At 36.6% G+C, this 72089-nt stretch overlaps 1 pseudogene; it reads left to right on the top strand.

Annotated features, from left to right (window-relative positions):
- The first annotated feature begins 22296 nt into the window (after positions 1-22296).
- On the top strand, positions 22297-39676 carry LOC149256982 (silicon efflux transporter LSI2 pseudogene; annotated as a pseudogene).
- Positions 39677-72089: the final 32413 nt, after the last annotated feature.

A 72089-nucleotide genomic window follows, 5' to 3' on the forward strand; every position in this document is an offset into this window, starting at 1 on the left:
TTATTGGGGTTTGGCAATGGCTGAGAAGGAAGTTGATTTGACTTCTGTTGGAATGGAAGCAAGAGTTGAGAATTTTGATTCTGTTGAGAAGGTTGTTGTTGTGGAAATGGCAATGATAGTTGTGGATTTTGATTTGGAAGTTGTGGAGCTTGTTGGTTTTGAAAAGATGGAGGATATTGGTAGAATTGAGCAAATCTCCCATAAGGATTTTGCATACCTTGTACCCATGATTGAAAAGGATTTTGAGGTTGGGACCAAGGTTGTTGCCAAGGATTCCAATTCGGTGGGGGTTGAAAATTCATAGAGTTGTTAAACCCTTGATTTTGTTGCCCTTGCCAAGGTCTCCTTGCAACAAAACAGAGAGATTCGAGTGTATTTGGATCTTCTTGAAAGACAGCTTTGAGCCCAGGGATTGAAGGACAATCCTTGGTCTCATGATTCTCTGAACAAATTACACATGTCTCTACAACTTTTGCATCCAAGGGACATTCCCTTAAAGCATGTTTCTTTCTACACTTTGGGCAAAAGATGGCCAAAGCCTCAGCTTCTGCTTTCTGCTTATTGTGAATCTTAAGGGTGTCTAATTGTTCACTAAGACTTCCTAAGATATCAGTTTTAAATTCATCAAGCATATTTCCAATCTCAGCCCTACTTACTGATCCAGTTGCAGATTTGTTTGCTCTGATGAGAGAAGGATCTCTAGGCCCTTTCTGAGTTTTAGACTTCCCCCTTGAGAGATGGACACATAGTTCTGCTATATCATTGAGTGAAAGTTGAGATATATCTCCCTTTCCCATCATGTTCAAAATATCTATCCATTCATCTCTAATGGCTTTTAATAGAAGGGCTTTCAAGGTCTCCTCATCTAAGTTACTCATTTTTGCTCTTTTCAGGTTGTATTGAAATCTTTCAAGCAAATCCTCCAAATTTTCATCTTCTTTTTGCATCATTTTGAATACCTCATCCTTGTGATTGGTGGGCATACAATAGTCCAGGTACCTATCCAAAAATGTTTGTTTCATATCATTCCAAGACCTTATGGATTGAGTGAGTAATCCCATGAACCATTTCAAAGCTTGTCCTTTCAATGTTGAAGGAAACAATTTGAGTTTTTGAGAGTCATCCAGATAATCATAAGTTCGACATACGACTTCAAACTCAAATAGAAATGTTTCAGGGTCCTCATTCCTTAACCCATGGAAATTTGGGAGGACAGATGGTGAGATGTTTTTCATGGTGGCTCGGGAGTCCTCATCGACTATAGGAAACCCAAATGAGTTATCTCCATCCCTATTTCCTCCAATGTTACCTCTACCTCCTCCATTGTTTCCTCCTCCTCCTCCTCTACCTCTACCTCTACCAGCTCCTTCCTCTGTCATAGTAGTTTCCCTAGAGACTTCAGAGTCTTCTGGTTCTTCTACAAAGGGTGAATGAGAAGGAATTTCTCCCTCTTCTTCAGATGATTCTACTTCTTCAATTACAATTTGTCTTTCTGTAGAAGGAAGGAAAGGATCTCTTTCTAATTCAAATTCGATAGAAGGTGTGGGAGAGTCGACTTCTGCCTCTTGAATTCCAGGAATCCTAGGGCTAGGAGTGTAAGTTGGAGATGAGGGAGGTGTCTCTTGTCTATTCCTTGAAGTAGATGGACTTGTAAAAATCGAACTCTTAGCTCTAGCTAAAAACCTTCCCCTAGAATCTCTTGCTCTATGCATGTCATTTTTTATTTTCCTTCAAGTCGGGGTAATAATTCTCTTTCTGATCTTCCAGATCACTCTAGGTGCAAGAAGAGAGCATACTCAAGAAACTATTAAACCAATAACTTTCTCTTTTCTGATCCTCCAGATCACTCTAGGTGCAAGAGGAGAGCATACTTTGAGAGGTTATTAATTTTCCTTCCTTGAAATTTTCTTGTTTGTTTTTTTTTTTTTAAGAATTGGCTACCTAATTTCACTTCCCCGGCAATGGCGCCAAAATGTTTGGTCAATTTAGTGATGTCTAAATTTCAACTTTTAAATGTCAACCCGGGGCTCGTAAGCTGATGAAGTGATGTGTACTGTATGTACTTAGGCAACTGTTTCTTAAGCTTTTGTCATTTTTAACTTTTTAAGTTTGTTTTCAAATATATTTCTCCTACTGTGATGTGATGGAAATGAAATAAAGCGAGTGAAGTGTGTGTGATTGTGATGAGTTCTAAATGATTTCTTAAAACTTAAAAGTATTCTACAAGAAAGCTTTGAACAACAACTGAAATGAAATCAACTCTTAGAGGAAAATGAAGGCATCAAATAAAAGACTAATGACATTGGCCCAGTATCTCTGCTGCTGCAAGAAAATGAAGATGAAATCTATGTCAAATCTAGCTAACAATAAAAACTAAGCAATGTGAAACTGAAGTAAATCTACATAAAAGAAAGACTAGTCACAAATACTTTAACTTCTTCTTAACCTCTTGTCTTTTAACTGAATATATCATGTGAGAAACAGTTAAAAATAAGCCAAGCAATTGTGAGTTCTTGAGCAACTAAACCAAGCTGTGCTAAGTGATATTTTGGTCCTCAATAAAGATATTAAATTATGGAGAAGAAACCATCAATAGGTAAACAACTTGATGTCTAAAAGCAGAAAGCAACTATGCACATTAAAGAAATGATAGTAAGGAAATAAAGGCTGCAAAACAAAGAAGGTCAGCAACATAGACAAGATGATCACAAGTGTCACTAGTTGTGAAAAAGAAAAGAAAGAAACTGTCCCGGGCATGCCTAAGAAACCTGCATAACACACTGATCAGTCATGGAAAAGTGCAGAAATATAAATAAGCAGAATTCAACGTTTATATACAGCTATTGTACATGATCAAAACGCAGCAATCAAAGGCATTCTGTACAACTATTATACATAAAATGAGAAAAAGAAATGCAGGAAATTAAAAAGCACTATACAGGCCTTAAGTAAACAGGGGCCCTCTGCCTACTCCAGCCGGCTCAATGATCAGTTACACGCTCAAATGGAAAACAGTCTTCTCATATATTATGCATCAAAATAGAAGTACAGTGGGGAGTTCAAAATTACATATCAGCGGCTAACTATCCAGCATTCAAAGACGCTTTATTTATAACAGAGGAAAGCAAGCTAACTTAACGAAAACTAAGCTATTCAAGCAGCTGTGTAAAAACACGTAATCTTGCTGTGTCCTCGGATTTAGGCAACGGTCGTTGTGGGCATTCAATCTGCTGTTGGATTCATGTTTCCCACCGTCTTCGTGGCTGAGGAATATGCCACCTGTTCTTCACGTGCTTTAAAACAGAACACGCAAAGCTGTGCCACCGCCAATGACTTCTGTTGACCGCAATTGCCTCCTCGTTGACCATGGGTTTTTATGACCGGTTTGGGTGAGCTGGAAGGACACACACCATGTCCTTGGTTCCACGAACTTGCCCATGTGGCTCTTCTTCCCAGAGGACACCTGGAACATATCGTTTAATAAAACAGCTGCGGAATCCGGGGTTGGCTGCGGAAATCGGGATCAGCTGCGGAAACCCTGTGTGAGCTGCGGAAACGCAACACTTTGAACCAAAATTCTAAACCAACAACACAGTCATTAGCATAATTAACAAACCATGTAAAAAGTCCTAAAATACAACGATTTGAGCAATTTGATGGAGGGAATGAGTGGCAAAAGAAGGAAATGAATAGGAAAAGGAGGCTGAGAGGATGTGTAAAGGAGTGCAGGTTTGAGGCTCAACATCTCCCGAAGCACTTGTGCTTCAAGTGCCACTTGAAGCCACACCATATTTTTGGCATCATTGCTGAGGAATGGATTAGAATACATTTCCTTGGGTACGACAAAATTTTACATTTCCTCTGTTAGGTGAGCAAGGGAAGTGTGGGTAGAAAGACATCTCACCTTGGCAACTCCACTATTTCAAATCTATGGTAAACATCCTAGCGACTCCACTGTCCATATCTCTATTTGATCATCCTAACTTTCCAGCAGCCCCATGCTCACTCTGATGCTACAACAGCCAAAAACTTTCCTACTTTTGAAACTAAAATCACTCATATAGGGAGGTTTTTGAGATGGCCATTCCTACATTCTTGGCCAACCAATTTGCCCCACTAGATTTCTCTTATATTGTTGGTTATCCCATTCATGTCCCTATGTTTCATGAGTGGGATACCTATTTTCCTAGATTCAGTGGGAACACAGAGAGAAGACCTGAGCAGCACCTCAAAGGCTTTCATGAATGCATGGAACAACAAGATATTCTTCTTGACGATATACAAATGAATTTGTTCAAAAAAATTTTAGAGGAGGATGCTAGAGTCTGGTACAAAAAAATACCTCGTGGTAGCATATCTTCCCTAAGAATTTTTCATACAATGTTGAATCACTATTACAAAGGATTATATCCATTGAATGCTCTATTTGAATATTGTTGCACATATTTTAATAATGAAGAAGTTACCGAGGTTGATGACTCTGTTGAATATGTTTGTGGAGCTCCACTCCAGTAAAACATCTACTCGTACCAAGAAGCATCACCCACTGAGCGAGAAAGTGAAGAAGGAAACATCATTGAGCTACCAACAAACCCTCCGGGGTCTGATTCGACCGAATGTGATGCTTCCCCTTCCTATGATGAATATGACTCTGGTGAAGAGTCAAGTGATGTAGAGTCACCACGCTCCCATTCATGGGAAGTTGTGCAAGAAGAGAAAGCCCACCAGGAAGTCACTAAAGAGGCACCAGTGCACGATACACATCTTTCACCTAGAGAACGTGATCAAGAACCTCCTCCTATTTTTTATTCTTATTATTTAGAGGTGGACAAGGTGCTCGTGGAGGTTTAGAAGGAGTCGTTTACCAGCAATTGGGGAGCCTGCTTCCAGCAGCAAATTTTCAAGAAGAGCCTGAGGTTGAAGGACCAAGCAGTGTTTGTGATTATTTATCACAGAAAGGTTCCTACTGGGAATTCTCGAGGTAACCTCCAGTTTATGACTCCTACAGTTTAGAAACTGAAGATTTCATTGCAGATTTCCAAGAGGGTTGACCTTTTGAAGAATGGGAAGTAAACGTCCAACAACAAGATTTTCTTGAAAGACCAAAGGTTGAGGAAATGGAAAGTAATTGTGGTTGCCTTGACCAAGAGGATATTTGTCAGTAGATTGCTCATGAAAAAGAGGTAGCTGCAAGCTTTCCTTGTAAATTCCATGACCCTGTGGCTGAGTACATGAGCCTATTCTTAAGCTAGCAATAGAGGTTGTATCAGCGGCATGTATCAGGTTCTTTATTTGAATACTTTTTATGGTGCATGCTTGCTTTAATTTTTATTTTTCAGCAATATGAAGGCATAAGGCCCAGTACTCTAATGTTGGTCTGGCTCCATTGGAGGGTTGAACTCACTTAGGTGAATTGAGCCCTATGCATAAGTAGGAATTCATATAAATAAGCTCACTAGCTGAGCATTTACTTTCTAGTTGGTAGGATTTATTTTTCTACATTGTAGATGGATGAGGAAAGCCCCATGGAGATTTTCTCGTTGGTAAGTTCCATTATATTTTTGACTCCATGCCCAATGGTGAAGGATACTGGTCTGCAAGTTCTCACACCTTTCCAGAAAGGCATTATCCCTAGTTGGAGCCAATGTTATCACTCACTCCTTTATAATGTTATTAGTTGCCCAAAATGCAGAACCATAGTGAAGGTTGAAGCCATTTCACAAGCAACATGAGCTATCAAAGCTTAATCAGACCCTCTCCATTGCATATTTCTTAGAAAGATCTTTCCAACTGTATATGGAAGTCCGAAAATGGACCTCTGGATCATAATATATGGCATGTTGAAGTTACCCATGGAAATTCAGAAGACAAGGAGGAAAGGGCCAAATACAAAGGCAAATCGCATATCGTAGGACCATAAGACAATCACAATCGCAAATCGACTATCAGCGAGTCCAGATGGATTTTTTTATTGTGTATCAGAGGTCAGGAGTAGTACCGCATCTCGCAATCTCGAATCCCGCAACATCACATTCCCATACACTCCAAAACCTTGCGTTATCACCGATTTCCGATATAATGTTAGATCTCTGGGGATCACCAAAAAGGCTTAACAAAGGATATGCATGCAAAACTAGGGACAGGCGAGCCCTTTCTCTCTCCTCTGTGTGGCGGTATGGTTTATCGAAGTTCGGGGGCCTAGGCATAGTGAATCACGCAATCCCATGATATGGGAAATTGACAGAGTAAAGGGTCTACCATTTTAAAAAAACCTTGCGATCTCGCCCATTTGCGATACAGAGTTAAATTGCTGGGGAGGGGCTGATTCTATTTGACAAAGTAATTCATGAAAAAACCAAGGCTGGGTGGGTCATTTTCTCTCTCCTCCAAAGGACCACATGGTGCAATCCCATTGGCTCGTATGTATGACATGGTAGCTGACATAATCAATGATGTGGCAATACAGAAATTACATGGAAATAAGGAGGACACGTGACATTCCAATTCAACATTTTCAGGGGTCCTATGGGGGCATTTCCAGGTGACACATGTCACCACTCACAGGGTGACACATGGCAGTGATGATGTCACCCCCGCAGATTGACAATTGGCGATCACACACAACAAAGTCTCTCTTCTACCCATGTTCCTTTCAGGCTTGTGTTGTGATAAGCAGGGATTCTCCTGGACAAGCTATATTATGTGATCTGGCCTATAAAGTCCCCATGTCCAGACAGCCAGCCAACACTGAGAAAGAAAGTAAAAGGGACTTCCCCTCCTGCAGTGTGATTGTGATACACTTGGTGGGCCCGACCTCGCGGATCGATGATCATGGGGTTCATGGGGAAATAACAATGGCAAAGGAAAGAAGCCCTCGGATAGGATCCTAAAGGCCTTAGCACCCGAGGACTCAGGACTTGGTCGCAGCCCCTAGTCATATGAAGGAAATAACAGAAAGGGGATATAACAAAAGGGGTCTAAGAGGAAATCAAAACACGTCTGTTTCGTAATATTTTAGTGATAAAGGCCAGCACCTGAAGGACTTCTTATTACATCGTAAACACATCCCCAGTCAGACCAGGAGCATGATACAAAGCTTTTAAAGACGGATGGGTTGGCAGCTCCAGCATTGAATAAGAGTATGGTGCAGTGGTGTACTAGTATGGGGGGCTTGGGAGCGCTTAATGATTCAGCATGGGGCTGCACTCGACTTCAGAGAAAGAACTAATCAGGCAGTTAAGGTAGAATGGACGGAAACCAGGTGAGCAGTAGAGGGACGCACACGACAAAGACATTGCTTAACCAAATGCCATTCACAGGAACAACAAAAGGGACACTTCCTCCATCATCCTCCAGTTTTCTTTTTAGTTTTGCAATTTCCATTTATTTCCAAGAAGGGATCGAATCCCAATTGTAATCGTTTTGGGAAACAACAGCTTACATAGGCCGAGACATCTAGTCTAGCAGGACAGTTGGATCTCTAGCTAAGACATTTTTTCAACTGTAACCCAAGCTCCCCCTCTGGTTATAAATAGGGGGAAGAAACACTTATTCAAGGGTTCCAAAATTTCACACGCGAAGGGTCTAAAATTTGAGATACCACTTTTGGTTTTATTTGCTTATTCATGGGGGACTTGACTGATGTTGTGTCGAATGTTATGGACTGGTTAATTGGACCCTCTAAGTATTAATGAAACTTCCCTAGTGATTCCAAGCATTATCAGTGTGCAGCATGTTTCCTCTTGGTAAATTTCATTTCATTTGTGTTTTCCCATTTCTGAAATAGTGTAATGAAGTTGTTGGTTTCTGATTTATCTAGGCTGCTAAATAGAGAACAAATTGTTTTGCTAAATAAAATATTCTTATATATAAATGGTTGTTATAAATAATAATGAGGAAGTTATCATGGAGGAACTTATTAGAATTGGAATAATGTCAAATCCCTAGGAAATTGGTGGCTGGGAAGCCACGTGGCAAGAATTTAATTTTTTTAATTTATCAAAAGTAATGGACCATTTTGCTAAATAAAATATTCTTATATATAAATAAATGTTATAAATAATAATAGGGAATTCATAATGGAGGAACTTATTACAATTAGAATAATCTCAAATCCCTAGGAATTGGTGGGGGGAAACACCTCACATAAATCTAAATTTTTAAATTTATTAAAAACTAAAAAAAATTAACAGATCCTCATCCACCTTAAATTGAAATAAGAAGCCTTAGGAAACTAGTACAACCACATTAAAAATATTAATGTTGTTAAGATAGCCGAAGGCTTCATAAATATAACAAAAAAAATTATTACAACATGAAATAAATTTTTTAATTGGAATTTACCAAAATGAGTGAATACAATTTCAATCATTTTTGTTTTTTAAAATACATTTTTGAATGAATAAATGGATTTAGCATCCTTGAAAACCACTGGAGCAGTGAAATTATTCAAATTAAACAATTTAAACTCAATTTTTTAAAAATCTGTCATATTTTGATTAAAACTAAGTTGAAAAATGGTCCTGAAAAAATGTAATTTCTTCTATAAGTTAGACTACACCTTTACCTCATTAACCGTGTATAAAAAAGTTATGGGTCAAATTTAACTTGAGGAAAAAAATGGAATTACACATATTATTGTAAAATAGACCATTTTGCTAAATAAATTTTTCTTATATATAAATGAATGTTATAAATAATAATGAGGAAATTATCATGGAGGAACTTATTAGAATTGGAATAATCTCAAATCCCTAGGAAATTGGTGGGAGGGGAGCCACATGGAAAGAATCTATATTTTTAAATTTATTAAAAGTAATGGACCATTTTGCTAAATAAAATTTATTTATATATAAATGAATATTATAAATAATAATGAGGAACTTATTAGAATTGGAATATCTCAAATCCCTAGGAAATTGGTGGGCAGGGAGCCACATGGCACGAATATAAATTTTTAAATTTATTAAAAGTCAATGCAACCTAACAAACTTTATAACAAACTACAACCTTTAATAAGAATTTACATGAAGCATACACTCAACATATTCCTTTGAGAATCAATCTAGGTCGTTAATTAAAAAAATAAAAATAAAAATGTCCACCTTAAGTTGAAATAAGAAGACTTCTACAACTAGTTCAACCACATTAAACATATTAATGTGGTTGATATAGCTAAAAAATTCATAAGTATAACAAAAATAACTATTGCAACACCAAGAATGTCTTACCAATGCACACATTTACCTGATTAACCATGTATAAAAAGGTTATGGGTCAACTTTAACTTGAGAAAAAAAAGGTAATTACACATCTTATTGTAAAAGGACCATATCGTTGAATAATTTTTTTATATATAAATAAATGTTATAATTAATAATGAAGAATTTATCATGGAGGAACTTATTAGAATTGGAATAACTCAAATCCCTAGGAAATTGGTGGGCGGGGACCCACATGGAAAAAAATAGAATTTTTAAAATTTATTAAAAGTAATGGACCATTTGGGTAAATCAATTTTTCTTATATATAAATGCATGATATAAATAATAATGAGGAACTTATCATGGAGTAACTTATCAGAATTGGAATAATCTCAAATCCCTAGGAAATTGGTGGGCAGGAGTCGCAAAATCTAATTTTAAAATTTATTAAAAGTTAATGCAACCTAATAAACTCTCTAACACACTACAACCATTAATAAGCATTGAGATGAAACATATGTTGAGCATATTCCCTTGAGAATCAATCTAGGTTGTCTATTAAAAAATAAAGAAGCCTTTTGCAACTAGTACAACCACATTAAAAATATTAATGTGGTTGATATAGTCGAAAGCTTCATAAATATAACTATTGCAACACAAAGAATATCTTATCATGCACATATTTATATGATTACACATCTTATTGTAAAACAGACCATTTTGCTAAATAAATTTTTCTTATATATAAATGAATGTTATAAATAGTAATGAGGAAGTTATCATGGAGGAACTTCTTAGAATTGGAATAATGTCAAATCCTTAGGAAATTGGTGGGTGGGAAGCCAAGTGGGAAGAATCTAATTTTTTAAATTGATCAAAAGTAATGGACTATTTTGCTAAATAAAATTTGCTTATATATAAATAAATGTTATAAATAATAATGAAGAACTTATCATGGAGGAACTTATTAGAATTAGAATAATCTCAAATCCCTAAGAATTGGTGGGCAGGGAGCCACCTCGCAGATATCTAAATTTTTAAATTTATTAAAAGTCAATGCAACCTAACAAACTCTGTAACATAGAGAAATTATTAATAAGCATTCAGACTAAGCATATGTTGAGCATATTCCCTTGATAATCAATCTAGGCCCCTAATTTAAAAAAATAAAATAGAAAACCAATAGATCCTCATCCACTTTAAGTTGAAATAAGAAGCCTTAGGAAACTAGTACAACCACATCAAAAATATTGCAACACGAAGAAAATCTTACCAATGTACACATATAGTTGATGGTGTAGTCTAACTTATACACGAAATAACATTTTTTACTGGAATTTACAAAAATGCAGCTATACAATTCAATATTTTTTGTTTTTTAAAATACATTTTTGAATGCGTAAAAGATTCATCACCCTTGAAAACCCTTGGAGCACTCAAATTATTCAAATTAAACAATTTAAACTTGAGCTTTTAAAAATCTGTCATATTTTTATTAAAACTAACCTGAAAAATGGTCGCGAAAAAGGCCATTTCTTCTATAAGTTAGACTACACCTTTACCTCATTAAGTGTATAAAGAAGTTATGAGTCAACCTCATTAAGTGTATAAAGAAGTTATGAGTCAACTTTAACTTGAGAAAAAAAAAGACTTACACATATTATTTTAAAATGGACCATTCTGCTAAATACAATTTGCTTATATATAAATAAATGTTATAAATAATAATGAGGAAGTTATCATGGAGGAACTTATTAGAATTGGAATAATCTAAAATCCCTAGGAAATTGGTGGGCGGAGCCACGTGGCAAGAATCTAATTTTTTTAATTTATTAAAAGTAATGGATCATTTTGCTAAATAAAAATTTCTTATATATAAATGAATGTTATAAATAATAGTGAGGAAGTTATCATGGAGGAACCTATTAGAATTGGAATCATCTCAAATCCCTAGGAAATTTGTGGGAAGGGAGTCACATGGCACAAATCTAAATTTTTAAATTTATTAAAGGTCAATGTAATAACAAACTCTGTAACACACTACAACTGTTAATAAGGCTAAAAAATAATAGGAAGACAAATCGAATTGAGAATGAAACTTGCCACTCTCAGGTGAGGAGCACCTTAGGCTACCATAATGTTGCATTCTTTAATTAGAGAAATCAAACATACACAAATATAATGGTTACATTTTGTTTGGGAGATCACATCAATCTCTTAGAAAATAGGATCTGAATCTAAACTTAGAAAACAATCAAAACAACCTTTCTCCATTATTTTTAAGTGAAGAAGAATACAAAGCCATATAACCATATGCACAACAAATCAACACACAAAAATTAAACTAGCGGAAAAGGTAGAGAACCATCATGTGGTCTCTCTTGCTCATGTAATTCACATCATTCAAAAAATTTAATAATACATTTAAATACATGAGTAAGTGGTCTTAATATAGTGTGTCTATCTTATACTCACTTGGTTGAGACAATTTCTCAACTTACACACTAATTTAGGAGAGCTAGTTGGAGAGAATCTCTCATCCAAACTAGACTCCTTAGTTTGAGGAATTCTCATGATTTTATTTAATTAATTTAATAATTGGATTTATTATTTATTTTTTAGAGAGTGAGGCTAACATTCCCCCCCTCAATGATAAATCCAAAATGAACAAGGAACCATCTTCCAAGTTCTCAAGTTGATCCTCAAAAAAACATTTGCCCTAAAAAATGCCAAAGCTGGATGTTGAAGAAACTACAATATGAAGAGACCATGAGTTAGTTGCATGACTAATTCATCTCTGAATGTCGCTTGACAACTCCATCATGTGCCAAGCCAAAAAAGGATCCAACTGTCCTTTTCTTGAAAACAAAATCTGGTGTCCACTGACACAATTTGATGAATGCCCACTGGCATATTTGCTGATGATGATCGCCCACTGGCTGATGGAGATGCCCACTGGCTGCTTCGCTGATGTTGTCAAGACTTTCAGTCTGACAACCACTTGTCAATTTCATTGACATTTTCCCCCTTTTGTCAGCTGAAAGGAGAGGCAATCTTCTCCAAAATATATCTGAACTCCCCCCTGTAGGTGGAGGAGTATTTCACTGGTGTACTCCCCCGTTCAACTACACGAGAGTACCATCTTCGTTTTACTATTGGCTAAAATATGTGTGGGTGAATCCGATTGTAAAACTTGGACAATCGTCTGGCTGTGGATGACCATTCCCAGGGATCAATCCATGAATAATTTATCTTCAATCTGGCTGATTGTCATGGGTTGTAGCATTTCTATGATGTATGATTTGACTTGCCACAATGTCTACAAGGATGGAGATCAAAACATTGATTTTCCAGATGACCGGTTCTTTGACAATGAGAACATTTCCATTTATCTGCAACTTGAGTTTGTGTGCATTTCTGTTTGTCTGCAACTTCAATTTGTGCACATGTCTGTTTGTCTGCAACTTTCTCATGGCTTGTTGATGTTATTTGATCAAGAAACCCTGCACTGATGAACTTGATAGGCTTAGAATAATCGGGGATATGCAAGTTGTTGTCATCTTTGTCATATCCTAATCCTCATCGATTTTTGTTACTTTGAAGTTCTTCCCATGGCTTCATGATTGGTTTGGAAGAAAATTGAACTGGATCAGTGACCACTTCGACACTTGAAGTTGGTGACTTGGAATCAACATCTTTACCTTCATTTATGTGGTTGAAAGACTTGGAAGCATCACTCTTCTCTACCAACTCACCTCTTTGAAGTTGTGACTCCAGTTGAAGGAACTCAATTGTTTCATGTGCTTGTTGTAGATTCATTGAAATATCAACAAGAGTTGCTTTGCTGATTTATAGCATGTCTTTAGCAATTGAGAGAATCAAGTTGTTAAGAATATTTAACAAATGAATGCTTTTTGCCATGTGAACTTGTTGGAACTCACACTTGCTTGCTTTTATTACTTGCTGGATTTGTAGAACTCGCTCGCTTGATGTTTGATTGATTGTTGCACGCTCACTTGAACTTGTTTTAACAATTGATTGTTTGAACTCACTCTTGCTTGCTTTCACGCTCGCTTGATGTTGTGAGATTTGCACTTGCTTGAACTCACATTTTTTATTGATCAAAAGAAGGGTGTTGAATACTATCGAAAATGCACCCAAGAGAAATGCTTACAATGATTTGAATGACTCAGTTAAAAAAACAATGGATTCACTTGGTTTGATTGATTCCCTATCAATTCAAAGCTTCGGTGTCAGTTTCAACCGAGAGTGCACCCTTACAATTCAACTTAATTTGACTTTGATTACAATCCAACTTACAAATTATGATTTGCAAGTTACAGTTTTATATTGAGCTTATTAAAGAAATGGTGCAAGTGCAATTTCCAAAAAATTGTTGTTGAATTGCTGCAAAAATTGTTGATGTAGATGACAACTTGATTGGATGTTGATGTAGAAATGTTGTGGACAAGTTGATTGTTTCTTCTTGATTTCTTGTAGTTTTCTTGATTAAATAAGCTTGAATGGAATGTGCATGCAAGTCATTCATGTGTTGTATGCTACATTTCTACCATATTAGAAACATTATCAAGAATCATGAGCCATCACAAACATACACATTGTGTACCTAAGATCCCCTTATTCAATTTTGGGCAGATCTAAGACACAATCACCACCAAAAAGATATGTTTTTATTTAAATATGGGAGTACATCAACCTTCACCTTCTCAACATCATGAATGAAATTTCTTCATACAATGAGAATGCCAAACTCGTAACCCTTTGAAGCAACTTGTCTTCAAAAACTGACTCAACCTTCTAGAAATAAAAAATATTCGCTTATCTCTCCAAATACAAAATATACTCCTTATTTCTCCATTACAAATAAATGATTTTATCCACTCCTTATCTCTCCTAAAAATCACTCATTTAAAAAATATACCTTACTATTTCACTCACTTATCACTCAAAATAAAAACACCTTATCACTCCAAAACTTTAATAAATTTTTATAATTTCTTTTAAATTCCCATTTAATATAATTTTATGAAATTATTTTTTAGAAATGAGTTAAAAAGTGAATGGAGTCACTTTAAAAGTGAGCGTATCTCCTTTAAAAAAGTCAAAGCACAAAAATGTATTTTGAGAAGTTCCTCCATGCTGGTTCATTGATACATTCATGTTGCAGAAGTCCAGGCAACAGCAAAAAAAATCCGGTATGGTATTATCTTTCAGGTCGTTCTTGTCCATGCATTGTTAGCACTTTCACGTTGGATCATTCACACTAGTCTCTAAATGTTCTTGGCTCCCTTAGGAGTTGAACTTGTTCCACAATGTATTGAACTTATCCCTTAGTGAAGTAATACTCGGTCCAGCGAAGGGAAAGAGGCACCACGGCCTTCACACCAGCTCTTGACTAACTCGGCTCCTCCAAAATAAGCTTCTATAGGCATATGTATGGCTTCATAAAATATGTCACTCCAATCATATAAACACAACATTAGTGAGATAAATGTTGCTATAGGAATATGATCACAGCCTCTAGAGAAGTTGCTACAGGCATGTATAGATTCGGCCTCAAAAGAGAAGTTCTGATCTAAAGTATGGGCTTGACAGCGATCTGATATCACAATAAGTTGCTAGAAAATAGGACAAGAAAACCTCCACCATAAGACTGATTTGATCCTCCTTGTATGGATGTTTTGGCACTATGGATTTCACCGTTAAGTTAATAAGTCTGCTACAGCAAACGAAGTTTCCCAATGGATGTTATTCTGGAGTGGATTACTAGTCACAAAGGATATTTGACCCTTTCCTTATAATGCACAAATAAATCAAATGCAACGTCTGATTTCAAAAGAAATTATCTTCCAAATTCGTCCCTTGGCTGGAATGCAATCTCTTCGCATGCAGTCTCCCATCTTAGCCATAAAATTCTCACACAGTCTGCAACGCATAACTCAAAACAAATACATATTTTCCCTCAGCTTGGAAGGGGCCAAGTCTCAGGCCCATATGGCTCTAGTTAAGATATCGCCATCACTCATAATATTCCATGGAAAATTACCACAAAATCATTCAGGCCCTAAGAACTATAATGCTCTGATACCACATGAAGAAGAATCACAAAGCCATATAACCATATGCACAACAAATTAACACACAAAAATTAAACTGGCGGAAAAGGCAGAGAGCCATCATGTGGTCTCTCATGCTCATGTAATTCACATTATTCAAAAAATTTAATAATACATTTAAATACATGAGTAAGTGGTCTTAAGATAGTGTGTCTATCTTAGACTCACTTGGTTGAGACAATTTCTCAACTTACACACTAATTTAGGAGAGCTAGTTGGAGAGAATCTCTCATCCAAACTAGACTCCTTAGTTTGAGGAATTCTCATGACTTTATTTATTTAATTTAATAATTGGATTTATTATTTATTTTTAAGAGGGTGAGGCTAACATTAAGTTTCCTCCTTAATGGAGAAAGGATTAACCTCCACACCTAAGATCTCCCTAAACAATTCAAATTTCATCTTCCCAAGGGGCTTTATGAAAATATCAACAACATTTTCACTAGTTTTACAATATTCATTAAAAAATTCCTTAGATTGTATCTTCTCTCTAATAAAATAAAACTAAGCATCAACATGCTTTATCCTTACATGAAAAATTGGATTATTTTCCAACTTGATCGAGATCTAGCTGTCACATTTGATAACTGTAGCCTTCTTTTGTTCTTCTCCAACATCTTGAACAATTATCCTCAACCAAACAACTTCACAAGTTGTTGCACACAAAGCTTTATATTCTGCCTCAATAGATGACAAAGATACATTAGGTTGCTTCTTGTTGCTCCATGAAACAATCCCGGATCCAATATTGAATGCATGACCTACAGTTGATCTTATATCATCCAGATTACCAACCCAATCTAAATCTGAGTAACTTTTTAGGTCAACATCAAATGAATCGGTATACTTAAGACCAAAATCAATTGTTCCTTTAAGATACCTGAGTACTTCTTTTGCTGCTCTCCAATGGCTTTCGAGAGGTCTTGCCATAAATTGACTTAACACACTAACAGAGTATGCTAAATCAGGTCTGGTTGTAGTAAGATAATTCAAACTTCCCACCAGTTGTCTATACAATGTACCATCTACCTCCTTTGAGCCATCATCAAAATGAAGTTTCACATTCTGCTGCATTGGAACAAAAGAATATTTGCATTGATCCATATTTAACCCTTTAAGTACTTATCTCACATACTTATCTTGAGTAACAAAAGTATGTCCTACATCTCTCCACACTTCAAGACCTAGACAATAGTGTAACTCACTAAGATCTTTTATTTCAAATACTTGTGACATCTGCACCTTAATTTCACCAATCATTTTGACTCAATTTCCTATAATAATTAGGTCATCAACATACAAAGAAATCAGTACTACATGCCTATTTTCACCAAACTTGGTATACAGATTTGGATCGCTTTGACTCCTCATAAATCCCTCCTAAAGAAAGAAGGAATCAATCTTCTCATACCAGGACCTAGGTGCCTACTTTAGCCCATACAAGGCTTTCTTTAATATGTAAACTAAATGTTTATGCCCCCTTTTCACAAACCCTTCAGGTTGTGTCAAATACACCTCCTCCTTTAAATCACCATTCAAAAAAGAAGATTTTACATCTAATTGGTGTAAATTCCAATAGTACTTTGTAGCTAATGCAATTAACAATCTAATGGTATTTAATTTAGCTACAGCTGCAAATGTTTTTGCATAATCAATGCCCTCCTTTTATGAGTACCCTTTTGCCACCAATCTAACTTTATATTTATCTATACTACCATTTGCTTTAAACTTGGGTTTGTATAACCATTTTCATCCTATGGGCTCTTTTCCTTTAGGTAGTTCTCTCAATTCCCAGGTTTTATTTTTAATTATAAATTCATATTCTTCCTCCATTTCTTTTCTCCACTCTTTATGTTCATTAGCTTCTTTAAAACTCATGGGTTCTACGACATTCAAAACACTACTCATAAAAGCATAGTCCTTATACCTTTCAGGTTGTTGAATATTCTGAGTAGATCTCCTTCTCAGTTCAATATTTTCACCTCTGTTCTCTGAAATTACTTCTCCACTTATGATAGGGCTCTAACTGTTGGTGATGTCCATATCATTGGATTATTCCTCAATATTTTGCTACTCATTGTTTTATGCTCCTACTTCTACATTATTTCCTTAAACTTCAGAAAGTATATGCCACTTTTCATAGTTGTTGTCCTTGTTGCCTTCATCTTCTGGTTCATGGAAAATTACATCTCTACTCGCAAATATTTTGTGAGTAGATGGATCAAACATTTTATATGCTTTAAATTTTGAACAATATCCTACAAAATATATTTGATACATTTAGCATCAATTTTCTTTCTGTTCTCCTTCGGAATATGTGCAAAGTCCTTACACCCAAATACACTCAAATGATGAATTGTTGGTTTAAAACCATACAAGGCTTTGAATGGGGTCTTAAGATCGAGATACCTTGTGAAACTTCTGTTATTTAAATAAACAACATTATTAATGGCTTCTTCCCAAAAAGAATTTGAGAGATTCTTACCTTTGATCATACTTCGTACACACTCCACCAATGTTATGTTTTTCCTTTTTGCAACATTGTTTTGTTGTGGAGTGTAGGTTACTGTAAATTGCTGCACTATTCCATGATTCTTGCAATACTTGATGAAGTTGCCCAACTTCTATTCTCCCCCTTGATCTGAAAGGAGGATTTTATAAGCTTCCATGTCTGCTTCTCTGCCATGTTTTTTATTTTTTTGAAATACTAAAAAACATCACTCTTTTTCCTCGAGAAGTACACCCAATTGTACCTTCTACAATCATCAATAAACAACAAAAAATAATAAGCACCTCCTAGGGATCTGGTCTGCATGGGTCCACAAACATAACAATGCACAAGTTCTAATGCATCTCTTCTTCTCCTATCAGAATTAGAGGGGAATTTATCTCTGTGAAATTTTTCTAATGCACAACCTTTACAAGCTACATACTTATTCTTTAACATAGGGAGTCCTTCAACCATACTTTTTTTTGCAACAACAATAAATCATGATAATTAATGTGGTCATACCTCTGATGCCAAAGAATTTATGTTGACATAGTTGTAGAAGTCAGTGCTTGATGACTTTTGTTAGTAACATCAAGCTTGTACATGCCTCCAACTTTGACTCTTGAAGAAACAAGTTTGTAGTGATCCAACATATCTTTCTCTATGAAATGTGTTTTGAAGAATTCAACCTTCAAATTCTGATCTGTAATTGTAGACACAAAGATCAAATGTTTCTTGATCCCAGGAAAATACATAACATTATGGATACACTTGATACTTCCATTTGGTAAAGTCATAGGTATATCTCCATATCCCATTATCTTATATGCACGATCATCTCCAAGGTAGATGTTTCCTCCATTGGTTATTTCCTTAAAGTTTTCGTACTAATTCTTATTGCATGTCATATAAATCAAAGCTCCAAAGTCCACAAACCATGTATTAGCATCATCCATTTCAGCAGCCAACACGGAATTAGACACAAACAACTTAAGATTTTTGAGATCCGAATTTAGGGCTTCTCCTACAAAATGTATTGATTGTCTTCTATGTTTATGCCTAGATTCATCACTTTTCTTCTTATAACAGTCTCTGGCAAGATGCCCACTTCTACCACAATAGAAACATTTTATTTCAGAATCATTTCTGAAAGATGACATACCTTGATTTGGTTTTGAAAATGGCCTTTTCTGAGATATACTTCTACCTTTACTTCCTCCTCCTTGTTTCCCTTTTAAGACCTTCTTCTTTGCCATAAGTGCCAAGTCTAGATGTTGAGGCCTCAAATTCTTGCACCTCTCTTCTTCTTGCATCAATATATCTATCAATTCCTCAAAATTTGGCACTTTCTCCCTTGCTACAAGACCTGTAATAAACATCTGATAGTCCTTTTACATTCCATTTAAGGTAATCATTACCATATTAGTACTAGGCATTGATTCTCCTATATCTCCCAACTTATCTTTCACATATTCAATTCTTGAAACAAAGGCACCGAAATATTCATTTTCTTCCATTTTAATATACAGGAGCTTACTTTTCAAGAAGAGGACTTGATTTGTATTTTTGGTTTCATATAATTCCTTTAATGCACGCCATGTTTCACTAGATGTCTTGCAATCACGAATATGAGGGATTATATTATATTTAATAGACATTCTTAGTAATACCTTTCCTTTGTTCTCTTGCTTCTCCCAGTCTTGAATTCATGCAGTTGTGGCGCCTGCATTAGGTTTCACTTCTTCTCCCTTTGTGATGGTCCAAGCACCATAACCTTCCAACAGTGTCTGCAACCTGAATTTCCAATTAACATAATTGGATCCACCGAATTTATTGGCCTCATTCAGGTATATCTCTGCAAGGGGATTAGTTATCTTGACAAAAAATCCCATTTTTCAACAACGCCCAGCTTCTTACTTCATGAGCACCACTTGTAGTTCCATGAATCCCTGATATACAAATCCACGACTCCAGCAACGACCAATCTCCACATCTTTAAACAAAAAACCAAATTAAGCTCAACCAATTTATAAATTCCAAAAAAATATATTTGCACACAAATATGTGCACTTTTTCTTCATAAAAACTGCACAATTCGCACTTTTCCTTAATAGAACCTACGTAGATCTACTCACTTTTTCACACCTACACTCACTAGTAAAGGAGGCTCCACACTCCCCAGTCTCTCTCAGCCACAAAGGCTTATCACGTCAATCTCAGCCACAAGAGCTCAACTCAACCCTGACGCTCTGATACCAACTAAAAAATAATAGGAAGACAGATCGAATTGAGAATGAAACCCGCAGCTCTCAGGTGAGGAGCACCTCAGGCTGCCACAACATTGCATTCATTAATTAGAGCAATTTCACATACACAAATATAATGGTGACATTATGTTCAAGAGATCACAACAATCTCTTAGAAAATAGGATCTAAATCTAAACTTAGAAAACAATCAAAACAACCTTTCTCCATTATTTCTAAGTAATCAGACGAAGCATATGTTGAGCATATTCCCTTGAGAACCAATCTAGGCCGTCAAATAAAAAAGTAAACAAAAAGTCAACAGATCCTCATCCACCTTAAGCTGAAATAGGAAGCCTTCGACAACTAGTACAACCACATTAAAAATATTAATGTGGTTGATATAGTTGAATACTTCATAAATATAACAAAAAAAACTATTGCAACACGAATAATGTCTTACCAATATACACATTTACCATGTATAAAAATGTTATGGGTCAACTTTAACTTGAGAAAAAAAAAAGGGAATTACACATCTTATTGTAAAATGGACCATTTTGCTAAATAAAATTTGCTTATATATAAATGAATTTTATAAATAATAATGAGGATGTTATCATGGAGGAACTTATTAGAATTTAAATAATCTCAAATCCCTAGGAAATTGGTGGCACAAATCTAAATCTTTAAAGTTATTAAAAGTCAATGCAAACTAACAAACTCTGTAACACGCTACACACAATACAACCATTAGTAAGCATTTAGAAAAAGCATAGGTTGAGCATATTCCCTTGACAAATAATCTAAGCCCTCAATTAAAAAAATCAACATATCCTCATCAACCTTAAGTTGAAATAAGAAGCCTTCAACAAATATTTTGATTGTGAAATATGTTATGGTTTTTGGGAATGTGGTATTGATAACAAATGGTATTGTAACAAAACCTATTCACAAGTTAAAAACAAAATCAAAATATGACATATTGACTTTAGCTTTAACTATTTATTATTAATTGAGCCAATATTTAAATGTTTGCATGCATCTAGCTTTATATTACTTTTAATTTTTTATTTATTGCTTTTAAGATTTTTTTTTAAATATTTATGTTAAATGTTAAACACCTACACATCTAACGGGATATTGAATAGACATTTACATTAAATTAAATTAAATTTATTAAATGTTAAATATTTATAACTATTAAATGTATTGAATATTAAACATTTAGACTTGAGATCTGCTTCCTACTGATTGTAGAACACCTCACTACCCAATAAAATAACTATTTCCTATTGAATTTTAAAATCCAAAATACATATATATATGAAATCTTCAGAAAAAGCATTAGAATCCGAGATTCTTACTAACTACATAATCTAATGGGCGAAGTGCAACGGTTGACCGGCAAAAGTATAAATTTCTGAATTGTGTTTATTTGGCCTGGGTTCATGATTGAGCAACTATCATATTTAATTAGCGGTATCACAGGGTCAATGCGAGTTGGATAACCACTAGAACCCTAAATTTTCACGAACGAACAAGATCGAAATGGTCAAAGGTATACATTTTTGAATTCTTGTTGGTGTTTGCCCTGGTTTCATTATGTAGCCCAGAGCATACTTAATGAGCAATATGACAGTGGCATTGCAGCGAGAACGTCAGTTGGATTATTACAGCAGTACGAGGTTGTTGCTAACAACATAATATAATCCCACTGCCATGAACGTCAGTTGGATAAGTACCGCAGTCCGAGGTTGTTCCTAACAACCTAATATAATCCCTCAAGTGGAGGGATGTCCATCCTGCAAAAGCTTATATTCGACTTTTATTGGGCACCCATTTAATTAACAATGGGGTGAGAACATTACACAATGTGAGTTGGATAACCACTAGAATCCAACCGACAAGATGATTTAATACAATTTTTGAATTGTCAAAAATATAACGTTCTAATGTATACATTATTGTTGTTGGTATTTGGCCAGGTTTATGGGCACTCAGCATGAGCAATATGACAGCGACATTGTAGTGAGAACGTGACTTGGATAAGCACCGGAGTCCGAAGTTGTTACTAACAACATGATATAATCCCACGAGTGGAGTGATTTCAATCACGCAAAAGCTTATATAATCGAGTTTTCATGGTGTTTACAGCGTGTTTGTACGTTCGAATGGCAACAAGGAAGAACAAGTAATTGGAGAAAACAGTGTTTGAAGGATGGCAATGGCTTCAACCCCCAAGGTGGTGTTGGGATGTATTGGGTTTTTGGTGTTTTGGATATTATCTGTATTTCCTGCAGTGCCATTCCTTCCCATTGGGAGAACAGCAGGATCAATTCTAGCGGCAACGCTTATGGTCATATTTGGAGTAGTCTCACCAGATGAAGCGTATCAAGCCATTGATCTTCCAATCCTGGGTCTCTTGTTTGGGACGATGGTGATCAGTGTTTACTTGAAAAGAGCAGACATGTTCCAATATTTGACCCAACTCCTCTCCTGGCGTAACAAAGGTGGCAGGGATTTGTTATGTAGAGTTTCTTTCATTACGGCAATTGCAAGCGCCCTGTTCACAAACGACACATGCTGTGTGGTGTTGACAGAATTTGTATTAAAGCTGTGTAAGGACAAAAATCTGCCACCTCAGCCGTTCTTATTGGCTCTGGCTTCCAGTGCAAACATTGGGTCTTCCTTAACTCCAATTGGGAATCCCCAGAATTCAGTAATTGCGATACAGAGCAAAATCCCCTTCGGCAAATTCGTCCTGGGCCTTCTTCCTTCCATGCTTGTTGGGATTGCGCTGAATACGGCGCTACTTTTAGCCATCTACTGGAAACAGCTCTCTGCAGAGGAAAACGTAGAAGAACCTGTTGATGTTGAGGTGGGGGAACAGGATGTCAAGTCTCGTAAATCTTCCCCAGTCGTGCTTTCTCACTTGCAGTCCCATGATATGATAACTGACAGCATAAGTCCTTCAGAAAATTATCAATGTGATATTGTTGCAGAAAGAAATGATATCCTGAGAAACAGAAAATTGGACGACAGTGACTTTCAGAGAGTTGAGAGTAGAGTGAAGGAATCGAGGGAAGAGATGGTGGGGGTGGATATCAAAGAGCATTCAAACGGCAAAGGGGATGGTGGGGTTTCCTTGTGGAGTTCGTTGAGAGCGAAGATGCCATTTCTTGCTTTATCTGAAAAGGAGGAAGTTTGGCTCTTAAAATGGAAAAGAATCATATGGAAAACCTGCGTTTACTTGGTCGCTATTGGAATGCTAGTTGCACTGTTATGTCGCATTAATATGTCTTGGACTGCTATTACTGCCGCAGTTGCCCTTATTGTTCTTGATTTCACGGATGCTTGTCCTTCACTTGACAAGGTACGATGAATTAACTACTTCCTTATGCAGTCTCAATAAATTAGAAATGTTCAACTGCAAGTATCAAAGATGAAATCCACCTTGATAATAAAAGAGAAAGAAGTGGATCCCTTTCTTAATTAAGCTGCAGCCTGCCTTTGAGGGTGTACGCGCACTGGCAAAGTGCGGTTTGCTCCTGGGCTATGCCAGTGAATAAACAAGAAGGGAAGGTGGGCATGTCCACCTAAGGGGCCTTGTATGTCAAAGGAAAGTGGGCATGTCTACCCAAGGGGTCCTGTATCTCAATTTTAGTGTCAGTGTGTTGATCTAAAAATTTAATTTTATGACCAATTTAGATCCATCTTAACATCGGATCTATTAAGCTGCAAGAGGGATCAAATCTTTTTAGGTGCGAACTTATTTTTTGAGTGCAGGACTTGAGGAAATGTTTGCACCTCTAGAGATTTGATCCCTCTCGGCACTTGATAGATCCAGTGTTAAGATGGATCTAGGTTGGTTTGACTCGTGTGCCGTAATACAAAAATTGCTAAACATTTAATTATTTTGATCATTTTAAATATGCTAAATATGTCTAAGATTAATTTGATCAATTTAATTTAAAATTTGCTTGGTTACCTCAGTTTGTTGAGATGAGAGAGACTATTAGTAACTTGAATGATAAAATACAAATTTTGAATGCAAAGTGTCAATATAATAATTTTGATAGATAGAAAATGTGAATACTAAGAATATAGTCAATCACAAACAATCTTCATTGCAATCAATATGAAACTATTTTCTTCTACTGTTCCTATTGTCACACCTATTAATTTTTCCATTTTCTCGTATTGACAATATGAAAAGAAGAAGTGGATTCCTTTCTTAATTAAGCTAAAGTCTGCCTTTGAGGGTGTACGCGTACTGGCAAAGTGCGGTTTGCTCCTTGGCTATGCTAGTGAATAAACAAGGAGGGAAGGTGGGCATGTCCACCCAAGGGGTCTTGTATCTCAATTTTAGTGTCAGTGTGTTGATCTAAAAATTTACTTTTACGACCAGCTTAGATCCATTTTAACACCGAATGTATCAAGCCCCAAGAGGGTTCAAATCTCTCTAGATGTGAACCTATGTTTTGAGTGCAAGACTTGAGGAAAGGTTTGCACTTCTAGAGATTTGATCCCTCTCGGCACTTGATAGATGTGGCGTTAAGATGGATCTAGGTTGCTTTCAATGTGTGTAGTAATACAAAAATCGCTGAACATTTAATTATTTTGATTATTTTAAATATGCTAAATATGTCTAAGATTAATTTGATCAATTTAATTTAAAATTTACTTAGTTACCTTAGTTTGTTGAGATGAGAGAGATTGTTAGTAACTTATGATAAAAAATGATGAAATGCAAATTTTGAGTGGAAAGTGTCAATATAATAATTTTGATAGATAGAAAATGTGAATACTAAGAATATAGTCAATTACAAACAATCTTCATTGCAATCAATATGAAACTATTTTCTTCTACTGTTCCTATTGTCACACCTATTAATTTTTCCATTTTCTCATATCAATAATATTAATAGTAGTTTTCTCAGAATTCAACCGTTGTGACTTATGGAATGTTAAACCCCAAATAATTTTCAATGGTAGTTATTTTCTATTAGGGCATTTGAATGCAAATTTTTTTCAATGTTGAATGATGGAAAAGGGAAATAATAAGAATGTATCCAATTATAAATAGTTTATTGTTTCAAGAAGCAAATATTTGGGGTAGGCAAACATTTTATTTAGGATGAAAATCAAGTAATTTATTGTTGAATAATTTTTATGTGCTTACACTAAGAGAGAGTGTGTATGTTCTCACGGTGAGAAGGAGAGACAAGGGGAGATAGAGATATAGATGGAGGGAGAGGGAAGAAGAGAGAGGCAAAGACAGCGAGGGAGGAAGAGATATAGATATGGAGAGAGAAATGTTAGAGAGAGAGAGAGACGGGGGAGGGGAAAGGAAGGGAGGGAGAGAGAGATAGATAGATAGATAGAGATGGAGAGAGAGTGTGTATGTTTAGGGGATGAGATAGAGAGATAAAAAGGAAAAACAATGGGAGATAGAGATATACATGGAGGAGGTAGAGACGTGCTTACACTGAAACCAATGCACACTATTAATCTAATTACTTTGAAACATACATCTTGTTGCATCAAATCAGAAATTAACATTTACACTAAAATCAATGCATCTAGTGCAAACAATCAAATATGATTAGAAATCAACATCTATACCGAAATCAATGCATCTAGTGCAAGCAATCAAATAGGATTAGAAATTATTATCTACACTAAAACCGATGCATCTAATGCAAGCAATCAAACATGAGTAGAAATCAACATCTACACTGAAATCAATGCATCTAGTGTAAGGTATTATATATGATTAGAAATCAACATCTAAACTGAAACCAATGCATCTAGTGCAAACGATAAAATAGGATTAGAAATAAATGTATATATTAATGTATATAGGATGAACACATATGTATATATTAATGTATTCTCATTTTTTAATTTATTAAAACCTCCATTTAATCTCTATGAAAATACTGTTACTCATCGTGAGGATGGAGGGTTTAGATATAACTAAAGAGTAATTATAACATTTTTGCTCTTAAATTTAATTAAAAAATGCTATAAAATAAAATTAAAATAAAATATTTTTATTTTGACATAAGTTATTGTTTTTGGGCATGGGATATTGATAAGCCATGTTATTGGCCCATGGTATTGTAACAATTAAAAGCCTAGATCCATAACAGAATAATCAAAAGTCTAGATGGCCCATGGTATTGATAAACCATGGTAGTAGCCCATGGTATTATAAGTTTCTTTTATCTATATTTCTCATCTATCTGTGTCTTGTGGGTTTTGATGGTATTGTAAAAAGTATTGTAAAAAAACCTACTTAGAAGTTAATAATATCCATGATTAAAAATCTTGTTATATTGCAAATATTAAGTTTTTATATGCTTATTAATTAAATTTATAGATGGAACACATCTATATTAATTGTTACAAATATATTGATTACATAAAATATAACTAATAGTGGAAAGAAATGTGGAGAAATACTAATTAAAATGTAATATTATTAAATTTTATCTAATATTTGAGGTTACACGTCACCTTAAATATTACATTCTACTCTATATTTCCCCTCACTCTTACTAATTTTATTGAGCACCTTCCACTATATTGAGTTTATCTTCCTAAAATTGAAAACTTGAATGCAATAAAATCTTGTCATATTGTAAATATTAAATTTTTATGAACTTATTAATTAAATTTATAAATGGAACACATCTATATTAATTGTTACAAATATATTGATTACATAAAATATAACTTAAATAGTGGCCAGAAATGTGGAGAAATACTAATTAAAATGTAATATTATTAAATTTTATGTAATATTTGAGGTTACACGTCACCTTAAATATTACATTCTACTCAATATTTCCACTCACTCCTACTAATTTTATTGAGCACCTTCCATTATATTGAGTTTACCTTCCTAAAACTAAAAACTTGAATGCAACAAAATATAATTTTACCTGATTACATAAACGCCAAGATATTTACCTTGCTATTATTAGCGATATGCCAATTGAATCCAAAGTCTGCTTCTTTTACCTAAGTTTCTTTGTTATTCAATGAATAAGCTAATCGATCTCTTTTTAAATTATATATATATATATATATATATATATATATATATATATATATATCGTTTTCAAAATTGAGTTTGTTAAAATTAGTTGACACATTTTTTATTATAAATAATTTTTATTTATTTTTTATTATTTCGTTTTATATTAGCTGACACATATTATTTTTTTTAATGTAAAACATCTTTCTCATATTTTTTTATAATTAATTTTTTTATTTTAAAGTAATGTTATACATATCTTCAACATATACAATATATATTAGCCGATAACACATATCTTTCGCATATACAATATATATTAGCGGATAACACATATCTTTTGCATATACAATATATATTAGCCAACACATATATTTTTTTTTAATGTAACGTTACCTTACGTGACAACTATCCTTCATATATTTTTACGGATAGTAGATTTAAAAATAATGAAAAATTTGATTGAAGTGAATAGTTAAGAAATTTGATAGATATGCGGAAAGTCAAATAGTTGAGTTAATTAGTACATTGGGATGTTATCCCTTTCCCCTAGTTTGGAATCTTACGAGGAGAAAGGACATTTTTTTCGTACATTTAAAAATATTGAAAATTTTGATTGAAGTGAATAGTTTAGAAATTTGATAGATATGAGAAAAGTCAAATAGTTGAGTTAATTGGTACATTGGGATGTTATCCCCCTCACCTGGTTTCAAATCTTATGAGGAGAGATCTCATGGGCATCTTTGGCCCCTTGTGATAAATAAAGCTCAAGGAGTAGGTTCCCAACAAGCAATGGTAAATTCTGGTAGCCTAGATTTATCTTGTTGGCACAATAAGATGTTATCGGCTCCACCTGGTTTCAAATTCCACCAAAGGACATCTTTGGCTTGTTGTGAATAGGCTCCCCACCCTCGTGGAGTCTAGGCTCCTATTAAGTCATAAATTCGTGGTATATATGGATTACATTTAGTGGGATATACTCTTGGTGTTATCTTGTTGGCAGAGTGAGATGTTATGTCTTCCACCTTGTTTCAAATCCAACGGAAGACCAGTTTTGGTATATTTGAGAGCAGTTAGATATCTTACTCTCCAAATCACTTCAATAAATTGTTGATTCACCACAATGAAAAAAGAAAAAAGAAAAAAAAACTTACGTGGTTGGCCTAATGAGATGTTATACGTTTCACCCCTTTTTATTTTAAATCATATTAAAAAAACACCTGAAATAAACTAAGGGACATGAAATAAGCTAGTAGTCCGATTGGTAGAATATAAACCTCAGTAATCGATTTAGACTCAAAAGGGATCAAAACTTGTGCATGCGCAATACAGTGCAAGCAGCGTCACAAAGATTCGCAAACTAATAAGCCAAACCCAGACACCAGCAATGTAGACTTCTATCTCTGAGGCCAATGTTCCAGGCTCGAAATCTCATTTCCTAGCTGCACCGGGAATTGATTTTTAAGGAAACGGCCTTGAATTGCTGCTTGAAATCCAGTTTATCAAATTATCAAATCATTTCGAGATATATTGCAACACTGCTTACTTTTTCTAGGTATTTTCTGAAACGGTATTTTTGGAAGCAGGGAATTTTCTGAAATGGTGTTTTTGGGAGCAGGTTTCGTATTCCCTTTTGGTCTTTTTCTCGGGTATGTTTATCACAGTAGATGGGTTCAACAAGACAGGCATACCTGGTGCGCTGTGGAATGCTGTGGAGCCTCATGCACATATCGATAATGTGCCTGGATTGGTCATTCTCTCCATGGTTGTACTTCTTCTCTCAAACGTAGTCTCCAATGTGCCCACAGGTGAGCGTTTCCCATTTGCAGATGATAATTTTGACCTGTACTTGAAATCACATTTGCTATGATTTTGAGGTTTCTGCAATGTAATTGATCCCTAGCTGCAACTTGTGAATTCATTATTCTACATGTTTATCTATGTTGTGAAGCATAGTCACTTGAAACATAGAAATGGTTTAAAATTCGGAAACGGGTGATTTTGACCTGTACTTGAAATCACTTTTGCAATGATTTTGAAGTTTCTAAACGAAATTGATCCCTGGCTGCAACTTGACTTCACTATTCGAAGTATTTTTTTTTCAGAAATAAAAAAGGAACTCTTTTTTTATTCATTTAGAATAAAAAGAAGTACATTCATGAGCGGAAGGACTGCAACATTGAAGTATTTTTCTTCAAAAATAAAAAAGGAACTTTTTTGTTATTCATTTAGAATTTTTGAAAAAAAGTACATTCCTGAACGGAAGGTCTGCAACATCGATCAATACAGAAGGCTGTCAAGTGGGACAACACTTTTCAAAAAAGGGATAGAAAATTAACTGTTTGAAAACTAATAGAAAATTTGATGAAAAAGTCACGAAAAAGATAGACAGAACTTTCTGATACTAAAAAGGGATAGAAAATTAACTGTTTGAAAACTAATAGAAAATTTGATGAAAAGTCACAAAAAAAGATAGACAGAATTTTCTAATACTACAGAGCAGAAATTTCAGGGTATTAAAACCAACATTGGAAGCTCCCTGCAATATAAAACAAAAACTGAGCATTGCCCACAGAAATACTGGAAATGTAGCAGAAAAGGCACTTTGAACTGTGGTCCCAGCAAGATCTTCAACCTATAGGCACCAAATGAGCACTTTGGACAGAGGTTCCAACAAAATCTTCAAAGTATATATAGTTATAGTATATATAGTTTGTGTCCATAGAAAGTTCCTTGTTTGATAGATAGTCTGCTGTAGAATTTAGTTCCCTGTATATGGGATGAAAACTGATAACTTGGAAGTTGTTCCTTATCTCAGCTATCTTGTTTTTCCAAGAGGACAGATTTAAAACTTCCAGCTGGCTTTACTTGCCAACCAGTCAATTAAGCATTTGGAGTCACCCAGAATTTGTATACATTTTATATTTTTCAACAAATCCATGAACATTAGGGCCCAACAAGCAATTAGTTCAGCTTTTCTATTTGTTCCATTCTGATTGTAAACTGCACAGACTTCTTTCTTTCCATTATAATCATCCCCGCCCCGCCTCCCGCCACCCATAATTATTCCATTGAGCTGCCCCATCAAAAAAACCAACTGAAAGATCATGAGAAATGCTAGAAAAATTATGTCACTGCTTTTTTCTGTGTTGATCCAGGTTATGCTCCCTGAAATGGGAAACTATTTTAGAGGATTGTTGAAGAATACAAATGTTTGAACTTTTGAAAGTGACCATGTTCCTAAGTAGCCAGATCCCCCAAGCCACAAAAATAGGAAGAGAACAAAAGTTTTTGTACTTCATCATCTAGTGTTGTAGGGTATCCTCAAAGGACTGCTCAAAGTTCTCTCTAATAACCAGAACCAGTAGAACAGATTGCCATGTTTTCTTGGTAATCTTACAACCTGCAAATAGATGGTCAACCAATTCAGCCTAAAGCCTATAGAGGCAACATAGATTTGGCCCAGAAAAACCTCTTTTTTGAAGATTTTCCCAAATTAAAATTTTGTTTTGCAAGGCTAACCAAGTGAAACACTTCAACTTCTTAGGGATGTTCCATTTCCAAAAAAAGTTATTCCACCAGCTAAGATCCTAGAATGCTTCATGGTCATCCTATGTTATGAAGCTAAGTCAATTGAAACTGTATAATTTTCCTGTAGATTCACAAGCTCATGCAATGTACTAAAGCACAGAACAATAATCTACGTCTACTTTCAACCAGCGAAAGCCAATAGATCGATGAAAACAATATGAAGAAGAAGAAGATAAATCAATGACACATAACACAAAATGTATGATGCAAGAGCATTCAACTCAATAATATCATTATATCTTAGTAGACATAGGGGGTCTTGTGTTTTCAAGGAAGTTGGTTTCTTATGTTTTGAATTAATGTAATTATTAAGGTTTTGAGTGATTTTAATGAGAGAAGCTAGAATAGGAATTTAATTAAGTATAGTGAGACATATTAGTAAATATTCTCGAATGTAGGGGAACATGAGAGAATCAGGATAGTTTAGAGATTGAAAGATTTGATAATTAATTGTAAAACTTAGATTAGGAGTTAGTTCATGATTTTGTGGATTAGAGAGGATTCTTGGAGATAAGGAAGAGACTTTAGGATTTTGTTGAGAAGATTATGGATCTAAACCAGGATTTGGTTGTAGAATCCTTTTGTATAAATGTAAGCCTAAAAGGCATAGTCAGGGGTTAGTTAGTTAGTCAAATCAAGTTAGTAGTTAGAGGTTTGATTGTAAGCCTACGGGCAGATTGTGAAACAAAGGCCACTGATATTGGAAATCAAGCCTGAGAGAAGAAACTGTGAATACCTGTTTATTAATACAAACAACTCGATTCTGAGTTTATGTGTGTGTGGAGTAATTTAGTTATAATATGTGGGTGAACTAGAGTAAGTTCTATGTAACAAAAGTTTCATGTGTAGAATCAGAGGCGGAATACAGAGAATAATAAAAGAGAGGTGTTACAGCGTTGTACACACCGACAGTACAGGAGGAAGCATTTAGTGTTATAGTGAAGGTGGAGGAGCATAAAGACATGAGTGAAGTTAAGATGGAAGTTATGTGGCAGAACAACGAAAGACCAAAACCCTGAAGAAAGCTGAAACCACATAGGAACATTGAAGAAACGACATCAAACAAAGTAAAGAGAAGGATGAAGGAAGAGATGAGGTAACAATGCACAGGAGTCGTTAGATCTAAAGATCAATGAACGAGGCTGAAGGCAATGGATGACCAGGATTAATTCGTGCCACATAAGTAAAAGAAATGAATGATGGAAATTAAATCCAAGTACTTGCAGAAGGTGAAAGGCGGGAATCGATATGGACCGTCAAATCAACAATGATTAATAACCGCAATGGGGATAGGAGTGTACGGGTGCCTTGATCACGGTTGAAGGCCTGCAATCGATTTTAGCCTTCGATCGCAAATTCAAATGCTTACATCATAGTCAACTACGAGGGTTGAGAGCTTGATAATCCGTGTGCTAGTTGAAGGGTCGCAGACCATAGGATTTGATGGCCTCCATCATCCAACGGATATCGGGCCGTAAAGAGATCAAACTTTAACTGAAAGGGCGGACCCGAACATTTATAGATTAAGGTTCTATAATCCTTATCGGCTCCATAAGGTGGTTAAATGTCGTGCAAGTGGTCTGTGCGATATCATTGTGGACCGTCAGATCAAATGGGTTTTGATCTATGGCGCAGGATCACCGAGCAACTCTGTTGATTGGGAAAGACATCAACTATCGGATTAAAGGTAAGATCTACAGTGGAGATTGAAGCTGGACCCAAGAAGGTTATAGGCGCAGTTTTATTGTATTTGAAGTCTGGTTGTGTTATTGCATATCACATGCGAGAGGCGATGAAGTCACATGATGGTGTAATGCAATATTGCGATAGTCGTTGATCTGGTGGACAAAATCAACAGTGGAAAAGGGCCATCACATATCGCAAATCGGAAGTTCTGAATGCATATTCTATCGAGTCCTTTGAAACTCTGTGATTGCGATAAAGGGATGAGCTGGCACATAGAGGGGGTTTGGTTAATATGCATGGTTATAGAATTAACTAGAGTTGTTATAAAGGTTGAAGGGCTGAGTTATAAGGTTCTGTGAAACAGGATTAACTAAGGATCAGACTGGGGTTAGTTGTGGAATTGTTCTACATGAGATTTAATTAAGGGGCCTTAAACCTTAAGTAATGAAGGTTTGACCAGGCAGGTCATTGAAATTCCTAGGACAGATGAGATTATGCATTTTATATGCATACTGTGGGTATCACAGGTTTTTCCTGCGTCATTTTGGTATCGGAGCAGAATTGTGACTGAAACATTTGATATTAAAGCACAAAGAAATTATGTGTGAAAATTTCTTTGAAAATAATTTAGAACAGATTTATGTTTTGGAGGTGTGTATATAGGTGAATGGTGATAAAATCAGGCAAGAGGAGATCAGATTCTAATCTGACAAACAGTAAGCACAAAGAGACAAAGTATCGCAGAATATTGGAAGAATTTCATATGCAAAGGAACATAGGACAATCCATTCAAAGTGTAGGTGAATGGTAGAGCAAGATTGTGTAAAGTCTTGAAGGTGAGATGGTATGTTTTTATTTTGATTTGATTTGAATATTGGAGAGTGTGTGATCTTTATATTGATACATAGGTAATAGCAAAAGAAGGTGAGAAGATTGCAACAACCTAGAGCAAGGAGTGCTCAATTGGTTCCAGAGGAAAGAACCAGAGAGATGTTAAAAGACTAAGCTCAGAGGAGAGAAGCTTAGTGAGGCATATGTAGCAAGAAGGAGACTTGTTACTGCAGAGGTATTATTGCAACTCACAAGAAGATCATAAGAGAAATTCCACAGAGGATGTGGGTAGAATTGCTAAGTAATGAAGGAAGCTGATAAGACTTTCTAGGTGAAAGAAGAGGTGGTCAAAACCAAGTATTTCATTGTGATTGAAATACAAGAGGACAAGTGTGTTCTTAGAAGATGCAGATGAGTTGAAGCCTAGAAAAAGCAGGGAGAAGTGCTCAAAAGAGGTTCCAGAAATAGAGAACCAAGGGCTTGACAAAAGACCAAGTACAGAGGAAAGCTTGGTGAGGTAAGTGGCAGCAGGGAGGACTTGTTGTTGCAGAGGCTTTAATGCAACTCATAGTAAGTGAGTGAGGAACTCATAAAGATGGAGGAGAAAATGACTACTGATAGTCATAGCAGAGGTTCTGAGGAAGACCACAAGAGAAAAAAAGTGAAGAAGGATGATGTTGTTGGGTTGTGTTATATTCTTTCCATGACTAGCCCACGTAGTTAACCGGGGGTTAGAGGGGGGGAGGTCACAGGGGGTTTGAGGTGTACCCATAACCCCACTTTATGGGGTCCAGGGCAGTGCCCTGGAAAATTTTGGTTTTGGACCCTATGTTAGGTTGGGCGGACCCACCTATGGTTTTGTGCATGATTTTCGCACATGTTTTTGGACGCAATGGTTTTTGGTCCATGGTTTTGGACGTGACGGTTTTTGGTCCATGGTATTGGATGCTTCGGCATGTATAAATATGTATTGTAACATTAAAAAGAACATCATGAAAAATCAAGCTGGTAGTCTCGGTTTTGGGATCTAGGGGAAAATCTTTGTGTATATGTGTTTTATGTGTTATGCTCTCGCATTTTTTCTTTTATGTGTTTTAGAATTCATATGCAGGTAATTTCTGTACGGGGTTAAAACCTACATTTGGTATCAGAGCCAGGTTTGGCTTCAACGAGACGCCTTTGTTGCTGAGGGATTTCGCTCGAGCCTGTGGTAGACCCTGTTCAGTGGGAGATCTGCGAGATCGATTCTGGTGGTGAAAGAAGATGGCGAGCAGTGGAAAGATAGAGATCGAGAAATTTAATGGTCAGAGTTTTGAGTTGTGGAAACTCAAGATGGAGGATCTGTTGGTGGATAAAGATCAATGGATCGCGGTAGATCCGAGTACTAAACCAACAAGAGTGTCCGATGAAGAATGGAAGAAGTTGGATTGAAAGGCAAATAGCACAATACGATTGTGTGTCTCAAATTCAGTATTGTTGAATGTATCAAGGGAAGCTACGGCGAAGGTTTTGTGGGACAAGTTAGGGACTTTGTACCAATCTAAGTCAACTGTTCCTGAGGAAAAAGCTATATAACCTGAGGATGAAAGATGGAGACTCGGTGACGGAGCATCTGAACACATTTAATAATGTGGTAAGTCAGTTAGCATCTGTTGATATTAAAATTTCAGATTAAGATAAGTGCATCAGTTTGTTGTGTTCTCTACTAGATTTGTGGGATAGTATGGTTATTGCAATAGGTAGCAATGCAACTGCCTTGCAGTTTGATGAAATAGTTTCATCCTTGCTGATGGAGGAGATGAGACAGAAAAATATGGAGAGCCAGAATGGTGATGCCTTGTCTATACGAGGACGGTCCCAAAATAGAAACAAAAATAAGTCATCGAGTGGGAGATCTAAATCTCCATGAAAACTTGTAAAGGTGGTGTGCTGGAAATGCAGAAAGGAAGGGCACTACAAAATGGACTGTAAATCTAAAGCTCCTGATACAGGAAAGGGATCTGATGATGCTCCTTCTGCAGAGGCGAAAACCATCTCAGATGAAGGTGGGGATGTGTACTTGGTTTCTTCAAGTACACATGTAGATCATGAGGCATGGCTGATTGACTCAGGTGCATCCTGTCACTTCACTCCCCATAGAGAGTGGTTCTGTGAGTATGAGAAATACGATGGTGGTGATGTCTTATTAGGGGATGATAGGAAGGCTAGAATCATTGGTCGCGAAAAAGTAAAGTTGAAGTTGCAAGGTGGAAGGGTTAGAACACTTCTAGGTGTTCTGCATATTCCTGCATTGGCCAGAAATCTAATTTTTGTAAGCAAGCTAGATGATGCAGGTGTAAAAGCAGTGTTCGAGAAGGATACCTGTAAAATGGTTTGGGGAGCACTGGTATTGATGCGAGGAGTTTGAATTGGAACTCTGTATAAGTTGCAAGGTAGCACTGTTATTGATGGGTGCAACAGTTCTGTGGTTCCTGAAAGTGGAGTAGAAAATCTAGTGGTCTCTGGAGACAAGACCATGCTCTGGCATCAAAGGCTTGGACATATTGGAGAGAAGGGCCTTCGAATACTTCATGGTAAAGGTATGGTAGAAGGTATGAGTAATAGTTCTCTGGATTTTGATTTTTGTGAAAATTGTCTATACATGAAGCAGAATCGGGTGAGTTTCCCCTCTGGTAGTAAGAGGGTCAAACAGATATTAGAGCTTGTGCAGAGTGATGTGTTTGGACCTGTGAAGGTTCCATCACTAGGTAAGTCTGTGTACTATGTATCATTTATAAATGACTTTTCAAGGAATACATGGATATATTTCCTTAAGAAGAAATATGAAGTCTTTGACAAGTTTAAAGAATTTGAAGCTCTCATGGAAAATCAAATAGAGAAGAAGATAAAGGTGCTGAGGACAGATAATGGTGGAGAGTTTTGCAGCAAGGAATTTGAAGAATTCTGTAAGAAGTGTGGTATAGCATGGCAGAAGACTGCTCCATATACATCTCAGCAAAATGGAGTTGCAGAAAGAATGAACAAGACGTTGATGGAAAGGGCAAGAAGCATGCTCAGTGGTGCCAGGTTAGGACAAGAATTCTGGGCAAAGGCAGTGGATACTGCATGTTACCTGGTCAACAGGTCACCTTCATCAGCGTTGGAGGATAAGACTCCACAAGAGGTATGGACTGGTAAGAAACCCTCTCTTTCACATTTGAGGGTATTTGGATGTGATGCATATGTACATGTTCCAAAGGAGAAAAGAACCAAGTTGGATAGTAAGTCTGAAAAGTGCATCTTTATTGGGTATAAGGATGGTTTAAAGGGTTATAAGCTTTGGAACCTAGTAACAAGGAAGGTTGTGTACAGTCGAGATGTGGTGTTCAGAGAGGTGAAAAATGTTATTAAAAATGAAGTCCAACCAAAGGAACCTGAGAAGAGAGAGTTTGAGCTAAAGGAGAAAGAATCAGACTCTACAACAGAGGAGGAATCAGAAGATGAAGAGCCACAAACTCCGGTTGTGAGAAGATCAGTTCGAGAAAGAAGGAAACCAAAAAGGTAGAGTCCATCTGCTTTCTGTTCAAATTTTTCTTTGTCTGTTACTGATGATGATCCCAGAACTGTGAAGGAGGTAGTAGATTCAGAGGATGGAAAACTCTGGAAAGAGGCCATGGTTGATGAAATGGTATCTTTGCACAAAAATGAGGCTTGGGATCTGGTGGAGTTGCCGGCTAGAAGGAAACCCATTGGCAGCAAATGGGTGTTCAAGAAGAAGACAAATGCAAAAGGAAAGGTGGAGAAATACAAAGCTCGGTTGGTAGCAAAAGGTTATTCCAAGGTGCCGGGAATTGATTTTGGTGATATTTTTCCTCCTGTTGCCAAGGTAACTTCTATTAGATTACTTTTATCTATTGTTGCTGCTTTTGATTTTGAGGTAGAACAGATGGATATGAAGACAACATTTCTTCACGGGGATCTCGAAGAGGAAATCTACATGAAGCAACCTGCAGGCTTTGCGGTGAAGGGTAAGAAAGAACTGGTATGCAAGTTAAAGAAGTCTCTGTATGGGTTAAAACAGTCACCAAGGATGTGGTATCAGAAATTTGATACATTTATACAGGGACTTGGCTTCACCAGAAGCAAAGCAGATCATTGTGTGTATTTTAAATTAATTGGTGACCATGTTATTTATCTGGTCTTGTATGTGGATGATATGTTGCTGGTTGCAAATGACGAAGAAATTATCCAGGATTTGAAGACCCAAGTGTCCTCCAAATTCGACATGAAAGATCTTGGTGCTGCAAACTATATTTTGGGCATGGAAATTAAAAGAGATCAGGCAAAGAGGAAGCTCTGGTTAAACCAGAGGAAGTATGTCGAGACAATACTACAGAGGTTTAATATACAGGATAGTAAACCGGTGAAGGTTCCTATTCCTGTAAGTGTGAGGTTATCTGTTGAACAGTGTTCCAGGACACAAGAAGAGGAAGAGGACATGTCCCATGTTCCATATACAAGTGCATTCGGTAGCCTGATGTATGCAATGGTCTGTACTAGACCAGACATTGCACATGCAGTGGGAGTATTGAGCAAGTTTATGTCAAAACCAGGGAAGGAGCATTGGACAATAGTGAAGCGGGTTTTCAGGTATTTGTGTGGCACTAGTGATTATGGTTTGTGCTACCAAGGAAGACCAATATTGGACAGAGTGTTGGATATTCATGGCTTTGTTGATGCAGACTAGGCTAGAGATTTGGATCAAAGAAGATCTACAAGTGGGTATGTGTTTAACCTATTTGGAGGTGCAGTCAGTTGGATGAGTAAAAAACAATCTGTAGTGGCACTATCAACTACAGAGGCAGAATACATGGCAGCCACTCATGCAAGCAAGGAAGCAGTTTGGTTGCAGAGATTGTGTTGAAGTATGGGGTTAGTACAGGAAGCTATAAGGATAGACTGTGATAGCCAAAGTACAATTTTCTTGGCAAAGAACCCTGCATATCATTCAAAGACAAATCACATTGATATTCAGTATCACTTTGTGAGGGATATGATAGAAGAAAAAAATGTGTTGCTGGTAAAGGTGGACACTTTGAAGAATATTATAGATGCATTGACAAAATCTGTGAGCTCTGAGAAATTCTCTTGGTGTAGAGAAATAATGGGCGTTGCAGGGCTGGCTAAATGACTAAGCTCTCTTGTGGCCCCCTGTGGAAAGAAAACAACAAGTGGGAGAATGTTGGGTTGTATTATATTCTTTCCATGACTAACCCACGTAGTTAACCGGGGGTTAGGGGGGGGAGGTCACAGGGGTTTGAGGTGTACCCGTAACCCCACTTTATGGGGTCCGGGGCGCTGTTGGTTTTGGACCCTATGTTAGGTTGGGCGGATCCACCTATGGTTTTGTGCATGATTTTCACACATGTTTCTGGATGCGATGGTTTTTGGTCCATGGTATTGGATGCTTCGGCATGTATAAATATGTATTGTAACATTGAAAGGAACATAATGAAAAATCAAGCTGGTAGTCCTGGTTTTCGGATTCAGAGGAAAATATTTGTGTATATGTGTTTTATGTGTTATGCTCTCGCATTTTTTATTTTATGTGTTTTAGAATTCGTATGTAGATAATTTCTATACGGCGTTAAAACCTACATTTGGTTGTATCGGAGCTTGAAAAAAGACCAAGTACAGAGGAAAGCTTGGTGAGGTAAGTGGCAGCTGGGAGGACTTGTTGTTGCGGAGGCTTTAATGCAGCTCATAGTGAGTGAGTGAGGAACTCATAAAGATGGAGGAGAAAATGACTACTGATACTCATAGTAGAGGTTCTGAGGAAGACCACGGTAGAAGAAAAGTGAAGAAGGAGGATGCCAAGGAAAATGGAAAGAGGATGAGTCAAGCGGAGTTTGATAAGGAAATTGCAGAGATGAAAGAACAACTCGATGCATTAAGGAGGATACTAGAGGAAAACCAAAGACTAGGTTGGGTATTAAAGAGGAAACCAGTAAAGTGGCATAAGCTATAGAGAAGGCTACAATAGAAGCAAGTAAAGTGGCTGATGGGAAAACTCAGAGAAGCTGAGTTGGAAATGGAAGTTTCCATTTGTAAACCAGAACAGGGTGAAATTCTGGGTGAAGATGAAGAATGGAGATCAGTGAACTATTGGGATAGTTCAGAGAATCATACTGAAGTGTTGCCAAAGGAAGAAGAGACACTGAGGTCTTATGTTTTTAATTATAATGATTGTTTTGTGAGTGCAGGTTTTGCAGAGGATTGGCAGCCTTATGAAGCTGTCACAAAACTTGATAAAAATTACCAGAGTTCAGAGGAGAACTTGGATCAGCATACGGATGTACTGAGAGAGGATGAAGAGGACCTTTCCGAGGATAAGTATTCTAGAGCAAAGTATGATGAAGAATGCCTCTTAAATGAGGAAAATATTGAATTGTTGCAGCAGAAATAAATTATTGATAAACTGATATTTGGAACTATTACAAAACAAGGACAATTCCTTGTGGAAAAAGGAGATGAAAATCAGCCTGAAAAGCTGATATGTGAAATGTTAGTTGAGGTTGTTGAGTCATACATTTTTTAAACTCACAATTGTTGTGTGAATACAGGGATTATAAGTGTTGAATAGGAACTTATTTCTATGGAGATGAATGAGACAGAATTATCTATGGAAGGCAGTCCGATTGAATCATTGGGAAATAGTGACCATGTAAAGGATGAAGCTGGAAATGAAGAGCATTGTGATAAGACAATTTCTAAATGTAAGGAGGAAATTGAATTGTTGGATAATTTGCTAGGAGGAAATGGAAATAGAAAAGAAGTGGTTACAACAATGTTTAACAATAGCAGAGGGTCTTTAAAAGACATGGAGATAAAAGAGTATTTTGGTTCACAAACCAATAGTTTGTTTGCAGGAACAATGCATAGAATGAATGAGTGTGATGTTGTGATCGAAGAAATTGAACAGAAGTTATTTAGAGATGAAATGGAAGTTCAGAAACAACAAGAGGGTAAGGATGTAAGGGTGGTAGTAAGGAACCAGCAACTACAAAGTGAAGGTAACCAGCAGAAGATTAAAGGCAAATTTAAAGAAGAGACTATGTTAGTTGAAAACATAGTAAAGGATCATCATTCCATCATGATGATAGGCACAGTGGAGATAACCAAGGAAACTGTTGAAGCAGTCAATAAAGAAGAAGGACTAAACTCTCATCAAAGGATCAGTGAATGGGAGGAAGAATTGGAGCTACTGGAGAAATGGCTGAAAGCACCAGTAGGGAAGAAAGAACCTGATGAATATTGCAAAGGATATGCAAGAGAGGAAGAGAAAAGAGTCCAGAAAAGAAGTGAGTTGGACATAGAAATTGAATTGATAATGGATTTGATGAGAAAAGAGTCTCAAAGGGAGAAGACAATAGGAAGAAAGCAAAGCAGCAACAAGAAAAAGACAGCAGCAGACTGTGAGAGCATAGCTAGTGGGGCAATGCAGCATAAAGTGTGGAGACCTGGAGAACAACAACAAACAACAAAAACAACCAAGGACAAAATACAGAACAAAGTATGGGATCCAGGAGGACACAAATCAAAAGCACATGATCAGGAGACCATGATTATTTTCAACCTTGAGAGTCTGATGCAAGAGCATTCAGCTCAATAATATCATTATATCTTAGTAGACATAGGGGGTCTTGTGTTTTCAAGGAAGTTGGTTTCTTATGTTTTGAATTAATGTAATTATTAAGGTTTTGAGTAATTTTAATGAGAGAAGCTAAAATAGGGATTTAATTAAGTATAGTGAGACATATTAGTAAATATTCTTGAATGTAGGAGAACATGAGAGAATCAGGATAGTTGAGAGATTGAGAGATTTGAGAATTAATTATAAAACTTAGATTAGGAGTTAGTTCCTGATTTTGTGGATTAGAGAGGATCCTTAGAGATAAGGAAGAGACTTAAGGATTTTGTTGAGAAGATTATGGATCTAAACCAAGAATTGGTTGTAGAATCCTTTTTTATAAATGTAAGCCTAAAAGGCATAGTCAGGGGTTAGCTAGTTAGTCAAGTCAAGTTAGTAGTTAGAGGTTTGATTGTAACCCTACGGGCAGATTGTGAAACAGAGGCCACTGATATTGGAAATCAGGCCTGAGAGAAGAAACTGTGTAAATACCTGTTTATTAATACAAACAACTTGATTCTGAGTTTATATGTGTGCGAAGTAATTTAGTTATAATCTGTGGGTGAACTAGAGTAAGTTCTATGTAACAAAAGTTGCATGTGTAGAATCAGAGGCAGAATACAGAGAAGAATAACAGAGAGATGTTACGGCGTTGTACACACTGACAGTACAGGAGGAAGCCTTTAGTGTTATAGTGAAGGTGGAGGAGCATAAAGGCATGAGCGGAGTTAAGGAGGAAGTTATGTGGTAGAACAACGAAGGACCAGAACCCTGAAGAAAGCCGAAACCATAGAGGAAAATTGAAGAAATGGCATCAAGCAAAGTAAAGAGAAGGACGAAGGAAGAGATGAGGTAACGATGCACAGGAGTCATTAGATCTAAAGATCAACGAACGAGGCTGAAGGCAATGGATGACCAGGATTAAGTCGTGCCACATAAGTAAAAGAAATGAACGGCGGAGATTAAATCCAAGTACTTGTGGAAAGTGAAAGGCAGGAATCGATCTGGACCGTCAAATCGACAGTGATTAATAACTGCAGCGGGGATAGGAGTGTACGGGTGCCTTGATCGTGGTTGAAGGCCCGCAATTGATCTTAGCCGTCGATCACAAATTCAAATTCTTATGTCATAGTCAACTACGGGGGTTGAGAGCTTGATAATCCGCGTGCCAGTTGAAGGGTCACAGACCGTAGGACTTGATGGCCTTCGTCATCCAACGGATATTGGGTTGTAAAGAGATCGAACTTTAACTGCAAGGGCGGACCTAAACATTTATAGATTAAGGTTCTATAATCCTTATCGGCTCCGTAAGGAGGTTAAATGTCATGCAAGTGGTCTGTGCAATATCATTGTGGGCCGTCGAATCAAATGGGTTTTGATCTATGGCGCAGGAACACCAAGCAACTTTGTTGATTGGGAAAGACATCAACCATTGGATTAAAGGTAAGATCGACAGTGGAGATTGAAGCCAGACCCGAGAAGGTTATAGGCGCGGTTTTATTGTATTTGAAGTCCGGTTGTGTTATCGCATATCGCATGCGAGAGGCGATGAAGTCACATGATGGTGTGATGCGATATTGTGACAGCCATTGATCTGGTGGACGAAATCAACGGTGGAAAAGGGCCATCACATATCGCAAATTGGGTGTTCTGAATGCATATTCTATTGAGTCCTTTGAAACTCTGTGATTGCGATAAAGGGATGAGCTGGCATGTAGAGTGGGGTTTGGTTAATATGCACGGTTATAGAATTAACTAGAGTTGTTATAAAGGTTGAAGGGCTGAGTTATAAGGTTCCGCGAAACAGGATTAACTAAGGATCAGACTGGGGTTAGTTATGGAATCGTTCCGCATGAGATTCAATTAAGAGGCCTTAAACCTTAAGTAATGAAGGTTTGACCAGGCAAGTCATTGAAATTCCTGGGACAGACGAGATTATGCATTTTATATGCATACTATGGGTATCGCAGGTTTTTCCCGTGTCAATGTATCTGGGGAAAGCCACTGCTCAAAATCACGCTATCTCTATTGCATATATCAAAAATATGAGTGAATATACAAAACTTGTTCTCACTAGAATAATTCCGCACTAGTATGCTCAACTCTCTCAACTCACAAGTTATCTCTTGGCCAACACTTAGCGAATTTTGCAACTCTCCAAGCCCCTAATCTTTTGCGTAATTCCTAGGATGAATAGCCCATATTTAAAGGTAATTCATGCTTCCAAAACTACGCAATCCAAACATAGGATCAATCTCTAATGCATGCATGATATTTACACTCCAGTAAATAATGCAACTGATGGTACATTGTCCCTGCACTTTAATCTCAATGCCTCTTTCTCTAAAGAGACATGCATATGTTTCTCATGAGGGAATCTTCAGTTAACCAGAGTGACACTTGTGGATGCACTAGTACATCAATTGAGTGTTAACTCTCTATTAGTTCCACAAACAGTTTGGAACTAATTTAACTAAACATAACTCAGTAAACTAAGTTATCTAATTACAACTCAATCTAAACTCATACTCAACCTCTAAAACTTAAGGAGAACGTATACGTGACTGCAGAAAGACTTTCAACTAGAAATTCCTAAGCTAATTATGTTAATTAAACTTAATTAACTATTTACAAGTTGTTATGAGAATAGAATTTGATTTTAATTCACAGTTTAAATTCAAGGACAAATTTAAACTTGAATTTTTTGTTGCCATTTCTCAACAGAAACATGGAAATGTTTCAAATTTGGAAATGGTACCATTTTCAAAGACATAAATGTAAAATTCTTGGAAATGAGAATACACCCTACTATAAATAGAGAAATAGAGAGAAAAAATAATATAATATAACTAGAACAATGTGGGTCAAATATTATTTACATCCATTTAACATTTTCATGTAGAAGAAAATTAGAATGTCAAAAAGAAGAGAAGGATAAGAGAGACTATATCTTGTATGAAGGTATCAATACGATGTTTCTCTACTTAATTGGGTGTGACTTTCAGGAGGGTCATTTATTCTAGTTCAGTTATTTTGCAATGCCTTATCCTTGAGTTATATCTTTTTCTTTTTCTTTTCTTTTCTTTTGGTCATATCCTCTCTTTGTCAATCTCAAAAAATTGCATTCCAACTAATGTTTTCTAATGTTTTGCATTTTCACTCCTTTGTTTCCTTCCATCTCCTTGATTCAAATCTTAGTCTACATTATCTTTGTCTTTAATTAAGCTAATATTTGTTTTTCTCTCCATCACATGTTTATTGTTGGATATTCTTGTACTTTAATGTCACTTTCTAGGTTGAGGTTCTCTAGGTTTTATTACCTTCTTTTTTTTCTTCATGTTTCCTTTCCATTTGTCATTTCTATAACAACCTTATAGGGAGATTTTCAACACTTTTTTATTTAGCGGGCATCTCTCTTCTAATACATTTCATCTTTTTGTTGATATTCTTAAGAGAGTTAGAATATAGAATGAAACACACTTTCAATCCCAACTCCTACAATAAACAATGAAAAATTGCACTAATGTAGCATGTCATACAATCCTAACAAGTGTGCCTTAGAATTTATCCATCACTCCACTAAGAGAGAATCCATAAGTGCATTAGAGAGAACAAAATGCAACCCAAGGGTAAGAGAGAAAGAATTTTATTGTTCGAATAAGCTAAAGAATGAATCACTTGTATATTAGAATGATTATCTTACAAATGACTCTAGTGTGTACTAAACAAAACTCAAGAGATAGGGCACCCTTTCTAAGAGAGCTTATGGACCCACATCATTATTAGGCCATTGTTAGCCACCTAGGTATATAATAAATGTGCATTGAATAGGTTGGTTTTAATCCAAAATATAGAAACATATTAATACTTAATAACAAAGTTAGGTCGACGATAGCCAAATGTTAAGATTCCATCATCATTTCAACATCCCTTGTTAAGTGAGTAAGAATCCATGCAAAATGATGAAATGCAAATGCGAGAATGGTTTTATATAGATACCCATCCCAAATATAAGGTCAATGTTGGATAAAATACAAATGAGAGTGGGTTTATGTATACCCAACTCAAATACTTCTAAGAGGTCTTGAACAATGTTGAGAGAGATCAAACGTAGTTTGAGAGCGGGTTTATGGATAGACAACACTAATCCAAAATAGATTTGGTGCTATCTAGTTTCATAATTAAACTTGGGTTGAGTTTAAAGTCACAAAAATCATCAAACATGCATGTACGGAAGATGTTAAAGAATGAAGCCATGCTACAAAATATAGGATTCTTGTTATTGTTAGCTCGAATGCAAGATGATATAGGTTGTTGAAGACTCTATAGTAATATGCATAAACTCCCTAAAATGTAGTCATTATAGAACTACCCTAGTTGTTGCAGCACTATATAAGTTTAAAAATTGGTTTCATATTTTTTGCATGATAGGGCCATCTGAAGTCAAATGAAGATGAAATTTCTAATAAATTTAGTTATCCCATAACCACACATGTCCATAAAAAATTAGCCTCAAATTTGTCTATTTACCCCTCAAAATTGTGGAATGGGTGTGAAGGTCAATTTGTTATAAATTGATGATACAATATTTGTTAGCAATGATATTTTTACAGCATGTGCCTTACAACCATCTCTATATTCCCACCAAATTTCAATATCATATGCATCCATTTCATCCCTCTAAAGGTGGAAATAGGATTAGTTCTATTAACTAGAAAATAGATAGGAATATCTTGGCATTCTTAGAAGAAAAATAATTTGCACCCCCCTAAGGTAGAAACAAATTGGGAGAGGAAGGTGAATGACCATTAGAGCCAGAAAAAGAAAATGGATGGTGTTTAAAACTTGAAGTTTGCAAAATGGAGAAAAGATTTACAGGAGAGAAGTAGCGGCTTAAGGGAATTTCTAAATAAGCAAAAGCTAAGCAGAGAAAGAGAATTGCCCTGAAGACTAAATGGATTATTAATTATCATCCATGGCTGAGGGCACTAGTTTCTCTTATAGTGAAGCATGCTAGATATCCAAGGGAATTATTTTCTTGCCTTGTATTCCTTGGTCTTCATACAAAAGGTTTTATTAAAGAGAATGAATATGGATGAAATTATTGAAGACTTTTCTTTAGAAGTTGCTCTATAAAAACTACTAGAGAAGACCCAATTGACTATATTTTTTGTAGAAGAAGAGGAAAAAATCAGATCCAAGAGTAGTTGTTGTATAAGAATGAAAAGATTATTACAACCAAAGAAGGCCTCATCCATAGCAATGCAATGGTATATTGTAGTTTGTAAACCTGGATTATATAGAAACAATGAAAATATCCTATAAGCTTTTGTTGATTAGCATAACTATTTCATTATCCTATAGGTAATTTATTTTCATTACTTTAAGAACCAAAGACCATTATTTGTTTTTTCCCCAAGATTGGGTCTCCAAGGTAGAACTCCATGTTATCACTGTGTGTATGATTGATTCCTTCATCACTAAGTTTTTTGCATTTTAATTACAATCTTAAACACAATTTACGCACAATGAAATAACAAGCATAGATTTACAAATTAACTTTACACTTTAGTATTCATGTTAGTGAGATGGATAAACCATATGCCTATGTTTTAAAGATAAAAATCAATTGCACTTGAGAGAGCTTGAATATGACGAAAAGAACTCGAGTACCATCAAATAGTGGGTTTACAGATACCTAACCTATATAGAGACTTAGTTGTGGGTGAGATACAAAGATGTTAAGTGGCTTTATGGATACCAAGCTAGGGTTGACATCCTTGTTATCATAAGAAATGAGGTTATACATGGAGGGTATAACCAAATATGCATTCTTTCTAAGAGGTCACATCTAGGATACAAATAAAAGCAAGTATAGAGATATATCAAAGTCTAGAGAGAGAATAAAATCCCTTCGAAGTTTATAATGAAATCACACAAACATGAAAGTTGGGAATTGAAGAAAGTTCGTTGACCTAAGATAGTGACACAAGTAAGGTGTCAAATGATGATCCTTCAATATAAATGAAGACCTCCTTGGAATAAGGAAAAGATGTATACTTAGAATATATAAATACAATGTATACAAATCATGATGTCTGGTTCATTAACTTGGGTGTTTCTTTTTGTATGACTACTCAGAAAGAGCGGTTTTGTAAATATGAAAAGTATGGTGGATGTCATGTCCTCTTAGGAAATTGATGTAGTGTGGGGCTACAATTAGATTTATATAATGGATTCATCAAATTGAAAATAGTGATTATTCCTAGGTGGCATACTTATTCACATTCTCCTATTAATTATCATTGCAATCACCATCCATAGACCAATGCCCTATTGGTATTGTCTTCAATAAGAAATACTTTTTTAGCAATTTCTTATTGCTAGCACAACCACCACCCTCAAAACCTATTAAAAAAGAAACAAAAATATTTCCAAAAATCAAAATATCAGTTTCTTCGTTTCCGACAATCTCATAATTTTGTAACTTTCCTTCCTTGCAACTACACTCATATTCACATAACAAAATTTATTATAAGAAAAAAGTTGCCTTGAAAAGAAAAAATGTGTTTTTTGTTTTTCTTTGAAAAAAAAATTGTAATGAAATATTCTTTTTTTTTTGTAAAGTTAAAAAAACAATAATAAAAATAATATTTTGAAATTAGGGTTTTTCATATATTTATGCATCATTAATTAATACTTTAATACACATAAAATAATTGTCACTAAAAAAATAATATTTTTAAACGCTTAATAGAAGAATACACTTTTTGCATATAATATAATTAAAAAATACACATTTTAGACCTTTTCGCTAAAAATAACATGTCAAATAAAGGAATTTCATGGAAAAACATGAACAAAAAGAAGTTGAAAAATAGCAAATTTTATGTCAAAAAAGATAATATTTGAAGTTTTTTTTTCCAAAAATAATGATTCACATAAACTTTGAAGTTAAAATAGCAAAAAGAAGTTTAAAATATAAAAATAAAAATAGCTTTAACAAAAAATAAAATAAAATAAAAATTGTTTAAAATAAAATAAATAAATAAACTTAAAACAAAACAAAAACACAAAATAGATTTAAAAAAAATAAAAAATAAAACTATTTAAGACAAAAAAATATTAGCAAAAAAAAGAGGAAAAAAAAAATAAATAAATAAATAAAAACATTGATATTGATGATGATGATTAACATCCATTAAGACTAATATGGTCTATCAAACCTTATGAAAGTAAACCAGTGAAAATCAAAATTTATTATTAAAAAAATGGAAGAATATATATATTAAAAAACTAAATAAATAATTAAACAATATTATATATATATATATATATATATATATATATATATAGATATTAAACAAAATGTTTCAAAACTTAAAATTATAGAAAAAAATTAAAACCTTATTAAAATTTGAAAAATAAAAATAAAAATATAAAATCCCCAATCGAGGTGTGAGACAGCTAATGGATCTCGTCGGGATCTGTGTCATAGGTACGATGAATGATGATGGGGAAGGAGGGGGGCTTACCCAAAGCCCTCGCATGCTCGACAATGAAGGTTGGGTAGCAACGCGCATGCTATCCATTAATAGTGATGCGACGAGCCATAGCGATATCTCCCTCTAGGTGGTAAGGGCTCGCAGCTCTAAGCTTTCAACCGTTTGGCGCTTGGTTTTAGTAATTGGTGGTGTTTGAAGGCTCCTTGTTAGCTTGCTTTTGTTTGGAAGGAAGGCTCCGCAAGTTGGTCTCTCGGATATAGTTGGTCTCCTCAGTGTAATGTCATCATCTGTTGAGTATGTAATTTATTTTACCCCTCCTCTTTACCCACGGTCTGCAACTTATTCTATTGTCTCTCAGATCTTAAGAGGCAAGTTTCATAATATGGTATCTTCAAGGAAATGCAACTTTTGTCGTGAAAAATAGAAAGCTTTTGTAGTATTTTCCTCTATTATGTCTGCTTTTAATGTGATTGTATCTATTCTCTTTGGCATTTCATTATCTCGCATGGGAATGTACTACATTTCTCTAGTTTGGAGTTATATGGTTGATGCATGCTTGTTTGTTTGTGTTGGATATTTAATTGAACTGATTTTCCTGAGAGTGGGAAGGATCCAGAGCATCCTGTCTTTGATTCCTTTCATCGTTCTTTCGAGTTTTGCTGAAATTGGGCTCAAGGAGTTGGTGTGTGTTTCCTTGTTCCTTGGGTGGCAGACATGTCCTATCTTGCCTCTATGTGTGGTCTCAATTGAGCCTAGGGAACCAGGGTATGGTGTCTCATGTCATGGATGGCAGACTCATTCAACTCCCAGGTTTTTTGACATGTTCATGCCTATCGTTAGCTGCACATTTCCTTTATAATGTGATAATTTGTCAGGTCCTCACAGTCATTGTAATTGTTGAGACCCCAAGTGGATAGGCTTCCCCAAATATTATGGCTCACCCAACCTGTGGTGCGAATTCTTCGAGCAGAGGTCGTTGTGGTCAAGGGAAGCAAGTGGGGAAGCGGGGAGGCAATAGGCTAGTCCAGGCCTACCAGACGTGAGGTCACGGTCGTAAACCGATTGCTTAGCTATCCAAGATGTAAACCATGCATATCAAACAGGTACTCTGACTCAAGTTTGATAATTAATTTCAAATTGGGAAGCTCATCTGAATCAATAGGTAGAAGTATAGTTTTAGATGGAAGATTGGCACGACCTAGTTCCTGACCCAAGACATTCCAGAGGCCACACCACTCAGTATAAGAAAATTGTTCACCTCTATTGGTTGATGAAAAGTATTGTGGCCAAGGAGAAGATAACCAAATAAGACAAACATGAATGCATTTCTATTAACAAGATGTACATTTATATTACATTCTTTTGACCCTTGGTATTCATATACCAAGTGGCCTCTTGGACACTGATGACTGTTCACATTCCACACCAACCCTTAGCGGATTAGGTGTCCAACATTTCCCCCCTTAATCCAAAGGGGTATTTATGAGTCCAAGAAGAGAGCTCCAATACAAAAATATAATAATGCTTGACAACAATTATAGTGCTCTCTAAGATAAAGGTATAAGGTGGGAGAAATCGAGGTCTCAACTGGCGGTAGCGGTTTAAGGATGACCACCAACACTGGAATGCTTAGTGCAGTTCCTGGAGCTCTTCCAAATCTGGCAAGAAGTTGAGGTATTTTGATAGAGGAAGTTCTCCTTAATGCTTTGAAGAGGGATACCTTCAACTTGCAAGAAGGGAGGTCTACAACCTGTGATTGGTTAAGGAAGGCCACCAACCAAAGGAACACAGTACGATTCTCGGAACTCTTCCAAATATGGTAAGAAGATGAAGTCTTCTGCTATAGGAAGTGTTCCTAATGCTTTGGAGAGGGAGACCTTCAACCAACAAAAGGGAGGTTTGCAACTTGTGATGATTTAAGGAAGGCCACCAACCATAGGCATGTTCAGGGGCTTTTGTGTCTTTGACTACAATTCTGAATCTGGGTATGGCTATCTCTAGTTGTAGGCTCAAGCAACAGGTTTAGGTTGTGGCTCGAGCTCACTTGATTTATCTTTGAAACTTGTAGATGACCATCAATTTCCCCCCTATCAGATACAAGGTGATAAGATGGAGAAAAATCAATTGCAAGACTTTTTAATATTCAAGAACAAATCCTGTTGTATGAGCGAAATATCTTGGTGAATCTCTCTTCTTGCAGAAGGCTTGTTTTTGAAGCATATATTTGAAGAATCACTGTGTTGACCACAATGGTTGCATGGGTGGAGATCAAAACAATGATCTTTCACATGGCCAACTTGGTCACAATGTTGGCATTTCACAATCTGTTTTTTTTTAGGAGGAGCAAGAACATGTGAAGATGAACTGCCATAAAGAAACCCAAAACTTTGAAATTTGATTGGCTTGGTATAGTCTGGAGTGAGAAGAGAAACCTCGTCATATCCAAGACCAGTTCAGTTTTTGTTGTTGATAACCTCTTCCCATGCTTTGATGATGGGCTTCGGAAGTGAAAATTAACCTTTTGCATTTGTTTGCACATCTGATCTTGAAATGGGCACGTGATGGGAGTCAACCTCAATGTTACTGATTTGACCACTTTCTGGTAGTTGATGAGAGTCTGTCTTAGACTCAAGCACAAGTTTTTTTTTAACAAAATCAAGTTCAAGAGGATGCCTATCTTGCTGAAGTTGTGACTCGACTTGCAAAAACCCTATATTCTCATGCACATCTTGTAGGCATATTTGAATATTAGCAAGAGTGGCTTTGTTGAGTTTTAATGTATTATGACCAGTAGAATGTATCAAAGTCTTCAATAACTTTGATAATTTATCAATGTCCACCATTTTCTCAAAAACTCAAACTCAACAAATGAAAGTGTGAGCTTGTGCAGAAAATGTGCCAATAATAAAATAATCAATGAAATAAATGAGTAACAAATTCGGGATTTTTCTTTGAAATATCTACCATTATCTTGCTTGGATACTAGATAGAAGTCATTTTCAGAAACGGTATCAAATAGATCAATGTTCCTCCCTTGTTCAAAGTGAAATGTTCAAAGGTTGATGCCCATAATTTAGAAAATATAGAGAAACTTAGAATTTTGAAAAGGTTTCCATGGTGTTTTCTCTTCAAAGACAATCACCCATCTCGTCCCTACGCAAACCCTTTCAATTTCTTTCCAGGAAATTGCAATGGATGAAGTGACGAATAGACCCTCAAGAGCAATAAAACCCTTTCTACTTTCACGGGATCAACTCATGTTGTATACAACAGGATGTCATGTTTGAATGAGACGACTGGAATGAGGGTCAACAGAATGTGTTCACGATGCTCCAGCAATACAACAACAGTTTTAGGGTAAACTAAATCATTAAATGGGGCCTTCTTAGCTGACTTCACAATGCTGCAAAAACTTCCCAGTCAACCGAGCTTGTGCATAAGCACTTAATTTTTTTCAAGAGATAATGTTGAGTCCTTCGTCCAACTATTCAAACTCTCTTGTGAAATATTTGATGGCTCTCATAAGGAGAATTCAATGCACATATTCACATCATAAAGCATGCATCACGACTTCAATATATATAAGATTTAAATATTATGCCCATCTTCACATATACATTATAGCTCCATTTGCATTTATGGATATATAATTCAACATAATATATGTCATTACATATAATATAACCATAAAAACTTCGACCATTTGCATACACCAGCACCGCCTTCAAGAAAGGAATTTAATACGTATAAATCACACCATACACCATAGCTGCAATGCATATAAATGAGCCAATGCATATAGACTTCAATACATAGTCCTCATGTACAACATTGATTTTAAATTAATGCATGATAAAACAATTCCAAGGAAACATACATACCACTCAACACACAGATTCGATGTATCAATTCAACACGCTTAATTTCACTCTGTCATAACTAGCACATTGTTTTGTCGGAGTAATGCACAACAAAACATCCATGGAGAAGGTTCAACGCACCATGGGCTCACCATATGCCATTACACCGAAAGAAACATACCATATTGCTCCAATTCAACGCAGACGAGTAACCAACCGTATTTTGTGGCCTTTGAGTTCTCCATTCAGGCTCATGTTTACGGCCTACTCATGACCGAGTATCATATGGTGTTGGCCGAGTAATTAATGCTTTAATAATTCACCACGGGTTAGCTATCACTATTCGCAAAGATTCAACATAGAGAATTCAAAATAGAGAATGAACGGGGAGGGCACTATTCCAAATTTTATATTGCTTTGACCAGCGCACAGAGAGTATGCAGGTCGGACCAGTGCACATCACAGTAATACGTCCAAAAACAAGTACAACATCCCTTCTTTTTTTATAATCTCAAATGCGAGGTCTGCACATTTTTAAAGCGGCGATCCGATTCAAGTTTCTTCTCAGAAGATCTTGGCAAGATTCCAAAAGGAAATCCCCCAAATACACTTGCAGTTAATATGGACATAAAATAATTCTACGCAGGGAAAATTTATGAAAGAGAGTGCAAGTAGGAAAGGATTTCAAAGATGGGCAAGGAAGGTACAAACTGACCGTCAGTGTATCAATAGAACCTCTATGTTACAACAGAGCATATGAAAGACTCTGGTAATGCAGTTTGACAGAAAATGTTAGGATTTGCAGACTTAGGATGTGAGTTTTTTTTGCTATTTTGGTATTATGGGCAGATTATGGGCAGAGTTGCCAGATTGGCATTCGCAAAGGCCACAAAAACCAATGGCTCAAATTGGAGCAGGGTCAGAATCAGCGTGCTCTGATACCATGTTAAACATACATATGGAGAAGACAACCAAATAAGATAACTGTGAATGCATTTCTATTAACAAAGATGTACATTTATATTACATTATTGTGGCCCTTGGTATTCATATATCAAGTGGTATCTTGGACTCTTGTGACTGTTCACATTCCACACCAACCCTTAGTGGAGTATGTGTCCAACAGTTTGGCTGAAAATATTATGGCTCGCCCAACCTCCAGTGCCAATTCTTTAGGCAAAGGTGGTCGCAATCGGGGTAGGCAAGTGGGGAAGTGGGTCATAAACCAACTGCTCATCTTATCCACATTGCAGCCCATGCATATCAAACAGGGACTCCGGCTCAAGTTTGACAATTAATTTCAAACTGGGAAGTTGATCTGAATCAATGGGAAGAAGTAGAATTTCAGTTGGAAGATTGGCACGACCTAGTTCCTGACTTGAGACATTCCAGAGGCCGCACTACTCAGTATAAGAAAAATTTTCACCTCTATTGGTTGATGAAAAGAATTGTGGCCAAGGCTATAATGAACCCTTTAGTTGGCTCTGTTAAATATGATCTTGGCTTCTAGGAAATTTAAAAAGAATTTCAACTCATACAGTTCCAAATTCAGCAACAAAATGTTTGTATCAGCTTGCATTGAAAAACACATTTCGTGTCTTCGTCAGTATGAATTACCGAGTTCAAGTGCAAAGGACCCGACTCTAGTGACGTCCTCTAATGAATAGCAGTATGCTTGCCTATAGTTGATCTCTTTTTTATTTAATTTTTTATGATGTATATGATGATTAGGCTATTATGTTATAGTTATTTAATGTATAGATGGTTTCTAGACATTCACTGTTAGAAAAACTCAAACTATATTTTTTTTGGATGGCATATAATGTTGGTCGGCAACATCTCTGGTTTCCCATTGGGCAGGTTGAGGCCACTAAACTCCTTGATTATGGTTGTAACCTGCTTTTGCTGAAAATGAATAAATGGAAAGGTCCTAACAAGCTTAAAAAAAAATAAAAATAAAAAAATTGAAAAAGAAACAAAATATGAAACAAATTAGAGGAAAAAAAGAAAAAACATAATTAATATATATATATAATTTTTTTTTTTAAATATAAAAAAAAATATATATTGAAATATAAAAGTTAATAAAAAATTGAACAGATCATAAATTAATTAAAAAAATATTGTAAAAAAAAATTGGGATAGGGTCAATTCTTGGAATCAACACAGAGTTGTGCGCGCACAACTTTGTGCATTATGGCCAAGCGAATCGACCCCTTGCTTGGACTGCACCAAAGGACCCTGGCAGGGTGGTTGGGCTCCAATGAGCCTGCTAATAGTTGGCGCCAACCAGGCCAAGGGTTGATTCGCCTAGATAGTGCCAAAGGATCACCAACAGGGTAGCTGGAGCAACAATGAGTCGCCCCACCCACCTTGTTATGGCCCTTTGGCACTAGCAGAACGGGGTCGATTATGGGAATCGACCTCGGGAATGAAAAAAATTCACAAAGTTTTTTTCGGTATTTAAAAAAAAAATCTAATGGTTAGTAATCATATATATATATATATATATATATATATATAATGTTATTTAAATTTTTTTATTGCTTTTAATTATTTTTTTATTCATTATATGTGTGTTAATTTTTTAAAATTATTTAATTTATTTTTTTCAATTATTTTGTCTATTTTTAAATTATTTTATTTTATTTTTTTAATTATGTTTTTTTTCCATTGTTTCCTATAAAATAGGAATTTTTTTTAATTCATTTTTTAATTTTTTTTTTTTAAGTGAGATAATTTTTTGTTTTTCATTTATTTATTTTTAATTTGTTTCTTGAAACCATCCCAACAACTAGTCCCCTCCATCCAATTTATTATGGAGTTAGAAGAAAACTCCTTTCTTCCATTTTCGGACGTGTTGGTTTTTCGTCGCCCTGATGGCTCCCTTTCTCATCCAGTGTACCAAAAAAAGTCTCATCCTGACCAATACCTCTATGCCCTTTCCAATCACCATCTAGCCTAGAAATATGTTATCTTAAAACCCCTCTTTACCAGGGAAATTCGCATTTCTGAACCCCAATTCCTTTCCAAAGAAAAATCTCATCTCTTAAAAGCCCTAAAAATAATGGTTATTCTTCTAGCCTAATTAATAAGGCTTACCGAGTAGCTCAATTTCCTTCCCCTAAACAACTGCCATCCCCCCCTTGACCCCGCCCCCTCCTAAATCTATGGTTTCACTCCCCTATATGAAAGGGACCACTGACCACATCTCTCCAAAATTTTAGCCAAGGAAAGCATTAAAACTCTCTTCAAACCCTACAAAACATTAAATCAATTATTTAAATCTCCCAAAGATCAATTGGATCCTGGTGGCCGGGGTGCAGGCGTAAGTGACAAACGTTCAAATCCGGAAACAATTTCTTCAAGTTCTGGCAGAATTTCTTCTTGGATTTCCTTCGGTGTCTCAGTCATTTACCTCTAGAGTTAGATGTTCTGCTAAATTAGCAGAACCACTAAATTTAGTTGCAACTACCAAATGCTTTACAAATCCTCTAAACATCACATATCGCAATCGCAAGCTCATTGGGAGGGTTCCTCTACTTATTAATGATGTGATGCGGTATTTATTGCCGCTCCTCGTATCGCATGTCGCATTTCACAACTCCTCTAGACCAAGTTCCCTTCACTTATGATCGATGCGATGTGAGATCCATCCAACAGTCAGCATTCATCAATGATCCAATGGTCACTATGATATTGCACAAACATCTGCACAACGTTACCGCCTCACGGAGCTGACAGACTTATAAACTCCAATTTATAACAGTTCGGGTCCGGACTTGAGATTAATGCCCGATGATAGTGGTCTTCACATCTACGGATCACGGGACTTCGATTAACACAAGGGTCAAAACCAGGCCAACCCCTGCTGTTGACTATGGCACAATACGTTGAAAATGGAATCAACTATGAGGAACGAGTGGGGGACTTCAAACCCGATTAAAGAATCCGTACACCACCAAACCCTGTAGTTGTTAATACACGTCAAAAAAGAGATTAAATGCGATCACATAGAACTATAAACTCTGGAAAATCAATGATACACAGAGATACTACGGAGGGATGCAACACCTCCGGGATGGACCAATTTACACAGAAATGCATAGAGATTTAATGTCTACAATTTTAATCATATATGGCCAAAACAAGTCAAATCAGTCCAAATCCTTTTACAATCATTCATAACTTACGTAAATATTATTCCATCCTAACTATCAGATCCTTAAACACTAGATCGAATTTTCGTAACCTTGAACAATACTAAATCTAGTCGATATTCTCCTTGAAAATCTCAACTAAATCAAAATTGCATGAATTAATTACAAAGCCATTCAATCCCTAAATCCTAGCTCAAATCCTATCTAGAAAGCTTGTAAATTGACAGCTAAAGGATCCCACTCCTTTGCTTGTAACTTTTTTTGGGCTTTTGGAATAAGTTCGAAGCCTTTTGCCTTCAAGCTTCATGCTCCTGCATCAAACTCCTGAGGACAAAATTCTTCATGGGCTCCTGTCCATGAGCTCTTCTACAGAACTGCCCAACTTCTGTAGCATGGAATCTGTCATCCAAGTAGCTTCAACAATTGGTTGATCCTTCCATTTGACCAAATACTGAAAATACTCATGTCCTCTTGTCTTCTTCAACAATTTCTTGTCCAAAATACTCTCTGGCTTCAATTCCTTTGCTATAGGTAACTGTTTTACCCAATCAATCTCTTGTTCTTCTTGATCCTTTGTTGTTTCATCTGTCTGTTTCTTATCATACCTGTATAATTCAGCAACATTAAAAATCGGAGATATTCCAATATCAGGGGGTAATTCTATTTCATATGCATTTGCAGAAAACTTTCTCAAGACTTTGCATGGTCCAATTTTTTTAAACTTTAGTTTATTATACTCCCTTTTTGGAAATCTTTCCTTCCTCAGGTGTGCTAAGACCAAGTCTCCAACCTCAAAATTAACTTCTCTTCTCTTCAAATTTGCTCTGCCCTTGTATTTTATGTTGTTGACCTGTAGTTGCTGTTTTAGCGCTTCTCCTCTCAGCTTTTCCTAAGTCTCTCAATTCAGACACTCCTCTTGGGTGCATTACATAGATTATATGGAATGGACTCTGCCTTGTACTCCTGTTAGGAGAACCATTATATGCATATTTTGCCTGTGCCAATACTTGATTCCACTGTTTTGTATGTTCACTTGCAAGACTTCTCAAAAGATTACCCAAGCTTCTATTTACAACTGTAGTCTGTCCATCAGTCTGAGGATGATAAGAAGAACTGAAACTCAATTTAGTTCCAAGATTCTCCCACAATGTCCTCTAGAAATGTCCAACAAATCTGATGTCTCTGTCTGAAACAATGCTCTTAGGTAACCCATGTAATCTTACAATCTCTTTAAAAAACAGATTAGCAATATGAGTAGCATCATTGGTTTTATAATATGGAATAAAATGTGCCATTTTTGAAAATCTGTCAATTACTACATAAATTGAATCATTACCTCTTTGAGTTTTTGGTAAACCCAAAACAAAGTCCATACTTACCATATCCCAAAGCCTATATGGAATAGGTAATGGAACACACAAACCTGTGTTTTGACTCCTTCCCTTTGCGTACTGACAGACTTTACAATTTTTCACGTACCTTTCTACTTCAGACCTCATTTTCGACCAAAAATAAAACCTGTTCAATTGTTCATAAGTTTTGTCTGCACCAAAATGCCCTCCAAGTCCTCCACTATGTTTCTCCTTGATCAAATTCTCCCTCATAGAACAAGTTGGTATGCACAGTTGATTTCTTTTAAACAATAGTCCTTCTTGCAGGAAATAATCCAACCACTTGCTTCTGTCTAACAAAACAGGATTTCTACAAGCTTCAAATGCCTCCTTAAAACCTAGATCTTTCTCATATAACTCTTTAAGAAAATCAAAACCCAACACTTGAATTTGACGAACTAAAATGCTTTTTCTACTTAAGGCATCTGCTACTTTGTTTGATTGATCAGTTATATGTTTTAATACAAAATTAAAACTTTGCAGGTATTCTACCCATTTGGCATGCTTCTGGTTAAGCTTTGGCTGTTGCATAATGTACTGTAATGCATGGTTATCTGAACACAGTATGAACTCCTTGGACATCAAGTAATGTCTCCACTTCTTCAACGGCTGCACCACTGCATAAAATTGTTTGTCATAAGAAGAATATTTCTTCTTTGTCTCATTCAGCTTTTCACTAAAATAAGCTATAGGTCTGTCCTCCTGACTCAAAACAGCTCCAATGGCTTTTCCACTGGCATCACACTTCACTTGAAAAGGTTTATTAAAATCAAACAAAATCAAAATAGGTTTCTCAGTAATCTTTTTCTTCAACAGCTGGAAGTTCTTTTCTGCTTCAGTAGTCCATTTAAATGGTTGTCTGTCCTTCTTTATTGTCTCAATAATTGAAGCATTAATCTTACTAAAATTCCTTATGAATTTCCTGTAAAAACTAGCAAGACCGTGAAAACTTCTTACCTCAAAGAAACTTTTTGGTGAATGCCACTCCATCATAGCCTTTATCTTCTCTGGATCCATCTTTAAACCCTCAATAGAAACAACGAAGCCCAAATACAGCAACTCCTCCTTCATGAATGAACACTTCTTTAAATTTAACAATAATTTTTCTTGTTGTAGCCTCTGTAAGACATAATTCAGATGTCTCACATGTTCCTCCTTAGATCTGCTGTAAACTAATATATCATCTAGATATACTATTACAGATTTACCAATAAAATCCTTCAAAACTTCATTCATAAGTCTCATAAATGTACTAGGGGCATTCGACAATCCATAAGGCATTACCATCCACTCATATAATCATTCATTGGTTTTAAAAGCAGTTTTCCACTCATCTCCCTCTCTAATTTTGATTTGATGATAACCACTTCTTAAATCTAACTTTGTAAAATATCTAGCTCCACTCAAACAATCCATTAAATCTTTAATTTTAGGTAAAGGAAATTTGTACCTGATTGTTATCTTATTGATTTCTCTCGAGTGACGGCATATTCTCCAGCCTCCATCTTTCTTTGGGCTCAACATTGTTGGCACTGCACAAGGACTCAAACTCTCTCTAACCAGTCCCTTGTCTAACAGTTCCTGAACCTGTTTCCTGATCTCTTCATTCTCTGTGGGAGTCATCTTGTAAGCTGCTTTATTAGGTAGATTTTCTCCTGGAATCAAATCTATGTGATGACTGATTTTTCTAATGGGTGGTAACTCATCAGGCAAATCATCTACAATGATATCACAATAACTGTCCAGCATCTCTTGAATTTCAATTGGTAAATCAGAAACTTTTGTGGAAGTAATTATTACCTTGGGTTTGCAAACCAACGCAAAACTTACCTCATCTTCTTCCATCTGCTGTAAGTACTCCTTTCCACTCAGCAAAAGGGTCTTTGAATCAGGTTTCTTTGATGTGTCATCTTCCTCTAGTGGCAACGATGTATGATTGACACCATCTTTGTTGAATTTGTATGTGTTCTTCTTTCCATCGTGCATAGCTCCTCTGTCGTACTGCCATGGTCAATATATGACACACATCCATAGGCATCACATCACACAGGATTTTGTCTCTGTATTTTCCCAACTGCAACTCTACTTCACATTGCTCATTCACTACCAACTGATATCCCTTTTGAAGCCATGACACCTTATAAGGTTTTCAATTTCAACTTCTCCACCACTTCTGTGGAGACCAAATTATCTGTACTACCATTATCTATTATCATCTAACAGCACTTCCCTTGAACCTTGCACACAGTCCTAAACAAGGTTTTCCTTTGTGCTAGTTCAACAATTTCCTTAGCTGGTTTTAACAAAATTTTGTTGACTACCAAAGATTCCCCTTTCTCTGATACATTCTCTTCGTCTGTTTACTTTGTTGCTTCCTCTTCAGTTTTGATTCGTTCCTATATTTTCTGGGCACTCATAATCTCTGTGTCCCAGCTTGTTACATCTGTAACATCTAACTTCTCTTCCTCTACCTCTGCCTCCTCTTCCTCTGGAAAAACTCCCTCTGCCACTTGCATCACCTCTTGTGGGTGCATGATAACTTGAGCTGTTGCTAGCTCCATCTGCAGGTGCTGTAGATCTTCCTCTACCTCCTTGTCTTCCCCTTCCTCAGAAAGTACCTCTATTTCTGGCAGATTGCTTCCTTATGAGTTTTTCTTCAGCCTTCAGTGCCATCTGATAAGCCTCTTCTACTGTTTTAGGAGACAGTAAACTTATCTCATCTTGAATGTCCATTCTAAGACCATTCACATATCTGAAACCCTTCTCATCTGTATCTTGGATTTGTCCTGCTCTTATACTCACTCTGTAGAATTCCTCTGTGTATTCCTTTACTGTCATAGACTTCTGTCTAAGATTCTGCATTTGTCTAAATAATGTTTGTTGATAATCACTTGGCATAAACTTACCTTTTAGTTTTGCCACCATCCTGTTCCAATTCTTAATTGGTTGTTTCCCAAGTCTTCTTATTTCTACCTGCACTCCATCCCACCAATGTGTTGCGTGTCCTTTCAGTTTTGTGACAGCAAACTTCACCTTTTTCCCTTCATTTGTTTCTTCATAATCGAAGAATTTCTCCATGTCATTTATCCAGTCAATCAATTCCTCAGGGCTTAAGCTTCCTGTGTAGATTGAGACTTCAAGTCTAGGCTTGGATGTGGATCTCAATACTGACCTAAAGAATTTCATTTCAAGAGTTACATATATAGGTTCTTCATCTTCTGCAGCTCCAGCTTCAGGTTCACTAACATCCCCAGCATCTGCATCTCTTTCCATTTCCACTACTTCCAATCTAGCTTGCATCTATTGCATAGCTTCCAACACTTCAGCATTTGCAACTGGTCGTCCTCTTCTTCAACCACCACCTCTTCCTCCAACTCTAAAAGCCATGTTGGATTCCTTCTTCTGCACCTTGAGATCCTATTCAATGTCAGTAGGTTGCTCTGATACCACAAATGGTGGCCGGGGTGCAGGCGTAAGTGACAAACGTTCAAATCCGGAAACAATTTCTTCAAGTTCTAGCAGAATTTCTTCTTGGATTTCCTTCGGAGTCTCAGTCATTTACCTCCAGAGTTAGGTGTTTTGCTAAATTAGCAGAACCACTAAATGCTTTACAAATCCTCTAAACATTGCATATCACAATCACAAGCTCACCGGCTGGGTTCCTTTACTTATTAATGATGTGATGTGATATTTATCACCGCTCCTCGTATCACATGTCACATTTCACAACTCCTCCAGACCAGGGTCCCTTCACTTATGACCGATGCGATGTGAGGTCTATCCAACGGTTAGCATTCATTAGTGATCCGACGGTCACTATGATATCGCACAAAGATCTGTGCGATGTTACCGCCCCACGGAGCCGATAGACTTATAAACTCCAATTTATAATAGTTCGGGTCCGGACTTGAGATTAACACCCGATGATAGTGGTATTCACATCTACGGCTCATGGGACTTCGATTAATACAAGGGTCAAAACCAGGCCAACCCCCGCTATTGACTATGGCACAATACGGTGAAAATGGAATCAATGGTGAGGAACGAGTGCGGGACTTCAAACTCGATTAAAGAATCCGTACACCACCAAACCCTTCAGTTGTTAATACACGACAAAAAAGAGATTAAATGCAATCACACAGAACTCTAAACTCTGGAATCAATGATACACAGAGATACCATAGAGGGATGCAACACCTCCGGGATTGACCAATTTACATAGAAATGCACAGAGATTTAATGTCTGCAATTTTAATCATATATGGCCGAAACAAGTTGAATAAGTCCAAATCCTTTTACAATCATTCATAACTTACGTAAATACTATTCCATCCTAACTATCAGATCCTTAAACACTGGATTGAATTTTCCTAATCTTGAACAGTACCAAATCTAGTCGATATTCTCCTTGAAAATCTCAACTGAATCAAAACTGCATGAATTAATTACAAAGCCATTCAATCCCTAAATCCTAGATCGAATCCTATCTAGAAAGCTTGTAAATTGATAGCTAATGGATCCCACTCCTTTTCTTGTAACTTTTTTTGGGTTTTTGGAATAAGTTCGAAGCCTTTTGCCTTCAAGCTTCATGCTCCTGCATCAGATCCTTTGACAAGCCTAGGAGTTTATAAAATGCCATGCTTATGTGGTAATTCTTATATTGGTCAAACAAGCAGATCAGTAAAATCCCATCTAAAAAAACACATTGTCGATACTTTTCATAATCACTTCTCCAAACCAGTCATTGTTGATCACTCCTATAAATCTAAGCACCTTATATGTTTTGATCAAGCTAAAATCATTGCCCCCACTCCCTTCTATTCCACTCGAATCATCCGATAAGCCATTGAAATCGAAAAACATCCTAAAAACTTTAATCGGGAAGATGGCTACAAGTTAAGCCAATTCTAGAAACCTCTCATTGATAGCCTTAATTTCTAATCTAATTTACCTTCCTGGCTCTTATATTAATCCCCTTACATCTTTCTTGCCCCCATCTTACTAAAATTTTCCCCCCTCCCCCTTATTTAATTTCGTCCTTCTTTTGATTAATATAGGATTAATTGACCCTCATTCCTAATCCTTTATCTATTATCTTATTATTTATTTCAGTTAAATTTTCCTATTATTTGATTAAATTATTTTGAAAATTTGAAATTTTCATACTATTTGATTAATTTAATTTCTCTTTTATTAAATTTCCTATTATTATTTGATTAATTGAATTTTCTACTTTTATCAATTAATTAATTTATAATTTATCTTTCATTTTATTCTCCAAATTATTACGTATTTCATAGTTTTTTTTTTTTTTTTGGTAAGCTTGGAAGTACATTTCTATTCCATTTTCATAAACATCAACAGACGAGTTTTGCATCCAAAACCATCAGGATCATATTGCCTCAACCTGCCCATTGGGAAACCAGGTCTATTGGCCATCTGACTACATTATAAGTTGTTTAAAACTTAAAAAGTCTAAGACTATCTAGCATCGCTATATATGTCTCATTGTCTTTGGTTTTCTTATTAGCTTTCTACCTAAATATCAAAATCTATAGAGCCATCATGTTGACATCTCAAAATTTTAAAAAGAAACATGTACATTATCATATTACTCATCAAATGAGTTTATGGGCATCAGATCTTTAGTGCCGGAGCTCGGTAATTCTGTTTGAGGGAGGCATGGGATGTGTTTCTTTATGCGGCTGAGGCAAGCATTTTGAAGTTGGATCTGACGTTGGATGAGTTTAAATTCCTTGTGAATTTCTTGCAAGTCTGAAGCATCCTTAAATGAACTAGCAACGAAATCCATCATTGCTTTTGCCACAATATTTTTCATTATCCAATATAAGTACATTGTCGATTGGAACTGGGTATATCGACCTCTAGAGTAGCCTGGGTCTGTGATTAGTGTCTTCCATTCTACCATGCCCAAATAAATATTCTTTTCTTGTTGTTTTATATTTGTCTCCCACCCAGAAATCAATTTCCGAACCTATGGAGGCGTATTGGCCTAGAAAGCCTGAGAAGCCTCTCAGGTCAGGCTTGAGATATTGTGGCACCCTCAGACCCTAGCCTATTGTGGATGGGATTTTTGGTCCCCTTGTCTAGCTCCATTGTTTCGGCTCTGGCCACTGCCACCTCGACCAATGGCCTCATTGCGAGAGGGTTGAGCCATGGCACTAAAGAACTGTCCACACAGGTGCCCTTGAACCTGATAACTAAGTGACCACCACACTACTGCCCAGGAGAGATGGCCTCGTGTGGTAGACTTATGAGGTCGGGAGCAGAGAAACCCTGTAACAATAATGTAACATAATGCAAAAGGAAAGTAAGTATAAATCCCATGCAACCAATTTCTTCTCACTGAGTTGATCCAACCATGAGGCAACATGCCACCCACATTCACCCTTGGTTTACATAATCTCCTTGAAACAGGAGTTATGGACACATTGTGGGAATACCTCTTTGAATTTCCCCATGACATTGCAAACATATAATTTAATATAGAGAAGACCACTAGATGAAAAACCTTTATATGAAAAATGTTGATCAAAACCCCAAGTACATTTTAGGGATGCACAGACATTAGTGATAGCATGATGCCATAAGAAACATAAAGACTATATAGATAGACCATCAAATTTCCATAATAGTATATACTTACCCACCAAATTACCAGGGCTTCTTCATGACTATCTTGTAGTGCCATTTTAGAAACAACCCGCCGATGAATTAAGAAGAAGCAGGTGAACACGGTGATAAAGGAAAGGTTAGGACAGGCGAAAATAAAATACCCACAATCATTGCTTGTAGCCTGAGGAGTGTAACTGGGCTGGAACAAACCTTTCCCACTCACCCTTGAAACTTTAAAGAGGCAGAAAATAGCTATACCATACCCAACTGGGTTGTCTGCACCATACCTTAGAGGCGTTACGTCTAGTTGGACCTCACACCATCTCTCACATCCTATTGGACACCTAATCCTCTAAGGGTTGGTGTGGAAGCTGAACAGCCAAAGGGAGTTCAAGAGACCACTTGGAATATGAATCCAAGGGTCACACCATGTACTATAAATGTATATCATTGTCAGTAATAGATGTAATCTCATGCTTATCTTTCATACTCTGTTTTTTCCATGTAGGTGTTTGACATGGTATTAGAGCGGGCGATATCCTGCCCTGATCATATTTGAGCCACTTGTTTTATGGCCTTTCTGTGCATGTCAGTTCTGCCATCAATTCTGCAATTCATAAATGTTTTCTCAGCTAAATTCTAGTTGCAATCTCTACTCACATTTGCATGTAGTAACGCTCTTCCTGCATTGCATTTATTTACCTCTCAGTTTTGTGCCTACTTGAATAGTATGTCGGTGGTCGTTTCTTTGCCAGTGTGTCAGGGTTGAAACCTCCTCAACACTGTCATCGGTAGTTTCTCTACTGAAGGAAGAGCGATATATCGCCCACTCGTTGGGACTTAGGTGCCCTAGTGTGAGGATTGTATGAGAGGGCGTAGTGGGTGAGTTGAAATCTCTTGTACAGAGATTCCACGATATTGGTTTTGGAGAAATCGATGTAGTTCGTGGTTTCAAGATATTTGGGAGGCTTGTTGGGGAAGTCCTTACTTAGTCTGTGACACAGGTTCGGTTTTGCCCTCTCCCAGTACCCTCGTTCTTGTTCTTATTGTCCTTCATCAACATTGCTATCGTTATCGTTTTTGTGTGATCAGACTATCCATCCATGAAGGTCATATATCATCCACACCTATCGTGATCCGTCACCATCAGCAATGATGCCGCTGTCGTTGTTGATGGGGGCATATTCTGTCTGGACTCGAGGGGCACTCCAAAGGTAGGTCTTCTTGGTGTCGGAATCAGAGCAGAGAGCCTGCTTCCTATTTGGGCATATTAGCCGCAACATTACCTGCCAGTACAACTTCTTTGCAATGATATCGAGTTTTTCTATATTGTACTCTAATTGGTTAGCAGCTTCCTCAAAAGCACCCATGAACAAAGACAGACCGGTCTGTGCATAGAAAGTGAAACTCCTCAGCCTGACGTTGGTCGATTATGTATAAATTTATGAATAAATTGGGACCAACCTGGAGCCTCTTGATGTTACTGTTTCGGTAAACCCAAAGCTGAACACTCCTGCCGATGTTTCGGGTTTTGAAGTAAAAAAAACAATGGGTGTTTGGGGATTGTTCGATTGCAAGAGCCAACGTTCTAGGCCCGGGTCCACAAATTCAGATGGGTTTCAGATTGAATCATCCCATCCTTCATCCACGAGCCTGAATTGTGGAATCACCTCCCTATGCTGCTGCGTCTCTTCTGGATTCCAGTTCTCCATCAATTATTCTTCATGCACCTAGCCCTTGACTCCTCTGATTCCAAATGTTTTGATTCGCTATCTCATTTTCCCCATCATGGTTGGTTTCATAGCTGTCGGTGCATAACGGCCCCTCCTCTCCAAGTATTACATTACGTCTTGTCTCTGTAGATAACTCAAACCAAGGACAATTGAAAGGCCTATGGAAGTTGAAAAGTTTGTGTCTCCAGAATCTGTGTCTGGAACTATGGGGCTTATGTTGACTGTTTGATTCTCCATTTAATAATGTAGTTTTCATCCTTGGCAGTGGAGAAAATAAGTCACCTTTAAAGTCATAATCGATTATTTGAAGGATTTGCATGTCACCGAAAGTTGTTGGATAAAAGAACTTTGAAGAGTATAGAGTTCCTTTCGAGCCTCAAAGCAAAGCAAATGCCTCATAATATATGGCTAATTATAGTGAGGGATTATTTTTGAGTAAGGAAAATTGATGAGTTCCCATAAATTATCGAGGAAGGATCAACTCAAGAAATTGATGAATACTTTTCTGATGTGAGGTATAGGCTGGTTATATCTGTAGTGAATAATTTTGATCGCTCTATTTAATTTTATATGCTTGTCATGAGTGAAATGTTATGCATATGTAGTGGATTATAATCATTATTGCTTGTTGGTTGGAGGATTAAGTATTTGTGTTTAAGTCTTGGTATGTACATTGAATATAGCTATTGCACATTGGTTATTTGGTGCACATTTATAGAGGATATTGCAGTAACATTGAATTGTGAGTGACTGTTGTTTCTTCCTCATTGGTTAATAGTTGTGATCAGTTTCTTTAAAGTGTAAGTTTGATAATGAAGAAAATGACCAGCCTTGATAATGCATTAGAGTTGTTAAATACTATGATACATTCCACTGTTCATGAGATGGTTAATATCAACAAAACCTCTCTTTCCAATATTAAAATGTGTCTACAAAATGCACATGAGAATATTGAGTTTTTGCAGCTTGAGACAAAGCTACAGCAAGAGGAGTTACAACAGAAAACACATCCTTCTGAACTTGTTCAGAACAATCCCTTATTTGACTTTGAAACAGGATCCTATCAACAACCAGCAAGTCATCAAGTTAGTAATGTTGAGTTTGATCCCCATCAAGTGCCAATTTCAAAAGAAATTTCGCATAAAGATGCAGAAATTCATCCTGCGCTTCCCAAGAAAATCATCAGATCTTGGGAAGAGCTTGTCCATAACAAGCACAGAACAGGTCTTGGATATGACAAGGGTGTGTCCTTTCATATTCCAGATTATTCAAAGCCCATCCAGTTTCAGAGTGTTGGATTCCTTTATGACAGTTCACCTTCAGTTGTTCCAGATTCTGCCCCTCTTCCGCAACAACAACAACAGATTGTGAAATGCCAACACTGTGACCGAGTTGGCCATGTGAAGATCATTGTTTTGATCTCCATTCATGTAAGCACTGTCATAAAACCAGTCATTCTTCAAACAGATGCTTTAAAAACAAACCTCCTACAAGAACAAAGATTCATCTTGGATGGATCGCTTCTTGGCAATGGGCTTCAACAACCAAGAAGATATTTCACTCATACAACCGGATTTGTTCTCAAACATTGAACAGTCTTGCAGTTGAGTTTTCTCCATAATCTCACCTTGTATCTGACAGGGGGAAGTGATGGTCATCTACAAGCTTCAAAGCCACATCAAGCATGCCTGAGCCACAACCTACCATACTAGATTCAGAGTTGTAGCCTGAGACAAAGATGCCCTTGAGCATGCCTTCAGTTGGTGATGCCTCTTCAAAGAATTGGCGACACTTCCTCTAGTAGAAGACTTCAGCTTCTTTGCTAGTTTTGGAGAGTTCTAGGAATTTCATTAAGCATTCTGGAGTTTTTGGTCATCCTTAAACCATCACAGGTTGAGACCTCCCTTTTCAGGTTGAGGTTCTCCCTTTTATGTGGGGTGAGACCAACTTTTCATGGTTGAAGATTTCCCTCTTCAAAACATCAGGAGCACTTCCTCTAGTAGAAGACCTCAGCGTCTAGCTAGATTTGGAAGAGTTCTGGGAACTGTACTAAGCATTCGAGTGTTGGTGGTCATCCTTAAACCACCTCCCTTATACCAACATTACAGAAAGCACATTCAGCCTCGTGCTGCCATGCATTTTTTCACATTTTGTATTACAACTCTCTTCTTGGACTCATACATACCCCTTCGGATTAAGGGGGGAATGTTGGACACCTAATCCTCTAAGGGTTGGTGTGGAAGCTAAACAGCCAAAGGGAGTCCAAGAGACCAATTGGAATATGAATCCAAGGGTCACACCATGTACGATAAATGTATATCATTGTCTATAATAAGTGTACTCTCATGCTTATCTTTCATACTCTGTTGTTGCCATGTAGGTGTTTGACACATCCATATCTATTGTTTTCCACCTTGAGCATGCAATGAATTAAATGAGGGCCGCCATCTTGATACCCTCTATTATGGATCATAATGTCTCTGATCATGGCTTAGATCCCATTGCCGCTAGTTCGCCAGCACTCATCCCCATCGGGGGACGTATTTTCATAGTTTTAAATCATTAATTTTAATCTTATTATTTTGAACTCATTCTCAATCCATTTATTATTAACTTAATTTTCTCCACCATCGCCCCCCTTTGAAGATTTTGAATTCCTAACAACGATCTAACGGTCCACTCCTAACATTCCTCAAACGATCCTCTCCTTTCCATACACTTATATAATCTTCTTGCACTCTTTTCTAATCATCCTACTTCATTTGGTTCCTAAGGTTGGGTGGAGTGTCTACCCAAAAAATCGGACACATTCATCCCACCAATCACACTCGGTCTGGGCCACACCAACCCTTAGCATGGATGGATTTTTGCCCACCGCGATTCAAACCAATGACCTTTTCACCACAAAGTTCCTTAACTGAACACCCTGTCACCATCTGCTCTACGCCTCGTGGGTTTTTTTTGTCGTTTTTAATTTTTTGTTGTTTTTCTATCTTTTAATTTTTTTATTATTTATTATTTTTTTGTTTATGTTTTGATTTTAAATTTTTGATTTTTGATTGATTTATTTATTTTTGGTTTTTTTATTTTTATCCATTTATTTATTTTTTTAATTTTTTTTTTGGTTGCAAAGGTTGTGTCGATGCTCGACTAGCAACTCGACCCCACTATGTGTCAATTTGATAGTTGAATTTTAAGTTTTCATTACAATGGATCAACTCTCCCCCCACTATGTGTCAATTTGATGGTTTATTTTTAAGTTTTCATTGCAATGGGTCAAGTCCATCTCCATTGTGTGTTAATTTTATGGTAGATTTTTAAATTTTTGTTACAATGTGTCAAGTTGTCTTGGGCTAAAATTAAAAGAGTTATACTTTTGGTATTTAAAAAAAATTACCCTTTGTATAATGACTCTTTGATTTGATTATTGAGTTCCAGGGAATTTAGGGGGGAGCTCTGCAACGTAAGAAAGGTTTGAAGTTGGCGCCAACTCTGGTTTTAGGGTTCTATGGCCGGTCGTGCAGGGGGGAGCGTCGCTCCCTCCTATAGTCAAGCCGTCTCGGAGGGAGGCAAGGAGGCAGGAGGGAAGCAGTTCAAAATACCAATGGAAAAGAGATTAGAAGCAAGAGGCAAGGAAATAGTGGTACTAATGAGATCCAAAATCAAGAAGAAAAACAACGGACAGCAAATCAAGAAAGGGAGAAGGAAGGCAGTAGCAAGAAAATGCCTCATACGAAAAATACGGGAGTCTGCAAACCCAAATCGAGCATCATCCCCACGGTCATATTAAGTGATCTAGCAATTCAAGTGCACAGGGACCACATGAAAGAACATGTGATCATCTGCAAGTTTATGGGGTTATGGCCAACGGAGAAAGCTCTATACATCTGGATTAGAAGCCATTGAAAGCCCAAGGGAGAAATACATTTGCATCTAGGTTCTAAGGGATTCTTCAAAGTGGTGTTTGCGAGCCTAGAGGACAAAGATAGAGTGTTCGAAGGGGGACCTTACTTCTACGCTGTGGCAAGACTCTACATGCGCCCATGGATGATGAACTTTGTTCCGAAACGTGAAACATTCACATCTGTTCTGGTTTGGATCAGAGTATACTCATTACCTTTGGACTACTGGCAACCAAATTCCTTGAAAACTATCGGAAACAAGCTGGGGCATTTTCTGAAAATATCAGAGGCAACTCTCAAAGGTAAATATACCTCCTTCGCCCGAATATGTGTGGAAATGGATCTATCTGGAGCCCTTCCAAAAGCAATAATCTTAGAAGTATATGATGAGGAATGGGTGCAAACGATAGACTATGAGCACATACCATTCAGATGCTACAAATGTCATAAACATGGACATCTATTCAGAGACTGTCCCACAAACAAGGTAGAAAGAAATGGGAAAACCTCTGTGGACAAAGATCATGAGGGTTTTACGAAGGTTGGGAGTAAAGGGAAAGGGGGTAAAAGGTCACATAAGAAAATGAGTGAAGACAGACAGACAAAACACAATAGTTTCAAAATCCTAGAGGATATGGAGGAAAGCATGGAGACAACCCAGGTTAAGAAGAACGTCCCTAAGGAGCAAGATATGGAAGCTGAAATGGAGGACATCCCAGTAAACAACCAGCAGACGAAGGAGATACAAAACTGCAGGGAGAACAACAAGGACCATGAGATGACCCCAAGTGAGGCAGGTATGGAGGATAATGAACTGCAGGAGATTCTAGACAGGGAAAATTTGGACCTAGAACAATTTCTGGAGCAAGGAAAGAACAAAGGAGTAGACTCATTGCCAAAAGAAGACTATGATCGAGTCCAACAACTCTATCTATGGAGGGCACAACCGAAGGGAAATGGGGTTAAAAGAAACCACGAAAGCCACGAGCAGGGTGGGATCAAAATTATGGAGAACCAGCAGACACTATCTCCAAAAAACTCAAGAAGGAAAAGAGGAAGGAAAAGACAGAATGAACTTCTAACTGAATGTGGGAAACTACTGATTAACTCAGGTAAGATGAAAGATCTTACCAGCTATTCTTTTACCAACCTTTCTTAATGAAGCTTACAACCTGGATTATTAGAGGTTTAGGCAGTAGAAGGAAACCGAGAAGTCTAAGTAATAGAATAAAATAAGTATAACCAGATATGGTATTTATTCAGGAGACAAAATGTTCAATGGAGAAAATAAGAGAAATTCACAATAAATGGTTAATCAAGTATTATTATTTGGAGGTTAAAGCTAATAAATCTATAGGAGGGATCCTCACGTTGTGGGATCCACAGAAATTGGGAATCCTGGATGCTAAAGCGTCCAGGAACTATCTTTCTTTGGTGTGTAGTCCTGTAGGTGACAAGGAGACTTACATGTTAACTAATGTATATGGCCCTCAACAACACACAGATAACTCAAGCTTCTCACCTCCTTGGAAGGGCTCAGAGCTCGTTACCCCAACATACCCTGGAAACTTGCAGGGGATTTCAATATGATAAGATATCTTTCGGAAAAAAAAAGGAGGCATGAGACAGCTTGGTAGGGACTCTGAAGCCTTCCAAGATTTCCTCATGAACATGGGACTGGTGGACACAGAGACTATAAATGGAACCTTCACTTGGAACAACAAAAGAGGAGGGATTTCCCAAGTGGCATCAAAACTGGATAGGTTTATTGTTTCTGAGGATCTCATACTCACAAGATCAGCAATCACAGCGTCCATTCTGCTCTTTGGAGGCTCGGATCATTGGTTTGTACAGCTAGAGGCGTCCTTTATGGTCACTCCGAGAAATAGGCCGTTCAGATTAGAAAATTCCTGGCTCTCTCACCCTAATTTCACCAGTAACATTGCCACTTGGTGGAAGGAGGATTTGAATATTCAGGGTACCAAGATGTACATGCTCCAGC

Source organism: Pinus tabuliformis, chromosome 6, assembly GCF_031772625.1.
Source record: "Pinus tabuliformis cultivar Carrire ecotype Pingquan chromosome 6, CPIR1, whole genome shotgun sequence".
NCBI lineage: Eukaryota > Viridiplantae > Streptophyta > Pinopsida > Pinales > Pinaceae > Pinus > Pinus tabuliformis.